Genomic DNA, 54462 nt, shown 5'->3' with positions numbered 1-54462 from the left:
AACTGTTCCTTTAAGAGTTGCACGTGGCGTTTTGGCGCTTTGTTTGTTACACTCAGGGTAGTAGCTTGCTATTTTTCAGATGGAAAATGCCAATTACTGGCTTCAACACATAAAGGAATCCATTTTAAATGGTTTATTCACAATTGTTGAATTGTTTATTAATTTTTAAGAACACCAAAGGACTGTGGCGTACCGGCTTTGGAAAACAGCTGCACCATTAATTTAAAGTCTGGTCATCTTTCTCATCAGAAGAGCTCAAATGGCTGTTGTATTTAAATAGCCTATATAAAGCAGCGCACTGTGGAAGCTGAGATTACGTTTTTTTTTGCTGACATTTGGTTTCATCATCTCCTGACGAATTGATTTGGATGAGCTTGTGTGTGGAAAAGGTTAAAGGGGAACTTGCAGCGTCAGAGGGTTTCCTCTGATCAATGGAGGCACTGTTGCGTGTGGAGAACAAACTACATGCTAACCATTTATTTCTCTTAAAGTGATGATCCAGCGTCTGATCCAATTTCTCAATTTAAACCACATCAACAAAATCCTCGAAAATCTAAATTTAGACCACAACAGACAAACTGATGTAATCACCAAAGCTAGCTGCAGGCTAGTTCTTGCTCTGCTGGGTTTGATTTGCTGTCGTTAAATAAAAATACTTATTCCATACGCCTGTTTTATATTATTGTTATTGAACTGGATGTGTTGTCAGTGTACTCGGATACACACGTGCAAATTAATCCTGTACTCGAGGCTGTTTCCATTAGATATCCTTGTAAAGATTTAACCCGCATAAAGGAATACTCCAGCAACCAAATGATCATTTCTTTATCAATTACGGACCCTGTGTTACGTTGAATTTATGCAGAAAGCTTTGGAGTTGTTGTATTGTGTTGTGTTGTGTGACTTTTGTGTTTTAAAGATCAGATTCACCAAAGTAACAAAGTGTCACGAATGACGTGTCTCTCGAAGCGACGGTAGACCAGCAGCTCCACGGACGTACGCACAGTGTTCCTACAGCTGAAGACAAGTTAGAGTTAATGCTTTTTAAGACATTTTTAATGGTACGCAGGATGAAATTTACAATAACCAACATTTAAGAAAAGAAAAACATACACCAACATTTTTCAGTAGTAACATAAGACGTGAATGTTTCTGGTTCGGTGCAAATTCTGGCATTTTTTGTCGAGTTTTCTTGGAAATTTAAAGAAATGTCAATAAAAAAAAGAAAATTCTACCTCAGGGTACAAGGTAGAAGTAGTAGTATTTTGTTTAGTTTATTTAGTTTTTGCATAATTAGTATTTTGTCTTATTAAGAAATGAGTCATATGTGGCACCTGTGTGATAAAGATAGGCAGACACGTTTTTTTTACTGGAGTCAGCGGGAGGCATGATTTCTTTGTTCCTTTCTTTGCTTGCATGACTAAATAGATCAAAAGAACCACAATAACTCTGAATGGACGTTGGACTTGTTTGCGTGTGTACATGCCACGCCCATGATGCATCAGTGGTCCTTTGATTGCTTAAGTTTAATTAAGATTTTTATGAAATGGTCATTACAGCGCATATGAAGTCTATCCTGTGTTTCAAAATGCTTCTTTTGTGCTTCAAGCTTAGATAAGACTCTCTGCGTGATGTAAGCATGTGAAGTAAGGTCGGCGGCAGACTCTGAACAAACCATAGTAACAGAAAGTCACACTTCTTCTGCCTTCTTTATATTAACAACACAGTTACCTCAGTAACTCATGCAGAGTCTTTAGTTGCAGGATGATCCACACAGTAAGCAAATATGTCAGCAATGTCACCTGTGTCGCAACCGCCTGCTTATACATTAACAGTATGTGTGTTATTGAATGCTCGCTTGTTTGCCCAACATGGATTGCCCTCTCTGTGTGACCAATGTACATCTGACACGATCAATAAAAATGATTTTTTTATCCTCAGATGCACCCTTGCAAAACAGAAACACACGTGTCAGTTCAGTGTTCGCTTCGAGTGTCCTCGACCCGGGAGCAGTTCCCCCGCATGTTCAAAGACCGTTGACCATATACTCATGCAGCTACTTTCCGTCTCCTTAGATAACCCGAGGCAGCGTGTTTTCATGTGTTTTTCCCCACAACACGTGCTGCCGCGGGGGAGCAAACGACCATGACTGTGAATTATCTTAAGAGGGGAGAAAGTTAGTCCGAGCAGCAACTAGGACGCCGTCCCCTGACACTGAGGGTGGACATCCAGCAGATTATCTTTACTTACCCACCTACAGCTACATCAATTATTTATTCTTTTATGCTGCACTGAATCCCCACTTGGCTACCAGAGATCAGGCTAACATTTCAATTAGATCCAGCAGAAAAAGGCTTCCCATCAATGGAGCCTGTGTTAAAAGGTCCCGTTTGGCGGCCTGACTTTCACAGACAGAATCATTTAAGTCGCAGAACACACTCAGAATAAACACGTGTCCTTTCCACTACAGTTTGCGTGCTTGTTTCTCTTCATGACGTGTTTTATATTCACATGAATCTGTAAAAAAAAAGGAGAACTGAGAGCTTGATTTTCCCCAAAACGTATACACGCAGTATACGACGTATGGGAGCTGGTGCTGATAAAAGGGCCTAGAAATGAGTTTGAAATGTGGGTCTGTTTGCTGAACACACATGTGCCCATAGCTTAAGTTTAACTTAAAGGGGTCAGATGAGGTAGAGTCCCGATGTACAGATCACTTTAACACATGCACTATAGTTCTTGGAAAATGTGAGAGCGTACGTCATGTTACCTTTCAGTAATCCCATTACACTCCTTAACCCCTGCAATCTAGCCCCTAACCCTCTGTTTTGCATGTTCACGTCTAGCGGTAGGGTGTCCCGTTTCTTGTTGGGGTGGTGGTTTAAGGGCCTAGTGTTAGGGCTGCATGGCCCTCCAAAAAGAGGTTTTGCAAAGGCACACTTAAATCATCAGCAAGATGCCTGCACATGGATGGATTAGAAAATGGGCCATCTGGGCACAGGCCCAAAATGTCACTCAAATTAACAAGCACAAACCAGGAAGTCACAAAATGACCACAAAGAGATGCAAAGGAACTGCAAAGAGACACAAAATAACTACAAAAAAAAGCGGTAAAGTAACCACAAGAGGACACAAAAACGAAGAAGGGGTGACCTCCAGCTCACCTGGTACAGTGTGCGCCCCTTACAGGCCGAGGGCTTGGCAGCAGCCCAGGTTTGAATCTGACCCGTGGCCCTTTGTTGCATGTCATCTTTCTCCTGCTACACTATCAATAAAGCAATAAGAGGCCAAAAGTAATCTTAAAAATTACTACAAAGAGACGCAAAACAACTGTAAGGTGATTTAAAATGAACTAAAATGGGAAAAAAAAGGACACAAAATGACTTAAAAGAGACCCAAATGACTCCAAAAAACACAAAATAACCAAAGACGGGAAACAAAATGACTACAAAGGTCACAAAATGATGTCAAAAAGACACTAATTACAAAAAAGACTAATTCTTACCAGTTTGTCTTGATTAGACATAAAATGATAACAAAACAATGTATAGGACTCGTATAAAGTGGACACGTCTGTAAAGATGAGACTCATGGATATCCACAGAATCCATTTTCATTTAGAAATCTGGAGGTCAGAGGTCAAGGGACCCCTAAGAAACAGCTATGCCTTTTTTCCATCACCAAAATGTAACCTAAGTTTGAGCATTATTTAGCCTCACTACTGACACTGGTATCATCAGCCCAGTGCAGCCTTTTAAACACAGGTATGTTGGCCGGCAATTTCACGAAAAATCGTAGTGTCATTAATTCCCGATTATAACACGTTCATACTAATATCTGGTGAAATTAGCGAAAAGAAATCTCAGTCCAAATGTCACACAGACCAACAAAACAGACATTAACGATCTTCAAATGCAAAAACTGGCACATCCGTGCAGAGTGGCGCAGTACAAACACCGTGGTATCTGGATTGATGATAAAATTAACTTTAAGCACCATATCGACTTCCTCACTGATACACTGAGAATTATAATTGGCTTTTTAATGAAGAGTTGAGTTTTTTTTATCTGTTTTTAAATTTCGGGGGATGTCATTTATGGAAAAGTTGCCGCCTCTGTTAGAGTCCCTGGATGCTGTGTATCATTCAGCCTTTAGGTTCAAACCGGTGATCCTTACAGCTTCCACCACATCTTTATCAAACATGTTGCTCCAAATTCCCCAAATCAGAACTAAACTAGGAAAAATGTCATTTTATATACACAGAATAATCTGTATAGAAACTTAAACTCGGACACTCTTCCACCGTTACGGCTGTTTAAGAGCCTTATTTCAGATCTAGTTTTAATTGACTCTAAATGTTTTAATAATAATTCTACACTATAACGTGTTTGTTATCCTGTATTTTCATTTTTTTTAGCTATTTACATTGCTACCATTGTTTGTTGCTTTGTATGATTTTATTTGTATTTTAATGAGAGTCTCCCTCAATTGATTTCCCCGAGTCTTAAATAAAGATTGGAATAAATGAATACGCAACACGTTATAAATGACTCTTTTCAAAGAGGCAAGGTGGCATTTGAAACTGATGGATGGAGGTAAAATATATAAAAAGATATTGGGCCTGAAAGTGTAAAATAAATGCACATGCCGAGAAAAGACATTGAGCCTTGCTGTTAAAATAAAACCTCTCATCTGAACATCCCTCTCTGCTAAAGGTTGCCTCCATCACTGTCTGCACATCCGTCCATCGCTCAGCCGAGTGGAAAAAGAGCAAAACAGTGTGAAAGACCTCCGCCTGTGTGTCTCTCTCCGTCTTCCTTTCCCCTTATTTCTAAACACAAGCCGGTGCTCTGCCCCCCGTGTTTTCTGCCCTTTGTGTCCCTTAAGTGTGTTCTGACCTTGTGTGCTGAGAGCAGCGAGGCTCCAGACGGTCAGGTGAGGCTGCTGCGTCTACGCTCTTCAGTTCATCTGCCCTACATATACACAGACAGCTACCTGTGTCCCTTGTACAGACTACGGCTTATGTGTCTGCATGGCTTCAGACAATGGGGTTGTCCCCAGGTGGCCCAGATACTGGGAGATAATAAAGGTTGTGTGTGTGTGTGTGTATGTTCCAGACAGTCACAGATGAGGAGCGGCTCTGTGTGTGCTCGGACTGACAGGCAGCGGGATTAATGTTGAAGAGGTTACCACAGTTTTATCTACCCAATGCACACACACACACACACACACACACACACACACAAACACACGTTTCTGGAGAACGGATCAACAGTATCAACATTACTCTTATATATCTTTAATCAAGCGGCATCTCGGGCCGGGTTATGACTCTCATTCTTTGAAGGCAGAGCTCTTTGCTCCGTCAGATCTGAGCCGTCGACATCGTAATCACACGGACGCCGGCAAGCTTCTGGAAACGTCGTTTTAACTAATTGATCTTTCCTGCTTAATTAGCCAGAGAATGACCAGAAAGGCAGAAATGTGGCTGAAAAGGCTTAACACACGGATCAGAAGGCCATGGACGGTTTGCTGTCACATCCTCAAAAATATACCTTTTTAAATGTCTTTTTTCTTCATTAAAATGGGGAAATCTGAGCACAAAATGTTCAAAAAAATGCACATTTAGTACTTGGTTCCCTCGTCTCGAAGTCAGCGGATATTTTTTTTTTTTTTTTAATGGATTTGTGGTTAAAAGCCTAAAACAAGTTCTGTGGTTAAAACAAGCTCAAGGGTCTTTCACGGTTTGTTCAGCCATAAAATAAATCATTAAATAACCCACTCGTAAATTTTGAAGAGTTTATGTGTCTTTAAAAAAGCGTCATCACGCCGAACCGTGCCAAGATCAGCTTTACAGACTCGCAGTGGTGGCGATTTAACCAGTGCAGTTCGTTTATAGCCTTAGATTTTTAGTTCTGCGACAACATTCAGGCTTCAAAAACCCTGAAAGTGGTGTTGATTTGTAGAAATTATCTTGAACAGAACATGTGACGTCGTCTGTTTTAATTAATCTATCCGAGTGTGTCTTTTATTTTATTCTGTCTGTCGTTTAATTCTATTATTGGTACTTTTTAATATTCTTTGAATTGTATTTACTCTTAGTGATACGGGTTGTTACTGTTTTTTTGGTTTTGTAATTGTTTCTCTCTTGTTCAATTCTACTTTAAATTTTGTCTGACCTTAGTTTTTATTTGGTTATTGTTTGGCTCCTGATTGCTTAATTTCTTCTTGTAAAAACGTCTTTTTGCTCAAAGTGATGTATGTAAGAATGGAGATACTGTATGTAGACGAATGCTGAGTCGTTTCAGGTTGATGGTTCGATCCAACTTCCAACCCAAACAATCAAATATATTTTTCCAGACATACATATATCAACTCAGTCTTATCAAAATGGTTTCTGATTGATTCTGTCGGCTGACTAATAAATGAACGGACTCGTCCTTTAAGCTCTAAACTAAAATCAAGACGCCGTGAAATCCCACAGGATGAAGTTCAGCTGCTCTGATGTGTAACAGCTGTTTCATCTCTCAGCGTCACCCGGATTCTCTGGAGTTTAACACCTTAGATTCGCATCATTATCGTGTTTAAACTCTGCTGTCAATACAAAAAACAGAGAGACAACCGAACTAAACTCTGTTGTCTGTCGCAACTCAAACCGCCTTCTGACTTTTACGTTTCTCGCCTTTAATTCCTTTAAGCCTCCATGTTTTCAGCCTCATGCCATCTGAAGAAAAACTAAATCTGAACGCTGGTTTGAAACTAAATGACAGAAATATGCACATGTGGAACGGCATGTGAGCACTTTATAACGTTGTTTTTACTTTGTCTTGACTGTTTGTCCATGTCTGCAGTCATTCACCACAGGTCTATCAGGTTAAAATGACAGTCGTCTATCTCACGGCGCTGTATCCGTAAGAACAAAATGTAAACCAACAAATCGAGCCCTCGCTATAGCGGCATTTATGTGTGTCGAAAAAAGTCTGAAGAGGAGAATGTGGACGTGATTTTGCAATGAGAGCTCAACGTAAACATTAGCATCTATTAGCATTTAGCAGAGTCGTGTTGTTTCATGCTGCATTTCTATTGGTTGTTTGGCAGACGTGGGTCGTAACAGCGGTCACACACTGCGATACTTATCCCAAATTTCTGACTCTTTTAGAATTTTATCCCACGACATGACAGCTCACCCAAAGTGTAACTTTTCAGTCTAGATCGCCCCCTGGTGTCTGAGTGCAGTATAGGTCATAAAGCCCGCCCCTCCATGTTAGTTAATGGACAAACTAAAACTCAGTACACACCAAATAAATTTTTCCCCAAAGATGTTTTTTGTCACTGAAGGAAGTTCTCATCACTCTGATGTTTGTTCAAGCGTTTGTTTTTATGATAAGTTTAGTTTTAGTGAGTTATTTAAGTATACAAAAGGGGGCTTTTCCGCCATGATTGCCAGCTGCTCGTGATTGGTCGGAAAGGTGTTTTGGCAGGAACTCCCCCACCGCGGATATCACTACTGCACATACTCCGGCTCTCGATGACTTCGCCAGCGCAAGAAGGCAGCGCCCGTATCTCGGATATTTTAGCCTCACTTAAGCACAGCGAGGGAAGGTTGGGTCGTCCATCTTTATATTCGGTCTGTGCTTTGATCGCACGACCGCAACAACGGCCGTCCTTGAACCTCTCTCACTCTCTCTCTCTCTGCGACGCAGGACCACCGTGGAGCCATGACAAAAGATACTGTGTCTTTCACGATGGTCATCTTCCGTCTGAGACAGCCCAAAATCACACAGTGTATACCGGGCTTTAAGAGGACAAATATATATGTTTCATTTTAGGATGAACTGTGTCTTTTAACCATTCTTGGCTGTCCTTTTTTCTTTTGTAATTCAAATTTGTATTTATTTATTCGGTCAAACACATGGCAGCGATACGACTAAACTCGAAATCATTACAGTGCAGCAGACATTAAAAACAAAAAAAGCCTGCCCATGACCTTTTCAAGCTTTCAACTTGATTCTTGGCTGTACTTTTAATGTTTTTCACAAATTTATAGCTTAATTTTCTATCATTCTTAAATATTTTGTAGTTTCATACAACTTTATATCCTATTACCCCCCTGAGAAAAAAAACTTCTAGGCTTTGGGATTTGAAAATTTCATCCTAAGGTGTGATTCCACCAACTTTGTCTAGTTTAGTCGGCTGTAAGGAAGTTAGCCTTTTTAAAGCCGGATGACCCTGAAGGGAAGCCGGCTCGATCCTCGCTCGCTGTCTCTCTCTCGTGTGTGTGAGGCAGGATGCCGAGGCCGCTGCTGGGCCTGATCCCAAGTCCTCGGCTTTGATGCCGAGGACTTTGAAGCCCGAGTGTCGAGCATCAAAGAAACGGGGAACTGGGCTGCACCCCAACGCAACGTCCTCGAGGGGGAGGACGGCTGAAGTGTGACTCGTGACTTTGCTTTAAGAGGACTTCAGGTGCTTCAGAGCTTCAGCACGAGAGGAGAGATGAAGAGGAAGGATACCAGACCACGGAGCTGAGTCGGATCTCAGACCCCTGGGGTGGTGTGATGAGTCACTCTCTGGCTCCTGATCCACACACACACACACACACACACACACACACACACACACACAGAATCAGGTCCACACAGATGTACCCACACTGCTCTTCAGAGTAAAGTAATGCAGCGCTGAAAGCTTTTCCTAAAATCTGATTGGCTGCAGTCACAATGGGGGTCGACGCTCCAAACTTTTGAGCTCTGTTTCCATGGCGATAGGTTCTGACATCTCATGTCGTGACAAGATGTTTTGGTTGCAAGGACCAGAGAGGGGGGGCGGAGGAAGGGAGGCGGGTGGTTGCACTGCAAGATCTGACAGTCAACACAGGCTGTCAGAACATCCTGATCACAATAAATAATAAATAAATAAATAAAATAGCTACACAAGTCGAGGTCGACGGCACTCTGACTGCAGGCGAAAACAATGAACCCAGGTGACCTCATCTGCGAGCTTTTTAACTGCGCACAAAAAAACAAAAACAGCTGACGTAGTTTGATTTGCAATGACGTATGCAGCCCAGGGGAGTATTTCCTCTTAGATAATCGGGGTACAATGTGTTGACAATGAGGCAATTTGGGCTTTTTTGTGGGGGATAATCGGCACCCTCATTAGGCCACTCATTTAGACACAAAAGCTATTATGTTAAGATATTTTGCTCGTCTACAGCTAATACGAAAATAAATGTTTGGCTCTGGAAAGTAGCATCTGTGGAACGCAGCGAGGGGGAATTAATCAGATAAAGTACGCAGTCATGACATCAATAATTAAAATTCAGTAATTGCCATGTCATTTTATGTTTATTTATTTTTTCTTTATTTAAAAATAATGACTATGTCTTTCTTTTTTTAAATGTATTTTGATATTTTTTAAAAATCACTGCTTGCCATTTATTATTTATTTTTTAATTCATTAGTTTTTAAAAGTCACTGATTTAAAAGTCTTTTTTGTATTAATTTATTTTTTATAATTAAAAATCATTGATTGCAATGTTTTTCTTCACCTAATTAATCTTAATTTCTTTATTTAAAAATCAATGACTCCCATGTCTTTTTTTGTCTTTTTATCTATTTTATATTCATTTTTATTTAAAAGGTCTTTTCATTTTGACAATATTTTATTTTGCAATTAAAAATCAATGATTGCCATGTCTTTTTTCATCTTTTTTTATTATTTAAAAGGTCAGTGGTTGCTCTTTCTTTTTACTACTTTTTATTCTTTTATATAAATCATTCATTGCAATGGGGTTATTTTTTTTAAATTCACATTTTAATCAATAATTGCTGTGTGATTTTTTTCATCTTCTTATAATTTATTTAAAAATCACAGTTGCTTCAGATTTTTATGTATTTTTTTCATCTAATTTTCAATTATTACATTTCCTCTTTATGCTGACATTTTATTGTTTTTATACCTCTCAGGTTTATATTTGTATTTATCTATACTGACATTTTGTGTCTTGCATTTTCCATTTTTTGCCCTCTTGTAACTTTATCTAACCTTACCTTAATTTTGTCCCTCTTATTTTCTGTCGGACTGTTTGGCTCTCTGTTGTGTTATTGCCCTGCTGAGTATTTCTGTTTTTGCTTCGCTCGTCAGAGTACTTTGTAAACTGTCATTTTAAAGGTGCTATACAAATAAAGTTATTATTACTGTTATTATTATGCCTTGTTCATCGTGCCATCATCACCGCCAGGACGACATCAAAACATTTATTTGTGTTTTCGAGGAGAACTACATGTGAGTCTGTTTGTTTTTTGAGTCCCTGCAGGTTCATCTGGGTTCAGCACAGGTCACAGCAGGGGTGCTAGACACAAGAGGGTGAGCCGGTGCCAAACCTCACTGTTGTCTTCACATGAATAGGGGGAACTTAAGTGACCTCCGACAAGCCAATCTAGAAAGCATTAGGGCAACTGTGAATGGAGGCGCCTAGCAACATCTCCGAAAGAAAAACAAGCAGCGTCCTTCAAAATATACTCCACGAAAGTATGAATGCTCATGAATTAAATTACAATATCAATGCCAGCTTATTCAGTAAATGCATGAATTAACTGGTTCAGGTCCTATTTTAAAACTGCGGCATGATGAAATAACTGGTTTCAAACTGCAGCAGACACAAAAGACAACACGCTATATAAACAAAAGCTAAATAATTTGGTGAAAATGCAACATGTGCAACTAATTCATGGAAACTGCACTAAATAACAGAGCAGCGAATAAACTTAAAAAAAAAAAAAAAAAAAAAAAAGATTGAGACATTTATTTATGTTTTCTAGTATTTCTTAACTACCAAGTAAGCTTCCTGAAGTCTTCGTTTGGAGGTTTCCACTGCAAGGTAGGAAAATATAAAAGTCTATGTTGGTTGTACAGACATATAAAAAGCTGGATTTAGTGGTTTGGTAAAAATTAATATAATAGTGTGGTGCAGGGAAACAGTAGGCTGATGGTGCAAATCAAAACCGCAGTCATCAGAAAATTTATGATGAGGATAATCAGCCTCTTCAGGCTTTAAAGGTTGTTGAATGTTTGGTGAAAGTTTTGTCCAGCAGGTGGCACCAGAGGACCAGTTTCAGTTTAATATGTCAAATTCAACAGAGATTACACTCACTTTTTTATGTCTTGGATTTTGGTTCCTTGTTTTTTTTTTTTCATTTTAAGGTAATAAACTAAGGACTAACTCCAAAGGACAAAACTGTGAACGAACAGGCTGCTTTTTTCGTATTTTCTGAATGATCTGTACTCTCATTCTGTTACATTGTGTGGTGACGGATGCATGTTACATGACTCTCTTATTTAATGTAAAGAAAGAAAGAAAACACTCATATTTTTTTTAGAGTTCAATGCATGCTAAATGGAAAGGGAGGTCACGTTAAATACTTTCAAATTTAGCCTGTTGAAGCTGTTTTATTTTCAAATAAAATTAAAAATAATGTGTATATATTCCCTAAATGTTCTGGTTGCATTGTAGTTTAAAGATTACTGAGAAATAAACATGTATGATCATTATAACCTTGCTAAACTAACTAAGTTTAAGGTGACCTGAGACTTTTTGCACAGTGATGTAAGAACCCCGCAAAAAAAAAAAGACCCTTTGAAACCTGCACAAATTGGTTGATTTTTCTCAAAAAACATGGAAAGACAGCAATAAGCGATGAAAGAAGAAAACACCAAAAATTTGCAAGAAATTACCAGAAAATCTGTAAAAACAACCCCAAAACATTTTTTTTTAAAAAACCAACACAAAAACAAACAAAAAAAAAGATAAAACAAGAAAAACACACAAAAAAGTCCAAAAAAGTCCTGGAAATAGTGCTTAAGAAAATATAACTCTGTATCATCATTTAGAATTATGCAAATATGTTTATTAATTGTTTTTCCTTTGATTTTTTCCCCTACCTTTACTAAAATAATTTTCTAATTCTCGAAATCGTATCAACTTGACGGGTAGAGGTAAACCTTGCTACAGGTTTCAAAGGGTTAATTCAACTTTAACAACAAATATAATAAGTGGACGTATTTGTGACTTGGTTGCAGAGAAAGGAGACATTTTTATACACCAGAAACAAATCAACTCATCTCAGGCTTTTTCAGAGAGTGCAGTGTGAGTGCCAAGTTTTACCTCTGACGCAAACCTCACAACGACGACGCCAGAAGCTGCAACATGTCGCCTCTCAGGAAAGAAACCCGTAGTTGACTGATTACAAATTTTTCTGCAAGGGGGAAAAAAAGGACAGCTTGAATGCAACCAATAACGACTCTCAGAGGGTTTTTTTTAGGATGAAAATATAAAACTCACATGTTCTCTTTATTTGCTGTATATAGATAGATGTACACCACTGGAGATTTGGATAAAAGCACACACAAAAAGCTCATGTATGTAGAGTCTCAACACATGTCTGAAAGATGAAAAACAAAAACAAAAAAAAAAATAACGGAAAAAAAGATGTGGGATTACAAAGAGATAAAAAACTATCCAAATTCTATACTGTTGCTAAATGTAAATAGTCACATGTGTTGTGCCACATACCAACTGTCTGCAGTTGCTAATAACCTCTGTATTCTGTACACGAGGGGTATTTTGTACAAAATATGAAAACTACCATTTAATAATAGTTATGACATAAAATAAAAGTACATTATATGTACAATACCAGATGAAGCGGTTTAGTATGAGACGTATACTAAAGGACACTTCATTCCTTTTAAAGAAAAGCTTATGTAATATGAAGAGAGCTCCAAAGAAGCCAATATTAAAGCCATTTCAAGAAGAACAACAGTCACCAGAGGGACGCTCCGGCATGGAAACCAACAAACCGAGGACGCAGATTACTGAGGGATGGAGTCACTTTCTTCACATCCATGGGGATAAAGGGATAGTTTTTCAATTTTTTAAAGTGGGGTTGTTTGGGGTACTTTTCCAACAGCTGTTGATTACATGTAGCAGACGTCAGTTAGTACGGCCGAAGTTTGGAAAAGCAGGCTGGAGTCCGACGTGAAAGTTAAAGGATGTACTGCTGTGGACGAAGTCAGCAACAAAACACATTTTATTCACCTAAAAAGAAAAGAAAGCAGTATCAGTTTAAATATAGTTTAAGTTTAAGCCAATAACCAGAGCTGAAGAGAAAGCATGAGCTGACTTCAGTTACTTCAGGTTAGGTACAATCTTGCCGAAATGCTTACGGTATCCTTAAACTTTTTTGGTCCAGTGAAAATGTTTAATGATCTGGATACCGAAAATAAAAGAAAAGAAAAGTAACACTTTCTAGAGTGATTGATTTGTTTAAGACATTTTAATACCAATTAAAGCCTTATTTTGAAATTAATGATTTCAATGCCTTTCGAGACTTTTAGGGGTTTGCTGGAGCTCTGGTTATGTGGAGAGTATTTTCTTTGTTTTATCTTCCCGTCAGACTTCAGTTCCTCATCTTTGTTCTCGTCAAAGCCAACAGAGCGTTTTTCTCGCACGCTTCCACAGTGAACAAAGAGTCAAGAGTCACAGGAGTCCACGTTAAAAGCAAAACTATTACAAAACATCTTTTACAATTCAAGCTGTATAATCCAAGTCTCATTTATCTAGTCGCATGCTCAGTTCTCCCCAAACAGACGGGAACTGAACAGAAAGTAAAACTCATCTAGGCTCTCTTCCAGGGCTGGAAATTAGCACCAGCTACTGGTCAAATGCTGGTAAAACATGCAAGAAGCTGCAAGGTTTGCTTCACTAACCAGCCAAAAAAAAAAAACAATGGTAAATCACCAGCCACAGAAAAGGTTAATTTCCAATCTCTTTTAATCCAGACTCCATTGAGAAAAACACTAATTTGAGCTCGCTGAACACAGGAGCTGCTGGTCTTCACCTGCCTCGATCAGTGAGTTAGTTTGTGTTATTGTGTGACTTTGGTGAATCTGAACAAACCCTTTTAAACGCCAAAGTCACACAATATCACAAACAAAATAACTGATGGAGGCAGTGGTAGACCAGCAGCTCCTGTGTTCAGCACCGTTAAATCACAGTTTTTGTAAATGGAGTCTGGCTTTGAAGAGAGCGATGTCACGCCTTCATTTTCCAGTTGGAAATCACTATGACATCAAGGTAAAGAAGTGAAAATAGTCTAAATACAGCGTACACTCAAACTGATATTGTTTTGTTTTAATTGGGACTATTTTTGGGTAACTAAAATACATTTTGTCGCAGCACCTGTCCACAGCAGTAGATTGTTTAGCTTCCACGTCAGCGCTCCGGCCTGCTTCTCTACATCTACTGTATGTGATGCACTGACCGATAATACTTCATGCAGCCCCACTTCAAAAACTCTGAAGTCTCCCTTTAATACCCCGGGCGGAGGGGCTGAGGTTTTTGTTTGGTGAATGTTGTTCTTCAAGACAAACGTGGAGAGAAACGGAACGACGTGACTGCAGTATTATTTACAATTTGCACATTCAGTTGAAACACTGACAGGAGGTTCTGCAGGCAAAGGAAGAATAAAACCACAACAAAAAAGAACTTGCAAGCATCCAGAAGCAGATCGAACAGATGTCCAAATAACGAGCCCGACGGGGGGTTGTGGGGAGGGGGGGTAGTTACAGCCAGTGTGCAGGTCTGGGCAGAGGGGGTCAAACAATGGTACAAATCAGAAGCGGCGGGGGGCTCAGAAATGGAAAAGTCACGATGGGAGGTGATTTCCTCTCCTGTGGAGGCGAGCTGACCCCACACACCAAAACAGACAGCATCACGGATTTCAATTCTTTACTTTGTTTTTCAGTTGTGTTTCTATTTTTCTTTCAAGTTTTATCAGGAAGTGCTTCATCGCTGAAGTGGCTCGGGGCGACCACTCTGCTTCTCCTCTCTCGCTTTTAACTACAAAAAAACTGACTTTGTAGCTTCGACAAGGCATGTGTGCTGGAGGTTCGCCAAGTGCGGACTGTTTTCTCGGAAGATAACGTTACAAATTCTTTTTTAAATGATGTGGCATTTCAAGCTCGTGCTACTACTCGATTCTCAAATATCCCCTTAGACTATAAAAGGCACTGTGAAAAGAAAGGCTTATGTTTGACCTCTTCAAACCAAACATACCTCATCTGTCGGAGCAGTCTAATCTCTAAGTGTTTTATAAATAAAAGGGTCTCGCTTGAGAAGAGTAGAAAAAGCGTTTCGCTATCAGCACAGTTTCTGCCCCGTCTGACTTCTCTCGACACACAGCAGCATTGTGTTAAATCCCAGACGAGCAACTGCGTCTCTCTGACCTCTCGTAAGCCTCACATGAATGACAGCGACTTGTACTGAATGCTAATGACCATGTTGAACACACTCCGACCAGGGCTGGGACGACCAAAAATAAATCCCACAATCCCCTCTCATGTAACTGGCCTGGACTCATCCCAGTGACCAATCAAATAGATCCAAACATGTAACACTAAACTGACCACAGCTTGAGCCGCTGACACACACCGCAAACCTGTGTTAACCCTTTTGCCTGATCATTTTCAAAAGGGACAGTTCATCCTAAAACCAAAAATACATATTCTTCCTCTCACCTGTAGTGCTTTTTATCTGTATAGATTGTTTTAGTTTGAGTTGCAGATTGTTGGAGATGTCTGCCGTATAGATGTCACCTCAGCTTGTGGTGCTCAAAGCGCCAAAAAATATTCAGCAGCAATGTGTCTTTCCAGAAATCATGACCTGGTTATTCAAGATAATCCACAGACCTTGTTGTGAGCAGTTTCATGGAGGAACTATTTTCTCTCTGCTGAACTACATCCGGAAACTGCATCCCTGCGCAGAAGGAAGCGTGCATCTATTCATAAATGAGCTTCTGACAGCGTGAGGTGTAAACATTCACGGCATGCTCCTCAGCTGAGCTGTAATGCAAGCTAGCAGAACTGCGAAAACAAGTCGACTAATTGATTCATCAACTGACAGAAAAATAGTGTCCGACTATATCTGATAACCAATTTCCAGTGACATTTTCTTTTTTTTCTATCATTGAACTAAATATCTTTTTTACTATTTTTTGACATTTTTTCACTCAAGGATTAATCTGCAGATTAATCAATAATAATAATTTGTTAAGCTATGAGTGGAGGAAAAGTCTTTATTTAAAAGTGCTTAAGCCTATAATGCATGACTAGCAAAAAGGAAAAAAGGAAAAAAGAAGAGGGGAAAAAAAGGTTTCCTCTATGACATTTAGCCAAAAAATGTATAGTTTTCCGAAATGATCTCATGGTTAACTGATGTTTGGGAGAAGTCTGCATGCCCAAGTTTTAAGAAAACAATCAAACAATAGTTTGGTTTAAAATGAAAAGATTTCCTTTAGAAACAGCAAAATAAACTTGACTACGCTTAACAGGGTACAATTATTTTTTAACTATATATAAAATGTTTTATGGTGGCAGCTTCTTCTGTATCAGACTGTATTAAAGGGGAACAAGATATTGTCTCATATCAATCGCAGACCCCTGAATCATATCGAAACTGTATCGTGGCAGACTTTGTGATCGGCAAATGTGGTCTTGTTATCCAAAGAAGCCATTTAATAATATATCGTGATGAAACTAGTTAGTAACATCCCCAATAAATATCACTGCAGGTAAGAGGGAAAACTTATTTTTGATTTTGGGATGAACTGTCCCTTTAAGAAAGCAACTTAATTAACGAGATATTGGCACCAAACAAGGCTTCTACACAAAATCCGTCCAATGAAATCTGTAGACCTCAGTCAGACCAGCACTGTTTGATGAACAGAGTGTGTGTTGTAACGCTTTTAATCCAGACACACTCAGCTGGTCGACCAAAATGACCCCGTCCTGATTAACAGAGCGATCGATGAATCTTCACAGCTGATGGAACAAACAGCCAAACAGAAGAGTCATGCAGAGAGGAAGCGTGTTTTGCTCTGAGAAGAGCTCAGAGTAAAAATAAAATGTCTAGTTTAAATGTTATGAGAAAAATAGCTAATATTAAATATATAGAAACAACCGATTTATTATTTTTTTTTATGAAATCAAACTGAACGAGTCCTCAGTGGAGGTTACAGTTGGGGGTGGGGGCGGGTGGGGGGGTGGGGGCGTGGGGGCTCATATTATTTGTACAAGCACCTGACATCTATAAAGAAGAGGCAAGAAGAGAGAGACAGCTCACACACAGAACAGAACACCTGAGAGAAAAGACCAGAAGGGGGCAGCACAGCACCCCGAAAACACAACAGAGGACAGGAGAAGAAAAAAACGAGGGAGGAAAAAGAGAAAACTACAGTATTTTGGGGGGAAGTTCGGGGCCGTAATGCGTGTCACGGTCATCCAGTGACGTTTCTGCTGGACAACAACCAGGTGGATAAAAGAGGAAAGTGAGAGTCAGTAGGGACCGAGCACCGCGTGTCTCGAAAAACCGAACGGTGCGGCTTTAGACATTTTCTGTGTCAGGTGGAGCTGTTCAGTTCTGTGTTGTGCTGGGCTGAGAGATACCAGAGCTCTGTTGTTGTGCTGGCCCCGGAGGGCCTGTGGTTCCTCTGTGGATGCTGCTGCTGCTGTTGCTGGTTTCATGGTGGATCTGGGTGGTCTCCTAGTGGCCGTCGTGCGTTGTCAACATTTCCTCGGCTCTCCGGTGCAGCTCCAAGGCTGTGACAGTGCAGATGTCCTTGGGGAGCTCTGATTTCCTCCTCATCAGTGGACGCTCTCGACGCTGATCTTTTTGGATCTGGACACAGAGGGATCAGTGAGGTTCGGTGCTACAGCTTCACGAGTCACCTGCACGGCCGCTCAGGTCCTCTGGCTCCAAACTGCAGGACTAAACTAACTTAGTGAGGCAGCTTTTGGGTGTTACGCTGCGAGCAGTTGGATCAGGATCTGAGAACAGCTGAAAATGTCTAAATCTTAACATGTGAACTAAAAATCTTCCACCCCTAATTGGCTTTTGATTAAAAATGGTTTACACCGATCGGCCAAAACATTAAAACCACAGAAGTAAATAACATCGATCATCTTGTTACAATGCAATGTTCTGCTGGGAAACCTTGGGTCCTGGAGGTCATGTGGATGCCACCTGACAGGGTCCAGCACACACCGATGCTGGTCCCCCCCATGGCAACAGCACTCCTTATGGTAGTGCCCCCCCTGCAGGACAAAGCACCATCCCACACCGCAAGAACTGCTCAGGAACGTGACAAAGAGCCCAACATGTCAAGCTGGCCTCAAAATTTCCCAGATCCCAACCTGATTGAGTATCTGTAGGACGTCCTGATGCCGCAGTGGTACCCCTGATCCACAGTGGGGACTCTTTGGACTGGACTTGGCTCTGACCTGTCAAAGCTTCAGCACAGGACCTCGGGGGGTGTCCTATGGTGTCTGGAACCGGGGCGATCATTTTCAGCCTGTGGGCTATGAGGTGGGTTACTGGCACGTCCCATGGAAGCTCCATCAGACTGGGATTTGGGTAATTTAGAGGACAGATCTACACCTTAAGCTCTTTGTCACGTCCAGTGCCATCGGGGGGCACTTGTCACTGTCGGGACGAAAGGTTTCCAAGCAGAATGTTGAATTTTACTGCGATGATATTTACTGCAGCGGTTTGAATGTTTTGGCTGATTGGAGTATATGGTTTTATTTACTTATTTTATTGTATTTTCATCTTCATCGTTTTATCTGATTTGACATTTGTGTGACACTTTGTCACGATCACTTTATTAATTCATAAGTCATGGCCAAAAATGTATTTTGCGAGGTCACAATGACTCGAGCACCAAAATTATGATCAGTTTGTTCTTGAGTCCAAGAGGATGTTTGTGCTTAATTTGAGAAAATCCCCTCCACGCATAAATAATTCAATAAATAGCTGCAATATGAGTCATGAGTTTAGTGGAAATGGTAATTTTTACATTTCATTTTCACTATAAAAAAATATAAAAAACTGATGGTTTCGCGGTGTCTCAGGCATTAGATTTTACGACAAAACACTGCAATCCAGTCCTACCTGTGTGGCTTCCTCCTCCACAGCTTTCTTCAGCATGTTGACATCGTCTAGCAGCGGCCCGTCTGTCTCCATGTCCATCGGACTGCCTGAGTCTATCGAGTCAATGTATATCAGAAACTGTACAGAGAGAGAAGAGAGGAGCACGAACAGTTAAAACGTACCACAACGATGATGATAATAACTTTATTTATAGCACCTTTAAAAACAAAGTGCTCTGACAAACAAAGCCAGAGGTTTCTCGCAGAGGCAACATAACCATAAGAGCCAAACAATAATGCAGAATTAAGGCCAGAAAAAAGACAGAACTGAAACAAAAATATCAATAAAAACCCAATACCAAAACGAGTGAATACAATTCAAAGATTATAAGCAGTAAACACGGAAATAATTTGTAGAATTAAACATGATCGAGACAGAATGAAAGAATAAATTTAAAGATAAACTAAAATAGATTAATTCAAATAGACTTTTTTGATGTGTGCTGCTGACTCATTTTGGACACTCTGTGACCTTTTCTGTAGTGTCGCCATGAACATATATAAATAAATACACCTACTGCTTTAACTCAGCTTGTTTCAGCTCTGTTGGTGCAAACTCAAAAGTGTATTTGACGAGTGCAACTGACTCAATCACTCACTCAAACGTAAAATTGTGGTACAAGACTACAGTTAATGAGGTTATTCTGAAAGGTGTCTACAGTGTCGGTATATCACTGAGCTAAAATCTCTTTGCTCACCTGTGGGTTTGACTTTGCAAGATTTTCTATCTTCAGCCATGCTTCTTCTCTCTCTTTCCATTTGGCTTTCTCTCTGAGACACAAAACAGACAAAATCATTGAAAAGACACAAAAGGACATAATTACTCAAAATTACGCTGACGTCCCATTAGTCAGCCCTTCCATTTCTTATGTTTTTTTTAAATTATTCTTTCTGTGATGTGTAAAAAAACCCAGAGGGCCACCCACAGTTTCACTGAAAAACAGACTGTTATTTCTTGCTTGTGACTTACTTGCTTTTCTCTGCCCTGAACTGTTGGGTGCAGTCGTCAAACAGCTTCTGGTTCATCTCCATGAAGAGTTTCAGAGCGTTGTAGATCAACCCGTGGATCGTCCTGCACACACAGATTACCACATGACTTTTTAAACACTTATTATCATCACAACCCATCACTGGTCAGAGGTAAGCCCCTTTCACACATGCAACCTGCCCCTAAAATAAAAAAACATTTCCTGCGTGGGGTCGAGTGTGAACAGGAGCAAGGACTGATATTCAGGGCAAATATGGGAAAACTCCTGATTTCTCACCTCAAGAAGTGGCAACATTTCAGGGAAAATGCTGGCGCAGCTGTGTTGTGAATGAAAGCAGTAAAAGTGCAGGGACGAGCAGGGGTGAAATATGAGACAATGAGCCCCTGGACACAGACATGTTACAGGCACCAGCACCTCTCCTGCACAGGAGCAAGACACAGACGTGCAATGTTTTTGCCTCTTTTTTTTAATGACTCCTTTTGCTTTTTTTGGCGGTCATTCTGAGTCACCTTATAGTCATTTTATGTCTCTCTGAGGCAATTTCGTCTGTCTTTCTAATGATTTTGTATCTTTGTAGTCATGTCGTACCTCTTTGGAGTTTTTTTGTGTCTCTTAATGGTTATTTTGTGTCTGTTTCGCATCTCTTTGAGGTCATTTTGTTTCTTTCTAGTGATTTTGTATCTTTGTAGTAATGTCATATCTCTTTGTAGTTATTTTGTGTCTCTTTGTGGTCATTTTGTGGCCATTTTGTCTCTTTGTAGTCATTTTGTGTCTCTTTTTGGTTGTTTTTTTTCCCCTTTTGTCGTTATTTTAGACCACTTTGAAAATCCTTTGCACCTCTTTGTCGTCCTTTTGAGTTTTTTCCTGGTCTGTGCGGGTTAATTTGAGTGACATTTTGCAGGTGAAGGACAGGAGGGCTCTCTGGGCCTGTGCCCAGTAAGCCCTTTCAGTAATTCATCCGTGGGGACGAGCACGTAAAGGTTACATCCATCTGACTAAAGATACTTTCACATGGAACAAGTAAACCAAGACTCCCCTGATGACACATTTGAATCTGTGACTTTTTACGGTTTAGCGTGTATGCTAAGGCCTTTGCTGTATGAATGTGCTGCATGTGTGAATAGTGAAAATCACTAGCAGCGCCTGAGCGGTTATCCCAGTAATTTTCCGGGAGGTAATTGTAAAAGAGGCTGTGGACACAATGGGAAGCCCGTGCAGTGACTCACTTGTTCCAGTGGGTCTTGGAGTTGCGGTAGAGCGATGGGAACATGATGGGCAGGATCTTGGCGGCGTTGTCGCTGATCAGGCTCATGATGTACTCATTGTTCCAGTAGTACAGAGCTCGTTCTGCCACCTAAGAACACAGGAGTTTATGACAGAGTTACATATGTACAAAAAAAAAGAAAAAGAAAAAAGAGCGCATGTGTAAAACAAAAACACTAAAATACATCATGCGTTGTGGGATGAATGTCCGACCTGAAAGTGCGGGCTGGACACACACTTGGCCAGCTGTCTGAAGAGAGGCTCCATGACTTTGACAAACTCCGAAGGCTCGATGACGTCCAGGATCTCCTCCAGCTCGTTGAGGAACATCACCTCTTTCGGACTGTGAGTCTTTGGCCAATACTTTAACAAAGCCATTACCGTCTGCGCACAAGAACAACAGCGTCATTAAAGAAGAGGAATGAGTGGATGGCTGAGGTGTAATAACCTGCTGATGAAGCACTACAGGAACTGGTATTTAAAAAGAAATTAACAGGAACCATCATGACTTGGATCATGAAAAAAGAAGATGACTACATGTCTTTGGCTGGAGAGGTTGACATGTATTGTTTAAAGTAAACATAAAGAGTTTGTATTTGTGACTCATTTATGTCTTTATGGCCAACGAAACATGTATCACTGACTGAAAAGGAAATGTCATGGATTGCATTGATCCAGCCTGTTATTTTACTTGATTTTATTTTATTACTTTGATGTTTGTTATTTTACTATTCTATTTTTTAATTTTCAATTTTATTTTATTTTTTTATTTATTCATAAAAAAAAATCTGATTTATTATTTAAGTATTTCATTTAATGTATTTGAAGAACATTCCTAAGAACATTCATGTTGACATTTACGACTATAACACTTATTTTGTTGCAACTGTATGTTCTTAAAACTATTCAGAAAATATTCTCAGTATTTTTTTTATATCTCCAAAAATATTGTTGTTGCAAAAATACCATTAAATATCATGAATAAATAAATAAATATCATTTTTACGGCCATATTTCCCACCCGTTTCCTTTGTCTTGTACTAAAAACATAGATTAAGTACGGAAATGGCCATCATCTTTATTCTTTTATTTTCATCAAAAATAATTCAAATGCACTTCTTCTGCTCTTTACTATAATTTTAACATAATACAGCCATGCATACTATTACCTGAGAAATCACAATACAACTAAGCGTAGTAAGAAAACACATTAAAAAAACAACAGACTGTGAATAAAGTCATTAGGTTCATACAGGTATTAAGTAATCTTGAGCAGGATATTGCACGATAATTCAATCAACAGCATCACAACTACTAAATCACATCTTACCGGTTCTGTGAGGGTGCTATCCTTCTCTAAGAACTGAACCACACAGTAGGCCAGCTGAAGGAGAAAGACACATAATGTTAACACTTTTTAACAAAGCTGCAGCTCTACAAACACTGACTCTGTGAGGGTTTGTTTGTGGAAGAGAAAAGTGTAATGCATTTATTTTTTTAGGACTGACAGTATGGTTACCTGTGGGTGATAAACACTAAGAGACTTGACTTTGTGTAAAGGCAGCAGAACTTTCAGCAGGAATATCTTGTGCTCTTCTTTCAATGGTAACGCAAATCCATTGATTATGCTGGAAGGAAAAATGTGATCATTAGAAAATCACTTACATCTAGTAACAAACTTATCTGAAGAGACACTACAGAGAGATAAGACAAAGGTTGTAGCTGTAAGTATCAATACCTGTGCCTATTTAAAGGAACAATTCAACCCCAAATGAACATTTCTACATATGACTCTCCTTGTGTTAATTTGGTGAAGAAAACTTTTTCTCACATGACTTCAGTGAACAAAGAATCCAAAAACTGACAAAATGATGATGAATTGTAGCCACAGGGGTCCGTTTTTAACAAAAAAAAAAGCATATCAAGACACAACTCGTGCAGTATAATTCAAGTCTCATTAATCCAGTCTTATGCTTAGAAATGAACAGAAAGTCAAACTTCTCTCTGCAACGCCAGACTCCTTCAACAAAAACAATAATTTTATCTTGCAGAAACACAGAAGTTGCTGATCTACCGCGGCCTCGATTATTTTGTTAGCTTGCGTTATTGTGTGACTTTGGCGTTTCAAAGGGTTGATTCGTATATACCAAAGTCACACAATAACACGAAAAAACTGCAGATAGAGGCAGCAATAGTGCAGAAGCTCCCATATTCGGCGAGGTAAAATTAGTGTATTTGTCAATAGAGTCTGGCTTTGAAGAGAGCGCAGATATTTTTCACGTGTAGTTCAGTTCCCTATCAGAAAGACTGCCTGGAAAATACCGAGCATACGACCGGATAAATGAGGCTTGGATTACACTGTTGCAGTTATGTGAATTTGTAAACTGCTGTTTTAATATAGTTTTGTTGTTGTTAAACATGGGCCTCTATGACGTCAATTCAACAAGAATTTTCTCCAGTTTTAGGTTTGTTGTTTACCTCAGAGGCATGCACGTAACACGGTGAGTGACTCATATACAAATGGTCATTAGGGAGAGGAGTATTCTTTTAATTATTTTACTAATGACTGGAAATGACATTAAAGATGAGAAATATTTTGTGTGCACCTCCCAAAAATATCTTACCTGCCTAATATTTCCAGTAACTCTGCTATTCCATTATGATGTTCAGTCTCATAAATGAACCTGGAAAAAAAAAAGGAACAGTGACACACCATGGTTACGCATTTAACAAAAATACCCTCCATTAGTCACAAAAACAAACGTAATTAATACGTCTAACTCGATGACTCACTCACCTATAAAATATGTTATTAATCTGTTTCCTAATGTACGCTCGCAGACCCAGGAACTTGCCATAGATGCGATGAAGAGTGGTCTTTAGAAAATCTCTTTCCCTGGGGTCTTCACTGTCAAACAGGTCTAAGAGCTGCGCACAAAACAAAGGTCGCTGACACACAGAGCAAGATCATACATACAATACATGCAACACTATTCTCTCAGGTCATAATCATGCACACACCGATCATTACGTGCTCACCTGCATTACAAACCTCTGGTCAATATACTTTTTGGCTATGTTTGGTTGAAAATCAGGAGACTCTAAGAACCGTAGGAAGAATTCATAGACGAGCTGCAGGGAGAAGAGTCGAGGTTAAGAGTTTTGAAAGTAACAGCTGTGTGGATTTATTCACATCGTAAGCAGTATGTGTGTGTGTGTGTGTGTGTGTGTGTGTGTGTGTGTGTACCTGTAGATGTGGCCATGCAGCCTCTAGCGTGGGCTCATCTTCCTCTGGGTCAAACTCGGCACCCGTGGGGTTGGACGATGGCGGCAACGTCCTGAACATATTCACAGAAAACTGGAGGGGAAAAAGACAGAAAAGTAGTTCAGCTCAACAATACGATGAATAAACATCACGTTTTTTTTAATTTACACGCCCCAGATTTTTAAAAAAAATTGTCAGCCTGCAAAAACACACCAATGCAACTGACAAGGTGCCAACATTGTTGCTGATAACAGGATTCAGAGAGTGTTGCTTTGAAGATAATGTCACAGCAGTTTCCCTCCTACACTGAGAGGATTCTGTCCACAGAGAAAAACACAAAAAGAAAAGGACCTGGTACCAAAAGTGAGTCGAGCCGAACCATGCAGTAAAAATTAAACACTCTTACCCACAATGCATTGACCTACAAGCACTTAGTCAGGGTGAAAAAGGAGGCACTGTTGCCAAACCCCAGTAAACATTAGCTCTGGTTAAGTTTGTCTTCTCTAACTGGGACTGTGATGACCGATGATTGAACGTTTGTTTCTAAAAGTCTAACAGACCAAAATAAATAACCTGATGGAGAATTCAGAAATCCATCAGCGAGAGTATTTGACAAGCAAATAAGGTTAACAATCAGTTACTCATCCATCAGTTGATGGAGGAGAACTAACGTGGAAAACAAGTCTCTATGCAACAACTATTCCAAAATAAACGCAGCACGCAACTCAGAATTGCACCAGTCAAACTGGATTTGGCTGTTTAATGCAAATATTCGGCGATTCCTTTTATTTTCCATACAAAGTTTTAAAGTCTGATCAGGGCTCAGCGGGACATTCAGTGTGACAGCGGCAACCGCGTCATATAGTAAACAAGCTAATGGTGCAAAAGACGGATTGCAAAAGTGCAACATTTTTTGCCGACACTGCATATCAACAAAAGACAGAGACTGTATCGTATTAACTTGCTGTTTTCTTTAAATTCACCACTTCTTCACCTTACAATGCTCTCTCTCTCTGCAGAGTATCGTGAAAGACAAGAGCACTCACTCTGCAGCAATATCAAGAGACCAAAACGTCCCCAGAGGTACGCTGCACAGAAAAAGACAACTGCTCGACTTGAAAAAATTCGAGTCGACTGAGGGTCTCCGACTGATGATTGGAGCCTCTGACTTTCAGGGGGTAAACCTAGAAAAACGATGGCTATTTTCATGCACAGATCACAGTCAAAATACATGTTAAATCTGCCTCTGCATTCACTTGCTAAAACAAGATATAAACATCTATCTTTCTGTTTTTAAATCTGTGTGGGTATGTACATATATCTTTATGTGTGTATGCTTCATATGCCTGTTTGTGTGTATCAATAAGTGCACTACTGAGTGTTCCATATTGTGATAACACATAATTTATTGTAAACTATTATTTTTATTTATACTTTTTTTAAAAAAACTATTATCACTATTTTGAGCATAATTTTATTTTTTTAATACAATTTTTTTGTTAGTTTAACTTTTTTTTTGTCTGAGGAAAGTGGGGTGTGTGTGCGCTTGAACATTTGTGTGTATATTTACTTAAAAACATTTTAATAAAGTTTCTTTGTTTATTTTATAAATAAGAATCTGCAAACTGGTTTATCTTCAGGTTTAATTTTGCTTTTACGAAATAACACAGACATCCATTAAAACATGAACTCAACCCAAAAAAAAATGATTTCCAGTCCTCCACTTATTGCCCAAAATTGTCCTAAGAGGCAAGTAAATAGAAGATCTGTTTGGAATGAAGTTTATATTATGCTAATCCATCCTCATAATCTGCCTTAAAATGTTATAAGAGAAAATGGGTTTTCTTTATGAAAAAGCATAAATTAAATCTGATACTGATGGTTGCATATTCCTTCCTGTGTTTGTCTGAGATAACGGCCTGTTTCTCTGACGATACAGTTTCCCCGAATGGGAAGCATCCATCTGTTTTCCTTCGGAGTCTATTCTCACTTTCCAGACAGTGCATTTAAGACGGTCCCTCCAGAGCGCAGTCGACCAGAGGTCAGAACACACTCGCTCACCATCATGTTTATATTCTCAGCAGAAACCATTTCTTGCTTCCCCCCAGAGAGCTGGACTAATGGAACAACCACTGTCGTGTCATCCAAAGGTCTGCCAAAATATTGTTTTACAGCTCCAACACCGAGCCTTCAAACATGTCCTGAATGAACAAGAGCTTTTTGGGGAGGAAATAATATACAGCCTTAACATAAGAATACACTCTCTTATGGCTAAAAAAGGAGTTTGTCGTGTCAATCTCTGTACTTTGATGATGAAAGCCGTAGGTGGACTTCAAAGAGTCCTCGTCTTTAAGGGGGCAGGGGAAAAGAGCTGTCAGGAATAAGAGTATATTTTCATGCAGATTTGAAAGCGCTGTTGCATTTTCTGCTGCGCTGATCAAATGAAGCCACGACGAGGAGGACGGGGGTAAATTTGCACCTTGATCATCTGCAGCTCACCATGTGGCATTGAGGCAGCGCTTTGATTAAAATCAAAGGCTTTTAAATTTGGCTTGGGAAAGAAAACCTGGCATCACGAACACATCCAGGCCACGACCTCAGAGGAGCACATTTAAATATATATTTTTTTAAATATACAGTTGGAGATCACAGTGACCGAAGTGAGTGAACAGGTTCAGACCTGCAGAGGACGGAGCTACCAATGACTTAGATTTACTGACCTCATAACTGGTTAACTTTCGTGGCCATCTTTAGACAAACACCGCGAAGTGACCACTTGAGGGGAACAAAAATAAATGGACATAAATGGGTTTTTGTGACAGAGACCTTTGGGTTTACACTGAGGTCAGTGATGCTCATGTGAGTTTCCAATTCTGCTAAATGGGTCTGGAACAAGTAAGTATTGCTGGCAGGACACTAGAAACCACAGCACGTTGTCTTCCCATGGAGCAGAAATAAAATCCACATGGATAACAAAGGTTCTTAACAAATAGCACATCCTTATTCAGCGGTTAAAGTGGACCTACGATGCTCATTTTCAGGTTCATACTTGTATTTTGGGTTTCAATGAGAACATGTTCACGCGCTGAAATAGTTAAAAAACATTATCTTCCTCAAACTGTCCATGCGAGAACACTTGTATGCACAAAGTCTCTTTAAGCTCCCCTCCCGAAAAAGTTCAGTCTGTTGTGGTTGTCGGCATTTACTCTTGGCGTCTCTGCACCGCCATTGCAGGCAGGGTAATGACTATAATAGATTACAGCGGCACTTTCTACCAGGGTTGGGTAGCAAACTTGACTAAATTATGTTGGTGCCCAAGAGTATTGATCCATTTTTAATCGGCTGGAGCAAAATTCTGATACCTGAGAGCACATGTGGCTGAGAACACTGGGTTTAGAGAGAGGTTGCAAATTTAAAGCACTTTCTTTAATCGATTATTGGTAAAATTAAAACACTGCTAATTTCAAACAATACCAAATGTGTTTTTTCCTCAATCAAACCTGACAACAACATACTGCATATACTTGAACACCACTGCATAGCCTATAGATTGAGCAATTCACATGTTCAATTAAATTCTTAATGACCCATTAGGCGACTGACCATTAACTGTTAACATCCCGAGATTAGACAAGAGGCAAAAGTAAAATCAACACAACCGGACATGAACCAGCAGGAATATGACCCGAAATCTGTGAGAAATTAACAACATCAGCAACCAAGTTTACATGTTACCCTGACGATAGCATTGGCTTTGTGTAGCAGTGTGCCTGGAGCAAATGACCATATAAAGAAATCAGCTTGTCTTGAGTATTCAGAATAGTGTAAAGCCAAAGGTTTTTGCTCACAGAGATTACTTTTACATATGTTTACATCAGAATTTGAAACTTTGATGACGTTTAATATGAACTGTAAGATGATGTATATGAAAGAAAATAAGAAAAGGCAAAATAGGTGACCTTTAATGGAACATGAAGGCTGTAGCTAGATTCAGCTGAAGTAGATAGCTGTTTAAGGTCACATGTATTTAGTGACACACAGCAGAGCCTGTTCACAAAAATGCATCATAAAACTTTACAGTGAAAGAAAGTCCTCACATTATTCATCATAGCAGATTAAATCTGGGGACGACCTCATTTGTGGGAAACCATGACGATGTGATTAATCCTCCTAATGAATAACAGGAACAAGATGAAAGAAGGCAACCTGTTAATTTACCCTCCTAATAGACTCTTAAAACACGCCTGTAAGCCCTGCTGTGATTATTCACAAAAATCAGAGTTTTTTAAGGTATTACCAGGGTGTTCGGGTACCAGACCATTACATTTAATGTTTTTTAAAGCCTTTAGGATGATTTTAAATTACATTTAAGAACAATTTTTGGACAATCATTGATTTCTTCTTCAAGAATCGCAGGTAAATATGAAGGTAAGTAATTTATATGTAGTCCTGTGCAAAGGTAGGTTTTATGTAGTAATATGGTCATAGAGTGCGTTAATTTACATTTTGGCAACATAAAAGATTTAAATAAGAGCAATTTTTAAGCATCTGTTTAAACGGCAGCAGTTACACATACATTGAAACTGACAATACCTGCAGCAGCAAAACAACATCCATCCTGTACCAGCAGCACAGAAGAGGCCACGTCATGAAGGAAATGAAAAAACCGCATTCTTTGTTTCGCCTGCAGCACAAGCAACTGCTCTGCATTACACAGTATACAGGAACTTTTAGTCCTCAGCTGAATAATGTACAGCACAGTACAGTGTGCTCACTGCTCAAACTGTTGGACAGTTTAATGACATTTTTTAAGGAACCTTCAATAGCTCAAAAAATAAGACGATCAATGACTGTTAACTTGAAGTAAAAAATCCACGTCTGTTCATATACTGACCACGTGAACGACCTCTGGGTAGATGGGCTCTGTGATGACGTTCCTGTTGTGGGTGATGTACTCCACCATCTCGCTTAGTGCCGCCCGTTTCACCTCCTTCCATTTCAGGTCACTCAGTGGGTCTGAGACAAAATCGAAGAGGACGCAGCACTGTCGCAACTTCTGGATGAACAGCTTCTCCTGCTCTGCAGGGGGAACATCTGCAAGACAGAGAAGAAAGAAAAGTGGGAATTTACGAGTCTGCCATCGTGTATGAGGATTTCTCCTTAAACAGAGAGGAAGCTGCACATCAGGGGTGTGCCATATCATACAAATTTTAATATGATAAGAAAAATGAATGTCGTGATAATGGCAATACTCCAACTTGTTGACATAATGACATTACATGTGCCGTTACGCAAGTTGACAACAAGCATGGCTGAGTGCAAAATTGCAACCGCTTACTGTTGTATAAAAACACAAGAAATTAGACATAATTTTTGCTTAGTTTTTAATGTTTGACAGGAAACTGTTATGTTTATGATGACATATAAGACAATGACACTTATCAGTTACTACAGCTTGTTTGCAACAGGCAGATTTGTGTTAATTTGCATTAATTTACTCATGTAGTGGCTTGGCATGTTTGCTTGCTAGTTTGCTAATCCCTAAATGCTGTCACATGCCACATCGGTTACAGAAAATGAGGAATACAGTTGGCTGTTGGCTGTTGGCGTCCAATGCTCTGTCAAAGAGTCAGTGCCTGCTGATAATGAAGTTTAAAAATGTATTCAGGTACAGCAGCATTTTGCTACTGTGGAGTTCATGTGCTGACATGTAGAGACTCAATAGAAAGACTTCATAAATCAATAATTCAGTCTTTTAAAGACAGTGTCACTGCTGCATCATGTATACATTTGCCTCCAGGAATACTGAGCCACACCTGTCTGTGTATAATCATTAACTTGCCATTTAAAAATCATAACACGTTTTTTGTAGCTGCTGCACACTCACTGACAATGAGCCAATCTTTATTCTGAGCCAGCGTGCGCGCATTATCACCATAGAGCAGCTGCTGCAAATAAATCAATGATTAGCACAAATCATCCACAGCACGCTTACTCGACATTATATGTAATCATTTAATCAAACCACTAAATAAGAGAACAATAACTAAAGAAATATTGTGCAAAACTGGTACATTTTGTGCTCATGTTAAAATACATCAAGACTTTCAGCAACTCCTAAAAATACTCTGGAGCTGTGCCAGCAGCGAGGAGCACAGGAGCTAAACGCAGAATCACTGAGGATTTCTCTTCTGCACTTTGGAGCCGTTACAAGTCTGCAGCTCCCCAGAGGACCTGAAGGGCTTTCCCAAATCGTACAGCTAAAATGTTTCAGACACACTAGAAATAAGGCCATGTAGTACTTTGAAAACAACCAAAAAAAACTTTAAAACTATACTAAAATTAAAAAGAGAACCATTGGAGGACTACTCACTGTCTATTGTCAGTGCTGGAGCAGCACAGCTCTGGAACAAGTGTTACTGACTTGCAGCTTTTTGGGAAGACAAGACAAAATAACAACTATTCTCAGTCTATGTAAGCAGCAGTTATATATTCTCTGCCATGAAGTGCATACTGCTGTGTGACATACTGCTTTTACTGAGGGAATTACTACTTTACTTTCAAAGCGACAAAATGTGGATCACAGCCTGTAAGAAATGACAACAGAAAGACAGCCTCCCCTGCAAGCCATTTAGCCTCAGCTGGTCAGACACCCAAGCTACAAAAACTACCCTGAAACCAAAAATAAGTGCCTGTTCATTTCCATCCAACAAGGGGATTAGCGACTTCAAACAAAAAGCCACCTTATGAAACCTACCCACAGGGCAGCATCAATTTGTTCGTCACTGCCTGTTATTTATGAGTCAGTCTCGTCTCCACATTATCAATCTGCACGTGTACGGTACGTCGCCATGGTGACCACAGGCAGAGATAGGACTTTGGACCTCAGGGTGACCACCGCTCATCAAAGATGCATGCAGGCTGTCGCTGCTGCTGCTGGTGTTACACTGGAATCATATGCTGCTGATTTGTTGAGCTGTGGCCAAAAAACACGTCAGTCAAACTGACCTCGTAAAACATGAATAGGACCACGTGGGAGTCAACAGGATACCCAGCAATCAGTCAAGTAGAGATGTCACGATCCAATCTCAAAAATCGGATGGGGGCATCCGTAGAGTCCTTTTCCCACTGCAGAAAAAAAATGCTATCACCCATCAACGTGGCTTTTTAATGTACTGGGAAAGGGTAAAATCAGCAGTCACACCCAGGTCTAATGATTCTGCAGTAGTCACAGCTATTTATTGCCTGCAGCTCCGATCAGCATTGATAGAAACACAACACCCGGGTGAACACTAATTTTAGCCCCCTAACTAGCGAGAGGCAATGATGTATTGCCACTAAATTACATCTGTCTCCATCCAAGCAGCTCTCAAACATTGATCCACATTAGTCTGCACTGAGTTTGTACGAGAGACTGAATAAGTGAAAGATGTATAGAGAGAAGTAGGGCCCAAATGATTAATTGGCCAATGGTAAATACAATAAAAGTAAAAAGTATTGTAAAACAGTAAAATGTATTGCCTTCAATTAATATCTTTGTCACAAGTGTCTGAAGGATTTGGTGATCTTTTTTTTTTTAATTAATTTATTTTGATCATTTCGGTTTGTTGCTTATCAGAATTTTTTAATTCCCTAATATTGGTATCAACCCCAAAAAATTAATCAGTTGGGCCCTTTTATTTTCACAGGCCTCCATGCTGATCTCCCTTTTATTTACTGACCTGTGTGCCAGCCTGGCGATGACTTCGATCATGACACACAAAGAAAAACAAAAGAAAGAAAAAAAAAAAAAAGTGACACACACACACACACACACACACACTCGTCTGCTGCAGAACTGTGTACACACCTCTGGTTTACTAGCAATGGGAAAGGAGTTCATAGCCTACTTTTCACAGGTTCATCCATGTTTAAAGATCTGCGTACACGCACCAATTGAAAATTAGGCATAAAATAAAATTGGATATGAAAGACAATCTCCCCTCAATAGATGCTAATCCTCTTCATTGGGGGAAAGGGTCAGCAAAATTTCTGTAGCTACTATCACATTAAAGAGTCAGTTCAAGGTCTGCCCAGTTAGCACGAGCGTCTATTTTCTGACATCAATCCATCAATTATTCCCAACAAACTCGCACAAACATGCTGTGAGGTCATGTTAACTAAAAGCATGTACCACATAACCTGGGACTGAAATTAACACCAGCAGGTAGAATTTTCATTTGGCGAGTAAATCTTGGAAGTTTAGCCGTTACATTGGCGGGTTAATGTTTGTACCAAGATTGTCATTTATTAAACAATGCTGAAAGTCACACACATACACATATACACTTGTGCCAGTGCTGACTGTCAGCCAGCACTGTTTACCGTACGGGACATCAGCTGATCATTTGTTGCTGGTCTGTTGCTATCCAGTGTTACGCAAATACTTAAGAAGGTTCTGAAATAATTACACGCAGGCCCAGTAGGTTGAACCGAGACAGTAACTCTTTGTTGCCTCCCAAATTGTGTCAGCAGTGCATCAGCTCCACTTCTTCCGTTTTCACTTTTCACAATAAAAGCCGTAGACATAAAAATGGCATCACTGCTTACCAAAGGAAACTTATTCACATGCTGAAACTATGGTGTTGAGCTGTTCAATGTATTTAAAATAATTTTGCTTCTTTAAGTTTGCATTCAACATAAAACATTATTATCTCAGTAAATGTACTAAAACAAAAAAAGAGATTAAAAAATAAGACACACACATCCCGCAGTCGGTGCTGCTGCTTAAGATGGCGACTCATTAGAAAACTTTTAAGTCTGACAAAGAGCGTTTTGGCTTGAAATGTCACTTGTTTTGCATAATAAAATCCTTTACGGGGAGGCCCCTGGCGTGCGGATCTCTATCTTTTCACATTTTGAAACAAAAAAAGGCAATTTATTATTTCAGCCAGTAAAAAAATATGCTCTGCTATTTTTTTAATCTACCAGCCACCTGGGCTGCTGAGTCAAAAAGTTAATTTTGGCCATCCCCATAACCCTAAGTGTCTACAACTAACACCAGAATACAGACATCAATGACACAACAAATCATCTCGTTATCATATTGACCTACAAAGCAATTACTCATTTTGTACTTTCTCATAACAAGAAACAGATACATAGTTGACATACATATACATTATCTCTACATAAAAATCACACACACTCATCATCATGCTTATGTACAGTATGCACACTCCTCCGAACGGAAAAATGACGGTTACATTTTGTATCCTTCGTCTGTAGAAGGAAGCGGCCAATACTGTAGCACTGGCACAAACATCAGAGTTGATAATTAATATTTAAATTTAATTACTTGGCACTGGTGAAATAAGTCCATTTTCAGACATTCAGTACTGTAGGCTGTGCAGACTCCCACACAGGCTAAAGCTGGGACTGACAGTAACAACAGGCGGACTTTCCCTACACCTCCACACCTCTGAGTCACGGTGGCACAGCTGATAGTCAACACGCAGCACGAACACAGCTACCTGTGTGCGACCCGTAAGCACCATGTTCTTTTATCTTCCAATGTAGCCTATTTATTGATTTTGTTAGATTTTAACCCAAACAGAGCACTCACAAAAACACATTTACAATGTTTGCTGACGTGGCGGACGGGGCATTATACAACTTGTGTCTTTGAATGTGTGTATCATACTTTAGGGCTTACTTGTGCAACACGGTACCTTGGGACAAGAAGTCCTGCCAACTGATTACAAAACATTTTTAAGTCTATATTCAGACACGGTAAAGAATAGTGACAAGTCTGTAAGTAGCTCTGCAGTAACATCATCCTTGCTCCTTCTATCCAAACTACTGGCCACAAACAGGATCTAATTGGCCGCATCAAAGGTCAAACAGCTGGCAATTTGCTTCACCCCTGAGCTTTGGCTACCACATCCGTGAAGAACCCTGATGGGGATCTGCTTTATGTCCCGACGCTGTGTTTATGTAAGGCACAGCTGAGTATATTCTTTTGTTCTGGCTTCCTTTCCAACAAGTTGTAATTTTAAACTGTGAAGCCGCTGCCACTGAGCAGCGTAACTTTTCTGGGGAAAACTTGCAGCCACTTTCTGTGTTCATTATTGGACTATTTTCATGCTCCCTCTTTAGCAGATACAAAACCTATAAAAACCCTTAATTGGCACTTTGGCACACAGGAAAATACAAGTGCAAAAAAATCTTTATATTTCTCCAAAAACAAAGACAAAACAGAATTTGCATGTTTGCAATCATGCAGCTATTATGATGTTTGAAATTCAGATAGAGGGCAGGAATTCGTACACCGACATACTGCATGAATTTGATACAGAGGGAAATTACTACATTAAAGAGCTGGATAAGCCTAAAGGCAGCAGCTATCATCAGAAAACTGAATCTCTTGTTTCATACCATCCATACAGAACTGAGAAAAAAAATTCCCATAACTTCAGCATTGCCAGGTGTGGACACAATAGTCTTTACATATTAGCTTGTCCTCAAGGCTTCCTAACATTACACTGCGAGACGCTGAAAGTGTGAAAAGTCTTGTGTGCAGTTGGGTCCACGACTGAGAGGACTGACATCTTGCTTTTGGCCAGGTAAGTAACTGTGCTTTTGTTTAACCGTCTTACATATTCCAACTCTGTTCATGGATGCACAGCTGTCAGGCTAATGTTACTAACAATTTTCTACCTCAATCGTTCCCCAAGGTCTAGTGAAATGCTGTTAAAAATCTGGTACGAGGCTAAAAACTCAGGTTCAGCAGGCAAGTACTTTTGTTTTGTTTTGGGTTTTTTTTTGCTAGTCTGTGAGGTGTGCAGTGCACTTCTGGTGACATTTTTGGACCCCAGATTTTGCTGCAGAGTAAGCGCTCTGGACTTTCACAGTTCCCTTTGGAAGAGAGAGTTGCGGACACAATGCAGCAGCCCAGAGGAGACGAGAAACTGTAAGGCTTCGTGACAACGTTATCCTCTTTTTTGCTTTTAAGTGACGATTGTAAATCTCACAGCAAATAGAAACGAGACAGTCTTAATGCTGCTGTCACACTTACGTCCCACTAAGCTCTTATTCTAACTTACTTTTGCCATTTGTTTGTGAGTTTTTCTGCCCTTTACATCCTATCTTTTTCATGTTTCTGAATTTGACTGATTTGAACAGCCGTAAACAGCACAAATCAAAGGGCATTTTGGTTGTCCTTGCCTGTAGTTGCCTGCCCTCCATTTGGACTGCACACCAATGTATGCCGTTATTTGCAAAGAAGCCATGCAAACGACCCTTTAACTCTGACACCCCAAAACCATCACCTTAGTGGCCAAGTATTTTTAAGTAGTCTTTAAGTGTATTATGCTAGACAAAGATTATCTGTTCTTAATCAAAGTCTAATAAGTGATTTTAGGTTTAATTCAGTCGTACTTGAAAGGTCGGTCTGTGCCTGTTACTAACGAGCTGGAACACGGGCACACTGACGAGCATCTCATCTCATCAACCCCTGAGTGCCCAAAGGTCTACCAGCTCCTGTTACACAACAGCACTAGGGTTTCTGAACAGGCCTAAAATATTAAGAGACGTGCTGTGCAACTGCAGACTTCACACACGCGCCTCTCTGCATGGATGGGCAACTAACCTTTACTCATCTGAAGGCTCCAGTGTGCACACAGGAAACCAGTCATGGACACAAATTGCTGCCAAGTACATCTCAGATCCCACAATGTCTACCAGTGAATATTTAATGAAATGATTAATAAAAAAGGCAACAGTGGTAAATACTTTCATTCTGTGTAACTGCAGACATAGGCTACCTAATGCACTTCATGTGGCTATAATTATTGTCATGCTATTTTGAGGCTATTTAACACCCACACAAGTAATAAAAAAACACCTCACTGATAGTAGCACATGCAGAGTCCGAAATTATCACTCGCCAAGCGCCAAATTCGAGTAGATTTTCTGTTTGGCGAGTAAATCTCAGAAGGCTGTCAGAAACACTGGCAGTTAAATGTTTGAACCAAAACAGTTAAGTAATAAAAAAAAAAAAAAAGTCCCTACAGCGTTTTGGTGTCATTTACTGTCGTGCTAATGTGTCAGAGATGAGTTTGACACTCACAGCAACAAGGACTTCATGCTGCATTCAGGTGAACCTCCTGAACTCAGAAAACTATAACCCAGTAATCTATACTTGAATGGAGGAATGCACAATAATATTAGCACGACATTGGTATCAGCAGATATTAGCTTAAAAAAAAAAATATAGGTTATCGCCGCCCAACAGGCTAATTTCTGCTGATATTAGCCTCCATCTACTGATGTCATCGCGATAACATTATACATAATATGATGTTAATTCCTCTTTAGAAGAGACTTGATGATCACTAAAATTAAGTGGGGAAAAAGGGGGATTTATCAATATCGGAATTGGCCAAATGAATTATTACATCAGCATTTTGGATACCGGCAGTAAATCCAGCATTGGCCAAGAAGGCCAATCCTACACAAATGGCCAAGAAGGTTGTTAAAAACGGGAGAACATTTTAATTTTTAGAGGCTAAAATCATTACAAAATCCCATTCATCTCTACATATACAGATTTCAAAAATTTAATTTGAAAAATCAATTCAAGTTGTTATGCAAAGTATAAATATTCATGTGTAACAGATCACCAACTACCTCTAAAGTCATTTTCAAGTTGTTTTACTAAACAATTTCTAAATATTTAAATGCTAAAGTCATACCCAATATGTATACATTTTGGCCGGTAAAAATATGCAATAAACTAAACTACAACTAGCCACCAGTCTGTTGCTCACTACCGTTATTGTGGCTGATAGAAAACATGCATGGCTGGTGAGTCAAAAAAATAATTTTGGACACTGAGCACACACATGCATTAATAAGCTGCATGTTAAATGTACACTGCCACATCTGTTTCTGGAAAAATACTGATTGCAGCCTTCAATTTGTTTTACCAAAACACTTATGCAGAGGAAGTCTTAGCAGTGATCTGGAGCCAGTTTCTGTTTTCCAGCCTCAACACTTGCTGCAGGTCCCACACTGTAACTCAGACACCTACTGGAGATCCAGCAACAACAAGCAGACAATTCCAACTCACACGTGAGTTAGCCGACACCAGACACTCATAAACAACACAATGCAGACACTCACACCAACAACAAGCTTTGACCTCACTTCCTATGACATCAGCAGTCTTGATGGGGGATGGGAGACACAAAACTCGCTCTCCTTCTCTCACTCTCTCGCCCTCCCTCTCTGTCTGAAGCTAAGCTATGCACTGTCTTGGCAAAACCATTCCTCGTTGACACACAAACACAATCCCCCGCTTCCTCCTCCAGAAACACTCATGCCGCCAACACTAAGAGGATGAATGCACTCCGTCTCCTGCAGGAACTTTCAGAAAAGTCATCTGACACAAATATTTGCTTCTACAAAACCCAAATTAGCAGCTGCTAAATGACAACACTCTTGCTCATCTCCCCTTTACACACAGAGCAGCACAGGAGGCAAATCTCCTCTTCTCACCTCTAAAATGCATGAGGGCCACAGGCTGGAAAGGCCCATTGGAGCTCGCTGCATCCAGAACCATCCCACTGGTAGTTCTAGTGCATGCCAACATCAGTGAGCGGAGGCAGGAGGCAGGGGAGAAGAGGGCAGCCCGGGCTAAGGCGAGGAGCCAGCCTCCATTTTAGCACGAACACTCGGAGCAGAAAATGAAGCTCCCCTGCTGCTGGAGGGAACCAGCTAGTTAGTGATGTCATCCCCCACTGCAGCTGCCCGGTTGGCTGGCTGCAATCACATGGGCTGGCTGTCAGAATAAATAAACATGAGGGAAGGGATTGGCTGGTGGGCTGAGGGGGGAGGGGGTGGGACTGTGGCTGTGATTGGAGCGAGAGCAGCTACATCTGTCAAGAGTTTTAAAGCACAAACTACGGACCGGGCATCAGTTCAGCCCACTTTGTTTTTGAAAAGCAAGAAAAAGGCCAGAAAATACACATTTCTACTCAACATGTAGGCTTTTCCGAAGAGTCAGGGGAGGTTAACCCTTTGAAACCTGGTGGCGCAACATCGATTTTCTTGTGCTACTTTCAGATGCCTTTTAAACCTTTGAACCATCATCAAATTGGTGCAATTTCTCATTTAAAAAAAGGCAATGAGTAACTTGGTGAGAGATGTTTAATAAAACTGACAGAAATAAGTAGATTTAGAAAATTATTTTTTAAAAGCCAGGGAAAAAAGAAAAAAATGTATGTTCAATCATAATAACATATTGTCATTTTTTATACAACCAAAGAAATGTATTTAAAAAAATCTTGTGATTAAGAAATAGCAATTTTGGATAAAGAAGGTTTGCGCCCGACAGCAGCAATATTTAAAATAATGTAACAAAATTATCATTGTAATTTATAAACACCTTTTCCAAGTCTTTTTTTGCCTCATTTGATTGTTTTATTTTTACTTTATTTTTCTTCTTCTTCTTTATTTATTTACTAATTTAAAAATTTTCAGTAAATTTTCTGGTACTTTTTACTAATTAGCTGCTCATTTTTAGGTCATTCCTTCTTGCCATGTTCTTGAAAGAAATACAACTAATTTGCTGAGGTTTCAAAGGTTCAAGTGACACAACTCCTCTCTCATTCACAGCCTAACAAACAACAACCAACCCCAATACCACAACAAATTACAAGTCCAACGCAAAAAGTTCAATAGACGGAAAATAACACACATGAAACCACAAGCATGCATGCCACAGGGCAAGTTTTGACATGATTTGTTTCTGTATCAAACAGCCACGAGATATAACATCAACTGCAGGCTGAGGTTTGTGCAAAACAAAGAGTCTGTCTGGCAGATAAAAGCCCTTTTTATGTGTCTTTCTGTGTATGTGTGAGTTGTTGCATGACAGATGGCTCTTCAGGAGCACAGCCTGAGCCCAGGTGTATGTGACAGAGAGACAGGAAGGCAGGAAGTCTCAATGTGAGCACAGGATGTGCATGTGCACAGAGCAGCACTCTGTCTGTTGCCACAGCTCTGTGGATAAAACCCTGCACGGTAAAGCTGTGCAGGAAAAGGGCAAATCTAGCATGATTGTTGAAAGCACTAAAATCATTCTCAAGTGTATTTAAATGATCCCTTTAAATTTCATTTTTCTACATATCAAATATTGCTCTCAGAAATCATGTACCCACTGCACCCTATAGCAAGAAGGTTTGAGTCATCATCACATACATTATGACGAGTCCCCCTGTGCAATGTGTGTGCCATCAGGCTGCGAGGATTGTGGGCATACAGCACATGCACACACACGCATATTACCCATGATTTCAACTAATGCCTTCTGCATCCCCCGCTAATTACTGTGCAAAATGACGTAAATGCAATGCGGGGGTGTTCTTTGCATCTTTGAGTAGGAAAACATATAGTCCTGAATTTATCATTTGCATATGTTTGCTGCACTATCACACATTGCAAAACGGAGTACTCCCTTAAAAATAGCATGAAGAAACCAGTGATTTACTGCGCAATGTGACTTTATTTTCGAGGAATGCCAATTTAAAACCAGACCAACAAAGATAACTGACACACATTTTCTGTGCAAAATGTTAAGCTTGCGTTAGGGCTGCAATATTAATCAAACCTTAGTCATGATCACAGGTTCCTGCAATTAAACCAAATGATCAACTATGACACTGATATTTAAAATGCGTTTTCCGCTCATACAAAACTTCACTCCTCTTTTGTCCGGGTTCCCACATGTTTTCATGGGCAATATTTCAAAACCCTTTTCCAGGACTTTTTTTCCCACATGCCCAGCGTTTTTCAAACATAAAAGATTCGAGCTCTATTCAAACACAATTTCAGCATCCCCAATGAAGTGTTTATGGATTGTCGAAAATTTGAAAATCCAATATAATTTCTGTTTTTACAATTTCTGGGTGTGATAAATGGTGTAATTTGGGCAATTTTAAAGAAAAAATGCCTTCCAAGCCTTCCAAGAAAAAAAACATAAAATAAAAAAATCGCCAAATATTTCAAATTGTCTATAACAATTGGAAAAAAATTCTTAAAGATGAAAAAAAAAAAATGGAAAAAAATTCTGAAAAAACAATAGGCTGTCAAGTGCTCACGCTAGCTGGTGAGCTTAAAAATATAACCAAATAAAACTCCCAGATTTCTGGTTGAACTCATGTTTACTTGTCTTCATGGCTAAAAACCATTAGCAGCCACCGTTGTTTGTCAGCAATGTAGAAGAGCTTAAATGTCTTAAACTGGGCTACATTGTGAAAAAAATGGCATGATTACATCCCCGGCATAATGATCTAGTCACAAAATACAATTAAGCAGTGCAACTGAACTCCAACATCAAGTCTGGCTGGTCCTAATCTATACAATAGTGTGGTATCTCAGCAGCAGGGTCTAGTCTGAGTGTATAAAGGACTCTTTCTGTTACATAGTCATGTGGCAACCTCCCATCAGAGGACCCGTTGTTCTGACCAAGACAACGCTAAACACACCCACTTGTTACAAATACTCTCCAAACGCTCCTCTGGCACATACATTCATCAGGCTTTTTGCTGTGTGTGCTATTTCTGGTACTGTCAAGTCAGTGAACTTGCGAGGCATCAAGAGTCTGATCCTGGATGGACGGAGAGTGCGCTCACTTGAGTTTCCAAATTCATCATTGATAGCAGCAGGTCAGCCTAAAATACTCACTTAATTTACAGATCTGCTGATCTTCAGTGTCACAGTTCTCTGTAATAAACGCTCAAGGCTCAAGTCTATTTGGAGGAACTGACCCATCAACACAGCTGAGGCTCTTTTAACTGTAGCTTAACTTAATTTTTCCCTTAAATTAGTATTTCACAGATATGAAGAAGGCCCTCACATAAAAGCAGGCCGTCTCTGCAGTAGAAAAACTGAAATACTTTTGAAATTGATGCAACATGACCAGAGAGAAAAGGACACTTTAGCTCAAGAGGTAGAATATACGTGACGTAATGTGGAATAAATCTACCTACCCGCCTTCCTATTTTGAGATTCATGAAATTCTACATCCCATGTTTTTTTTATGGTTTTTGAAAGATTAATTTAAGTCATTTTAATACAAATTAAGGCCTTGTTTTCAGATAAATAAAACAGTTTTGAAGGATCTGCGGGAACCCTGTTGTACTAATGACTCTATAACATGCTCTACTTTTTTCTGTAGGTCAAGCACACCGTGTGTTTGCACTACAGACATTATCAAATTAAATATTACTTCAACATTTCTTTATTTACTCAAGGCTGTTTCTTAAAATAACATGTACAAGAGCAGAGTCATGCAAAAAAAAATTCAATGTTTTTACAGCTCCAACAGCCTGATCACAGCTAGTGAGCTATGTTTTTCTATGTGATGTGTTTGACGAGGGAAGTATCTCTCATGAGGAGGTGTGGGAGTCTCTTCCTCTACCACCTGCATGAAGGGTAGAGGAAACCCTTCCCTGAAACCAGCCTTGCCCTTTGACATCCTGCTTTAAGTATCTGCCCACAACTTAAAAAAAAAAAGCCTGCATTCAGTGTCAATTTTAATGTTTCAACCCAGTCAGACATGCTAAGACTTTGAGTTTCTACATTTTAAACCGGCTGATAAAAACAAATACTTTACAAAGACGGGATTAACATTAAGCATTCTTGTCTAGTAGGTTTGACTCTGTTTAGCATGTGTAAAACTAAAACATGCAGGACACACATGAGCAAACACTATAGTACACTCACTAAAGCAAATAATAACACAGACACTATTTCAACAGTAAATGATGTAACGTCTATAGAAACTGATGTTACAGCGTCTCGTTCAGTGTTCTTTCAAACGAAAAACACTGCAGAAACCAAATTTTATCTATTTCTTTTTTTAGTGACAAACAAGTATGGGAAATGACAGCTAATGACAGTTGTAAATTTCGGTAGAATACAGGAAATGTGTTATTATCTTATCACTTATCAAGCCATTACAGGCCAGAGACTCTTCTTACGGCACACTGAAGAACTCTGCACCTTTCAAATTACAGCGCAGATTTACAAACTAGATGGACAATATTATGTATCCACTACACAGATTGTAGCATTGTAGTATATTTTTTTTAATATAAAGAAAAGAGACTATTTCTGGCAGTGGAAAGACGGTATAATTGCGAGTCACCATGAGTCCAGGGTTGGGTATTGTTTGTTTTTTTTCTGATACAGGTGCTAAAATGATACTTTTAAAATGATACCTGTGCCTAAACGGTGCTTGAATGGATATTTAAAAAGAAAAAGAGCAGTTAATGAAACAATTCATGACATTCAATATTTTTTTTGCAAAGGAAAATTCAAACTTGAAGTGTACCTAACAGTTAAAAGCATTATACAATATATAAATATAAATACAAAAGATTATTGACGAAAATATCTTATGAATAAGGTCAAACCGAACTACAATAATTTAACACAAAATTACTGTTATGGGACCACGAACAGCAAAATAAATTTTGATTTGGGATCTGTAATTGCCTCACTAACTCAGGAGAGACTTGTTTCAAGAATTTACAACTCAACAACAGAATTTATTTGATTTTTTTGGCATTTTTACACTTCTGACAAATTGATTCAAGGCATTTTATACCAATTCAGGTCTTATCTTTAGATTACTTAATTAATTCAATGCCTTTTAAAACGTTTTAAGGATCTGCAGGAACTGACAATTACATAAAAGATTGATTGTCTAATTAATTGCAGCCACAAGCTTGTCCAAAACTATAGATTTTAACAAAAATGATCCCCATTCTGGATTCCCTTCACTGGTTACCAGTACAACCTAAAGCTGCTCTTATGGTTCTTCTTTTAACTCATAAGGCTTTATACCTTACATATCTGAGCTATATATGCTACAGTGTTTCAAACACATGTATTTGATCGTGACTGCCCACTGCGATCAAAACATCACAAATTGATTTTATATTTTTGGAGCTGGACTATTGATTAAAAGCACAACTGGACTATATGTTCTGTGATGGATTGGACCACATTCTCTGAGCGCACAGACGCACGGAGAAAGTGAAACTTGTAGCAGCTGTTCCTTTCATCCCTCAACCTGATCAGCTCTGACCAAATCGACAGATCAATTATCCACCCCGCAACTCAAACTGGTCATGAGGAGGAAAAAAAACAACTCAAGAAGACCCAAAGAAACGTTCTCATCTGGACAGCAGAGACAGAATGATAAAAAAAGGTACAAACACACTCACTCACACAAAAGATAAAAAAAATACATAAACGTAAGTTTGCTGATTCTGCACTTTTAATTTGATTGATAAACTGATAGACTAAAAATAAATGCCTATTATATAACTTACATTACTTGGCATGTTCAACTATTAAACAGAAGACATGCTTTCATCTGCAAAAACACTGAATTAAATAATTAGAATCAGTTTTGCATTGTTCTCCATGGCTAAAATATTGGGGTAAGTTTATATTACATACTGACATTTGTAATGTTTGTTCCAGTTAACCAACTTTATGATACCTCAAATATTTGACTCTAACCAGCAGATGGCGACAAAACCTACCAGACCGATAGTTGATGCAGAAAAGAGCCTGCTTTTTAGGAGAACACACACAGAGGCAACAACTGTTGTTGTTCTGCGCGTTTTGGCAACTATATTTACAGTCTTAAGGAGACCACAGTGAAATAAACAGGACCCTATAGAGCGTTTATCTTCTGCTCACAAGCTGCAGGCAGAAAGATCTTTTGCCCAAAACACACACAATTTCTTTATTTTCTTCTTTGGTCAAGTCTTATAAAACAAGCTCATCATATCAGATCTCTAACAGGAAGCCTTTTAACTGCTGTGCTACTTAATGCAACCGCAAAATGAACTCTGGAGTCACAGCGAGCACTCTTAGGTTTGAGGTAAGTTTATGGGAAAGGCCTGCTGGTCAGGGTTTTCAGTCTCGGCCTCGTGGCTCTGCAGGACAGACTCTCAGACATGTGTTTCCATCGGGAGGTAGTGAACATGCCTGGAATGAAAACAGGCCAAGCGAGGAGCCTGTTTGGACAGGACTGAGTGATAACATCTACCGGGCCACTGTGGGATAATATTTTGCTGAATGCTATCAAAGCTCTCATTGGGGTGTGGGAAGTGAGCAGCCCTTATCAGAAATTAAGTTATGCCTAATGCTTTCTTGACACAGCACAAGAATAATGGCTGAGATAAAGAAACAAGTATGTTTTAATGGTATAATAAACACCTTTATGTCCATTATTCTATTCTTGCACAAAAGCCTGAATGGTGAACAAATGGCACAAAACTGCACAAAAGTGCTGTGGCCTTTTGTTGCAGATAGCAACTCCACTTTGTCTTATCAGCCAGATCTTCAAGAGAGAAATAACATTTGTAAATCCTCTCTGAAGAGGAATGCAACCTTTGCTCCAGTGTGTTGCAGAGAGGTGCTCGATGCAAGAGGGCCAGTCTGACTTTCCGACTGAAGAGCGACGAAGAAAAACAAAAACAAAGGCACTCATTTATGAAGTACATACAATCATATTTAGGCTTTTTTTAGTGGCTCATAACATTTCTGACACCAAGTCCATCTTGAAGAAAGGTCAGTTCAAAGTTTCCTGAGACAGACTCTCAGATTCACCCTCTGAAACACTGTGATTAAATTTAATTCAATTCAGGTCACAACAGCCCCGTAGACTTGTCACTGCCATATTAGGAATAAACTATTTAAATTTTAAAAAATGTCTCTCTAAAATCTTTAAGAGGAGACGCATCATTCTGCCCTCCACTTCTCTCAAGTGTCTTGAGAAAAGATCTGTGGTGTGTATATATGTACAGTATGTATGGATTTATCAATAGAAATATGTATAGATAGATGTATAGATGTATAGATGTATCGATGTATCGATAGATAGATGTGTATTGATGTATAGATAGATATTGCATAGATGTATAAAAAGATAGATACATAGGTGCATAGACGTATAGATAGATAGATAGATAGATACACAGATACAGAGATAGATGTATAGATAGGTCGTGTATATGTGTATAGATAGATAGATGTGTAAAGATGCATAGATAGATAGTGCATAGATGTAAAGTAGAAAGATTGACAGATAGATGTGTATATGTGTATAGATAGATAGTGTATAGATACTGTAGATAGCTGTATAGCTGTATAGATAGATGTGTATAGATGTATAGATAGATAGTGTATATGTGTATAGATAGATGTGTATAGACATATAGATGTATAGATAGTTTGCTCTCAAAAAGGAAATTCTGTATCACAGGGGTGGTTTAATTATATTGTGGATTTATCAAAAAATTTATAAATATCAATCAAGGACAATTAAACTGAGATATTTACTGTTATTGTTTTATAGCCCAGCTCTAGTGGATAGATTAATGTACATTTACATGTGTAAATAAAGTAAAAAGTCCTGTTAATAAGGTTACAAACTGGAAATGTTTTGGCCAAAAAATGCCATTTCATTTTCCCCGTCTACACATCAACAATGAAAACAGAATTTCCGAAAAACGTCGCCCTGAAGAGTAATATAAAAGTCTGTTTTCAGTGAACTGAAGCACAGTTTGAATGTTGACACAAGGCCAAAATCCATAGTGTTAACACTGTTTTCAAATATACTGTGCACGTGTGGACAAGGCCTTAAATTCTGGCTTTCAAGTAATCATTTCTAAGTCATGTATAGAAACAATGTTAAACTGCACTCAACATGCAGTGCCCAAGTTTTCCGAGACAGACTCGTTCACCCTCTGAAACGCTGTGATTAAATTCAATAAAACTCAGGTCACAACAGCCCCGTAGAGTTGCCACTGCCATATTAACAATAAACAAACTAAATATTAAAAAATGTCTCTCTAAAATGTATCACTCTGCCCTCCAATTCTCTTATATCACCAGGGAACACCTCCAATATCCTAACTTTTCAGAACTTTGTTTTGCATATGAAGATGTATAGTCAGGGGATATGTCAGTTGCTACAAAAAGATTTATCTTTTTATGAATGAGTGCACTGCTTCGGATTTTTTTTTTCTCCATATGTTCTGAGCTCTGATAATTCCCACAGAGTAATCCCACACAAGTCATCTGCAAAATCTGTGTCTTTAAAATATTTATTTGCACATGTACTTGTTGACCTATAATGCATTTATAGCTGTTTGTTTTCAGTACACCGCCTGGTTATATAATTACTGTGCAGGGAGAAGGCAGCAGACAACATTGCTGTGTGTATCCATGCATGCATACACAGACACATGCACAGATAGTCCGCCCAGAGGCCTATTGGCGGTGCCCACTGCTTGATTTTCCATCTGGTGCTAAACTGGCACCGAGTTCGGACATTAAACTAAATGTCAATATGCATCTGCAAAAATTCGCAAATTTCTCATCTCCAAGGGGAGGAAGAGAAGGAATAGTATCACGCCTGGCAGACGCTGCTGGTCACTGGCAACATCGTGAAACACAAGGACCGTGGAATTAAAGCTTTATCTGTGGATTACCACTAAATATAGACGCTTGGGCTAAATCCAGCGCAAAGTCCGTGCCATGTATGTCCTCTGTTTGTTTCCACGTATTGCATAATGTCAACTCGGTATTACAATGAGGGTGATGCAGCAGGGGATGTTCATAGATGTTTCAGCATGGTCGGAAAATAACTGAGTGTGTGCTTGTAAGTATGCATGTCTGCGAGGCATGCATTTATCTGTGACATGACTACAGGTATTTCTTAACTCTCCCTGCCTAGAGCAAAAATCTGCTCTATGTATGGCATGTGGGTGAGTCACTGAAAACATTTTAAAAATTATTATTTTTGCCGTCAAAAAGGCACAAAACTCCAGAACATAGTGCAAAAACCTCCAGCCTGGACAGGCTTTCTGCAGGCAAGGTAGATTTAAGACTTTTTTAAGACTCTTCATTAATGCCACTCGCAGCAAGAACAATTTTCTATTAACCAAAATTGAAGAATAATTTTAATTTGCCATAAAAGTGTCTCATTGTTTTATCAACAGAAGTGGGAAATATCTGGTGTTTCTGGATGTTTTTTGGGCAATTTCTCAATCTGCATGTGAGATTCCACTGCTTGGATTCTCATCATGATGAGTTTCAGAAAAAGAATTTATTAAAAAAAAAAAATAGATGTTAACCAATTATGTTGAGATTTTAGGATGCAACATCAGTAAAAAATGACTAATGTCTAAGCATTTTTTAGACTTTTAAATCACTTTAATACCAATTAAGGCCTTATTTTTAGATAAATTAATTCAATGCAATGCAATACTTTTTAAGAATCCATGGTACCCTGCGGGAAAGAGCTACTCCTCTAAATGTGCATGTACATATGTTTGTGCAACAACTCCAAGACCTCAGACACTGGGTATTTGGTAAGCTTTTTGTGGTTTGATGACAGGATGTTGTGATTGTACCAGTAAATACCTTTGAAAGCAGGCAGTTTCTGCAGCTCCCTGTTGTTGCTCAAGCTGAAACGAGAGGAGCTCTGCCTCTTGTCCTTTTTGACAGGTGTCTGGGAACCTGGCTGCTTCCCCTTCAGCAGCTGAGTGGTGGGAGGAACACTATTGCTGGCCTTCCTGTTAGAGCTCTGCTGAAACAAGAGAAAAACCCACATTAGTGACACTGAAGTAGCGCAAGAACATGAGGGGTGGAAGAGAGTACAAGTACCTCTTCAGGAATCTGATAAAACTGTGTGACTGCCACACACCACACAGGACATTTTAATTATATATAGTATGTCACCACTTACATGACAACACGGTGCTTTGCATTATGTAACTAAGGTAATAACTCACACATATCCCAATGTACAAACAGGATACATAACACAGGGTTCATGCATACTTTTTACCAATATGTTTCCATAGCTTTTCAATGACTTTGAGGCAAATGTTAAAGACCATACATTATCTGAAACGACCAACAATATTCCTTATTGGTTCTTTTTCATTACTTTAAAATAGCTTTAAGAAATAAAAGAAGTGTATATATATATACACACACACACACATATATTTAAAAATCTGAAGGGGCAAAAAAGGCGAAGCATGTCAAATATTTTTTTAAGCATGCAACTTTAGATTGCTGTATTTTCTTTTTATTTGATCAAAGTTTTTAAAGTAAACTTCTGCCCTTTTTGGCAATTTTTGAATAAAACTTTTTTTAAAATTATTTTTGGCAATTCTAGAAGAAAATATTTTTGGCTTTTTTTGGAGGGGGGGTTAAAGAAACTATTTTTGTCTTTTTTGGAAATTAAAAAAAACTTTTAGTAAGTTAAAGAAAACATCTGGCTTCTTTTTTGGCCATTGTAGCAATTTTTATTTTTGGCAATTTTCAAAGCAAACATTTTGGCATTGTATTTTGTAATTTAAATTTGGTGAATTTTAATGAAAACATTTTTGCAAAATTTTTGGCAATTTTTGGAGACATTTTTGAATTTTTTTTCTTTAAAAAAAATAGCCTTTTTTGATTTTTGAAGAAAATATTCTGGATTTTTTTTCTTTAAAACATGCCACAAGCCCACAGGTTTAGAAGGCATGCTTTCATCAAAATGTAAAAACAGAAATTATTGTTGGGTTTTCAAATTTCCAAGGTTCCTTGGACACACTGTATGTTATTATACAGGTTTGTGAAAGATACTTCCGATATTTCCAAAACTTTCAGGGTATATTTAGTTTTCCAAAACTTTTTTAGGCCTGTATATTGCTATTTGCAATTCTGTGACTTTTCCAGGTTTTCATGACCATACGAACCCTGATAACAGTACATTTGCCTTGGGTGGCTTCAAGTTCAGATGAAAAAAACAAACCGTTCTGGCTTTTTTATGCACTCAACAACACACCCAGCTGTGTCTCGGAGGAGTTAAAAAACACCAGGGTTAGTGGGTTAGGATATAATCCTGGTGTGGGATCAACTGAAAGTTTCTCACAGCTGGTCCCACCTGCCCGCTGGGATCCATTCATCGGCACGCACCTGATGGCACACAGCTTACTTCAGCAGATGCAGCTGTGGAGCCGTGTCAGTCTGAGTCACAGGGGAATTATTAAATTTAGTTAAGACCCAGATAAAGTTGGTCACAGTCTGCAGTGCTGTAAGACGGGGGCTTAAGAGCTGGGCCACTCGCAAGCTGTCTAGTAAAAAAAAAAAAAAGAAAAAAAAAAGCTGAGCTGGCCACTAGGAATGAGATTACATATTTATGTAATACAAAGATAGGAATTAACTCCTGTAAGTTCATTGAGCCAAAGTCGTTTCTGTCATCCAGGATTTTCTAGTGTACTGTTTGTTACCAAAACAGGAAATGAGGCCTTCCCATACATTATAAACATTTGGTCTCGAGCACTTCTGGTTACTAAGCATGTGAGACAGAAGGGAGGGGCAGCAGGGTAACCACAACAGCTTGCAACCCGGCTATGTCAATGTGACATATGGTTGGGGCAGTGGTAGATCTGCAGCTGCATGGCTGCTGACACACAACAGCGATCCTACTATTGCTTGCTATTAGTCAGCAAAAAACGACTAGGAGGCTGAAACCACCATTTATCAATTAATCAATCAAATTTTATTTTTATAGCACCTTTTAAACAAAGCAAATGCAATTCCAAGTGCTTTACGGTTTGATTAAAGAAACAAAAACAGTAAAAAAAACATGAAATTGTGATATATAGACACTAAGCTTGACTAAAAGATAGGCTTTTAGTTTAAAAGTATCCAGCTCCACTCAGATCCTCTGGCAGGCTGTTCCAGCATTTTGACTAAAAGCAGAATCACCAAAGGGGCCTTCGTGGTTCATAAACTAAAAGCATCTCTGATGCAAGGCTACGCAAAATGCTTCAGAGATGCAATATACAATACAATATACAGCTTTGTCTCAAACTGGTTTCCAAACAGCAGATAAATTATTTAATCAAGCCTTATAGTTTGTATTTTATCACAACAAACTGTACTGTACATTACAGCAGCCTCTAAAATACGAACAGGTGGTCAACAGCCCTCACAATATGAATATTAAATGTCTGTTAAAGAGGAGGACCACATTTGGCTGCACCGACAGATGTCAGCTGTCAAAGCAGCCCTGAAAAGAGTGCATCAAAGTTTTAATCTTCCGGAGAAAAGAAAAGCATCCAGTTCTCTGAAAAATAGTGAAATCTTTCCATAATGGTTCAGTGATGTTTATATAAGGTGACTGAAAAAGTCATGGAATACGTTTGAATTAAATCTGTTACATATTGAATTTGTTAAGGGCTGCACTTTATTTTAGAAAAATCATGAGAATAGTGTTTGAAACCAAACTGTGCACCTGGTCATATTGCATGCCCTTCTGCTATTTTACAGTGCAACGCATGACCACTGCTGTGCAACACTGTGACGTAATGATTGACGACAGATGCCTCTGCTATTACTGGAATCCAGACCAACATAATGTTGAACAGTTTGTAACTCAGGCTGAATTCAGCTTTTCCTGATATAACCCAATCCAAAAAAGTCAATGGCTAATCCGACCGTGGTACCATTTTTCCAGTGTTTTATCTTATGCAGACTGGTACTTTTAAGAGCGGGTCATTAGCTTTTTATACACGTTTATGACAAAGGCGTGAATCATATCTGAGGCACGAATATTTTTGTTAATTAGAAACTATTCTCCTTACTGCATTACAAATTTTCTTCTGATTTCTTTTGTAGACAATGGAGATCCAATTATAACAACTGTTTTTAGTCTCTTTAGAACTATACTGATTTCCTCATGTTATACTGAGTGTCATGTAAACGTAATGCCAGTACTGGGTATCAGAGACATAAACGTAAGACTTTTTTACAACATTTTCAAGATTATTTTAACTAAAATTTTTTACTGATTTTTAGACAAATAATCTTGTTCAAACATTTGGGATTAGTATAAAGGTAAGTGGAGTATGTGAAAAGGTAGGTCTCATGTAGGAATATGGTTATAAGAATGAGTAGGTTTATGAACACTGTGCCAGCAGGTACATCAGTTTTGTTACATCATTAATGTGGACTTTCACGCAGACAAGCCTGACTCATTTTGACATAAACAAATTAAAAGATGGATAAATTTAATTAAATAAAATTTTAGAGGCAATTATGGCCTCAAATTTAAATTAAAGACTATTTAATAACATTTATTTATAAAAATTAAGTCAGATACATAAAAGATAAAGATAAAAATTTTTAAGGCCCTGCAGACACACTGCAATAGGATCCCACTTGGTGACACATATTGCAAGCTGAACTTGCTGACCTGCCCATCCAGCTAGTTTTATAATTGTGATTATCTTAGTATTGAGCCAGTAAAGTCATTCACTCTGTCCCTTGGATTATGGGTGACTCAGACAATAGTATTTTATGGCGTGCACATTTCATTATTCATACACACATTGTAAGGAAAGGTTGATTACTTTTCTAAATCACAAAGTTGTGGCTGAGATTTCAAAAACCCAAGTTGCATGCTACACAACAACACCATGTCTGGTGCCACTTTAATATGTTGAATGAGGCCCAAATCAAGCAAGTTTTTCTCCTTCCACCCCATACCAGGGTTGCAGCGGATAGTATAAGATTTTTTACAGTATGATAACAAAGCAATAATCCAGGGTTTCAGAAGGCATGTCTTCTTTGAAAATTGCCATTTTGCCAAATTTACCATTTAACATAGCCAAAAACTGTAAAAACAGTAATTATCGTTGGATTTTCAAATTTCCAACGGTCCTTGAACACATCATGTGCGACAAACGCTTTCGTCCAAAAACAAATTAAGAAGAATTCAGAGCTTTAAATAAGGTTATTTAATCAAAATAACTTACCAGGATGCACAACGGGAGTGAAAAACCTTACTTTAAACTGAAAAGGGATGTTATTTTAAAATCTAAAAAACTAATTTATGGTGGAGGGAGGGTCATGCATTTTCCCCAAATCACTCAGGGAGACTCAAGGAATATTTTTGTAACTTCAGGGAGGGTCAAAATAAAAAAAATAATATTAATAAACAAGAAAAATAACAAAGTCACAGCCCACCCACTCCTGTCCTCTCATACATAAAGAACAGTCCCTTATAAACTGTGATTCAAGTCGGCTAAATAACACTGTATCTAGGAAAAATCTGGCAGATGTGCAAAATAATGTGATGCAATATTATAATTGCAAACTAAACTATACATTGTATACAGCCTGTTGTCTGTTTGTTATGTCGTATGATATGGACCTTTTTCTGTGTCCCTAATAAAGTCGTTAGTATTATCATTATTATTATTATTATTACTATTTTCTATCATACTTAGAGTAGCTAACTGAATTGAGGGCAGGATCTTCTCTATCTGCATCATTATACACAGACCTTCCACAAAAATCACTGCAGAGCACAGCTATAATGCAGTCCATTATCAGACAGAAATGTCAGTGTCATTTGAACATATGTAAGACAAAGTCCTACTGTCTTCCATGAAGTTTCTAGTCCCCTGTGTTAACTAACCTCATGCTCTGAATTCTCTTGTCCTCCACTCTTGCCCACTTTTCCAGACTTAGGGGACTCCTGCAGAGGAAAAAAAAGTTTAATCACTTAAGTCAACTTGACATTAGCAGGTAAGTAGGTTGACATCAGTAAGCAGCCTCAGTGAGTGCCGCCATGCAGAAATCCTCGCTATAAATAACCTGCCTGCCCAGTCTACACTACTGTTTGAATACACTGGAGAGTCTGCTGTTAGCTAGCTAACGGTACTTTAATAGCATTCACACGACCCCGGCTTTCAGCTTTAAAAACACACTCAAAGTCCCCAAATAGCACCCCAAAACACACACACATCACCATAAACATGTATTCAAATTCTCACTTCTGGATAACGGCGCTTTATTATTAATTACTTAGCACAAGTGCTAACATGTTGGCAGAATAACGGCTAGCTGGTGATGATTTGCTAACGACGGGACACTGCGCTGATGGCTGCATTAAACGTCTTTTTATGATGCCGGTTTAGCACTAAAAAACACCGAAATGTTACTCCTGAAAACTTTATATCCAGCTTTCTTAAAGCTCCTGGCGATTCTTAAAACTCACCTTGTCTTTTTTCGTTTTATTCGGCATTGTAAACCGTAGCCGCCCTTGCTCCCCTCTCGGATACTCCACCACCAGAAACCTTGACAACTCTCAGGGCACCAAACTGAGAGGCGGGTCAAGCTGTAACTCGGCCTCTGATTGGCTGCTGACGGTCAGATGACTGGAGTGACAGGCAGAGCGCTGCAGGGCGGGGGGGCCCCCTGTCGGTGAGAGGCGAGTATTACAACCAGACACCACAGCCTGTTATTACAGCGCATGAGATTAAAAATGAAGCATGCTCACCATGCTCATTCAAACTTTGATTTAAGACTTCATTTTTACATAGAAACCGAGCTTAATTATCTTATTCACATTTTGCTTACTTATTTATGAAATTGTATTTTGAACTTGCACCCTCATTGACCGCAGTGCTATTTTATTATTTGGGCTTTAACGCTCTTAATGTTCTTAATTTTGTTTATGTCATAAAGGGGCAGGGGCTACATGGGTTTCCGATATCTTCTTTTATTCTGTAAACCTTTTTTTAATCTGGGAAGCACTTTGTGCTACATAAATAAAGATTATTATTATTATTATTATTATTATTATTATTATTATTATTATCATCATTTTTTCATTTTCCCAGGCCATTTGGGTTTTGTTTTTGTTATTTATTCTTTTTTAAATTTATGATATTGTTTAGGCAATGTTCTTTCAACTTTTTACTAATTTCCTGCTCATTTTTGGGTCACTTCTTGTGAAGTTGCTCATTGCCAGTTTCTCAG

At 39.0% G+C, this 54462-nt stretch overlaps 1 protein-coding gene across 3 annotated transcripts; it reads right to left on the bottom strand.

Annotated features, from left to right (window-relative positions):
• Positions 1–9499: 9499 nt before the first annotated feature.
• Positions 9500–53827, bottom strand: LOC121955279 (serine/threonine-protein phosphatase 2A 56 kDa regulatory subunit gamma isoform). Of its 3 annotated transcripts, none has more exons than XM_042503150.2 (16): positions 53699–53827; positions 53117–53176; positions 48058–48223; positions 29456–29655; positions 24544–24654; positions 24336–24428; positions 24094–24224; positions 23921–23980; positions 22816–22924; positions 22627–22680; positions 21510–21680; positions 21260–21387; positions 20015–20116; positions 19743–19815; positions 19007–19123; positions 9500–17734 (listed from the first exon to the last, which is right to left on the bottom strand). In XM_042503150.2, the coding sequence occupies exons 1-16, from the start codon at positions 53723–53725 to the stop codon at positions 17600–17602; spliced, it is 1737 nt and encodes a 578-aa protein (XP_042359084.1). In that variant the 5' UTR covers positions 53726–53827; the 3' UTR covers positions 9500–17599. The 3 variants fall into 3 exon arrangements, with proteins under 3 accessions (XP_042359084.1, XP_042359085.1, XP_042359087.1); XM_042503151.2 differs by having other exon boundaries at positions 48058–48220; XM_042503153.2 differs by lacking the exons at positions 48058–48223; positions 53117–53176; positions 53699–53827 and adding an exon at positions 38101–38303.
• Between the last annotated feature and the right edge of the window lie 635 nt (positions 53828–54462).

Source organism: Plectropomus leopardus, chromosome 16, assembly GCF_026936395.1.
Source record: "Plectropomus leopardus strain MGB_pleo_1.0 chromosome 16, ASM2693639v1, whole genome shotgun sequence".
NCBI lineage: Eukaryota > Metazoa > Chordata > Actinopteri > Perciformes > Serranidae > Plectropomus > Plectropomus leopardus.
Note: the sequence above shows the minus strand (reverse complement) of the source record. Positions and strands in the feature narration are given on the sequence as shown.

Coding starts and splice junctions, on each gene's coding strand:
- LOC121955279 (XM_042503150.2), bottom strand. CDS start 53,725: ATGCCGAATAAAACGAAAAAAGACAAG. Junction 48,224..53,116: donor AAGAGAATTCAGAGCATGAG/GTTAGTTAACAC, acceptor CTCTTGTTTCAG/CAGAGCTCTAACAGGAAGGC. Junction 21,388..21,509: donor TGTCCAGCCCGCACTTTCAG/GTCGGACATTCA, acceptor CTGTGTTCTTAG/GTGGCAGAACGAGCTCTGTA.